General features: G+C 36.5%; 1 protein-coding gene across 1 annotated transcript; it reads right to left on the bottom strand.

The window, feature by feature from the left end:
* Positions 1-25,987: 25,987 nt before the first annotated feature.
* On the bottom strand, positions 25,988-48,797 carry LOC142171523 (uncharacterized). Its single transcript, XM_075234112.1, has 13 exons — positions 48,470-48,797; positions 44,774-44,948; positions 41,144-41,227; positions 33,477-33,718; positions 33,081-33,324; positions 31,928-32,007; positions 31,589-31,673; positions 30,227-30,361; positions 30,025-30,138; positions 28,674-28,721; positions 27,510-27,594; positions 27,033-27,080; positions 25,988-26,414 (listed from the first exon to the last, which is right to left on the bottom strand). Exons 1-13 carry the CDS (start codon positions 48,598-48,600, stop codon positions 26,323-26,325), a joined length of 1,563 nt encoding a protein of 520 aa, XP_075090213.1. The 5' UTR covers positions 48,601-48,797; the 3' UTR covers positions 25,988-26,322.
* Between the last annotated feature and the right edge of the window lie 23,292 nt (positions 48,798-72,089).

Below are 72,089 nucleotides of genomic sequence, written 5' to 3'. Positions count from 1 at the left end.
GAAAAAATAATTAAAATTAAGAGAGAGATTTGTGGGGTCCCTAAATAAAAAACAAAAAGAATGAAAAAAGAAAAAATATTATTGGCTAAACAAAAGGCAAGATAGGTGGATCTAGCAAATTGGTTTTGTAACAGATTTGGTTAGATTTGAAAAATGCAATATGAAACTTGCATATGAAATCCAATCACCGGATTTTTTCTATGGGAGGTCATTCACTCCTATAAATAGGAGCTTTGTTCGTTCATTTAAACATACCAAAATTGAGAGAAGCCAGAGAGAATTAGAGAGAGTAATCAGATTGTAGTCTGTGAGATAAATATTGAGTGGGAGTAATATTATAGTAAGGTGTTTAAAATAAAGAGTGTTATTTCTTTTAAAGTTGTAGTAGTCTCTTGACATTACCAAGTTCTAACATTTTAGTGGTATTATATTGCTCCGCTCGGATATTGTATTTTACCTTGTTAAAAGATTTGGTGTCGTTGTTACTCTCTTGTGTTATTGTTATTTATCGTGGATATTATTCCTGGGCGGAATATTATTATTCCTGGGCGGAATATTTTTATTTTACCCAACAATCTTCCTTACTTCAACCTTTACCTTGGTTCTATTGACATCAAAAATCAACAATAGTGTAGAATATGATTTTTCTCAAACAAGGCATTTCATCAAGTGCAATTACATTACATAAGAATGAATAGAGTCTCAGGTATGCAAGTATCATGACTTTTACCTATATCATTCGGGATCACCTTTACAACAATGAAAATGATTAGCAATTGCCTTTTCTTTTCTTCTGATTCAAAAGTTTTGCCTATGTTTCTCCTTATTTTTGGGCATTGGGTCAATTTTCACCCAAATAATTATTTCGCTACACTCTTATCTCATCCCTTATCATAGGCTTCACACCTTAGCTGCTATCAAGCATCTCTAATGGTTTGAAATCCACAAACTTACTCCTTTGTTGTCACAACCCTAATTTCCCACTTTAGGATGTCGTGATGGTACCTAATCTTTAAGAATAGGTAAGCCTAACATCTAATAATAACTTAACAGAAATAATCAAATGGGACTACTAAAACAAAACTGATAAACTCATATACCCTTCCAAAATAGAATCTCAACAACACTTTTCTCACAACTGCTGAAACTGAGTCATAAGTTCTACGGAATAATCTAGAATGTCTGCTACAAGACTGTTTGAATAAGAAATACAACAGAACGAAAAGATAAGGGAAGGTGACTCTGAGGCATGCGGACGCCGAGCAGGCATACCTTGAAGTCTCCGGAAAAAAGCTACAATCAATCACTAAGGCGAAAAAAACTTATAAGGCAAGGAAGAATAAAAGCAACAAGAACTATTCCACCAATAACTCTTTTCAACATGAGATGCACAATAAGAATCATAACCAAGGTACCGCCTCGTATACAACAAGAATCACAACCGAGTTACTGCCTCGTATTCACATTTCTCAATTTCAATCATAATCTTTTCTTATACTGCTGAGTGAGCCTTATATTTAGATAGTTTTGAAATTATTTTTCCCGAAATAGCTACACGCACTTTAACCCACCTTATGTCATCGTGTGGCTTCAAGTAATTCCCTTACTAGCAACATGCACATAATTCCCACCTTATGCCACCGCATGCATATTAACCTCTATCCTTATACCGCCACATGCGCATCAATATCACAACACAATAACAACTAGCACCACAAGTGCCCATATGCCACAACTTGCCAAAATCAACAATATCAATATTTTCATAACAATAGGTCATGGCTCAACCACAATGTGTACAAGAATATCAATAATAACAATGAATGTGAATTGCTCAACAAGAAAGATATCTCAACAATTAACAACTTCGCTTCAATATGATAACGACTTTCACAAGTTCAACACCAATAACTCAACAAGAAGATATTTCATGAAATAACAACTTCAATTACAAGTAATTCAACAATTAAAGATGTAATGAGGCAATAAGAAAGGTAATAACTTCAACTAGGAATATAAGAGCAAAATAAGCAGTAAGAGGTAGAACAAGTGTTAACAAAGTCAAATAAAACATGTAAGGATAGACTAATAGATGTAAGAGTAGATTAACAATGAGAGTTAAAATATAATATGACAATTCCATTAAAGGAATGAAAAGAGTTTAAATAATCTAAACCAGTCAAATATCACATATAACTCGTGTACCCACTCATCACCTTGCGTACACGACTTTTACATATCACAAATGACACAATCAATCCCAAATCCTAAGGGGTAGTTCCCTCACACAAAGTTAGGCAAGATACTTACCTCAACTAGGCCAACTCAACCCTCGGAAATAGCTTTTCCCCTAAAATTCGCCTTCACACGGCTCAAATCTAATCAAAATTAACTTAATAGCATCAAACAATGCAAGGTAAAATAATTACAATAAATAAAGCTATGATCTTTTAACTTTTCTCAAAAAATCAATAAAAGTCAACCCCGGACTCGCCTGGTCAAAACTCGTGTCCAGGGGTAGATTTCGACTACCTATAACTCCACGAGTCCATATATGTGATTAGTTTCAAAATCCAAGTCCAAATCGACTCTCAAAACTCAAATTCTCATTCCTTAAAAACTTAACAAAATTTCCCAAGAAGTATAATTAGAAACTTATTAGAATCACTTACCAAACGTTTGTAGATGAAAATCCCATCTCGAAATCACCTCCTACCAAATCTAGGTTATAAAATTAGAGAAATGAGATGAAATTTTCTAACTTTTTGTTCAGTTGCAGATGTCACAATTGCGACATGGGTTCGCAATTGCGAATAAATTCTCGCAGTTTCGGTACTGACAGACTCAAGAGGAACTTTGCAAATTTGAACCCCGTTCCCTTCACAAATGCGATTATCTCAACGCAAATGCGAAGTTTCCTACCTAGACCCAATACCTCACAAATGCGAACTAGGCATCGCATTTGCGAACCTGACCCTCCCCAGCCGTGTTCGCAATTGCGAAGCTGGTGCTAGCAATTGCGACATCGGAGCACCAGCACACCAAATTTCCTGTTTTCAAACCCGAAATATGTCCGAAATTTATCCGAGCCCTCGGGGCTCCAAACCAAACATCTACACAAGTCTAAAAATAAAATACAAACTCACTCGCACAATCAAATTACAAAAATAATATCTAGAAGTACGAATTGAACACCAAAACGCATGAATTACAAATTAAAGTTCAAGAACTACTAGAATTGAAACTCTAAGCATCCGAATCTTAACAAATGAACTCCAAATGATACCAAATTTTTCAGACAAGTTCTAAATGGCATAATAGACCTATTCCAAGTCCCAAAATCAAATTTCAAACATGATAGACAAAAGTCAACCTATGAATCAAACTTCTAAGCCTTAAATTGTCAAATTTCGGCAAAACAACACAATTCAATCTACGGACTTCCGAATTCGATCTGAGCATACGCCCAAGTCCAAAATCACGATATGAATCTATAGGAGCAATCAAAACACTGCTCCAAGATTATTTTTACAAAAATCAAAGTTTGGTCAACATAAACAACTTAAGCTTCTAAACCAAGAATCAAAAGGTCCAATTCAACCCGAAATCTTCCCGAAATGAAACCAATCAACTCTGTAAGTCATAAAACCATAAACACACATTTGTGAAGCATCAAAAGGGGAAATGGTTATAACTGCACAAAATGACTGGTCTGTGCGTTATATTCTCCACCTCTTAAACCAAGTGTTTATCCTCGAACGCGCATAAGGACATACATGAAGTGATGAATATATGAGGATAACTACTCCGCATGTCGTGATCGATCCCCCAGGTTGCCTCCTTGACTGGATGACTCCTCCATTTAACCTTCACTGAAGCAATATTCTTTGATCTCAACTTTCGGACCTATCTGTCCAATATAGCCTTCGGCTCCTCAATATAAGTCAAATCCTTGTCCAATTGGACTGAACTAAAGTCTAAAATATGAGACGGATCACCATAATACTTCTGTAGCATAGAAACATGGAACACTAACTGAACTGCAGATAATTTAGGTGGCAATGCAAGCATGTAGGCCACCTCACTAACTCTCTCTAGGATGTGAAAAGGACCGATATACCTAGGGCTCAACTTTTCCTTCTTCCCGAATCTCATCACACCCTTCATGCGTGAAACCCTAAGCAAAACTCACTCTTCAATCATAAATGTTGCATCACGAATCTTCAGATCAGCATAACTCTTCTGTCTAGACTGGGTTGTACGAAGCCAATCCTGAATCAACTTGACTTTCTCCAAGGCATCTCGAACCAAATCTGTATCTAACAAACTAGCCTCTCCCGGCTCAAACCAACCAACTGGATAACAACATTGTCTCCCATATAAGTACTTATAAGGAACCATATGAATACTCGATTTGTAGTTGTTGTTGTAGGCAAACTCCGCAAGCGACAAGAACTAATCTCAAGAATCCTCGAAATCCATAATGCAGGTCGTGGTGTGAGAAAGAGGCCTAAAGGGGGAATTCCCTGGCCTTTGGATTTATTTGCAGAACCATTGCCTAGATTGAAAGAACAGTATAAAGGTATTCATAAGAGCCATATGTTATGAGACTGATAAGCACATCATACAAATATTCCAAAGAGGGAAATGATGTTACACCCCATGTTTTCATACGTAAAAGTATGTCGTAAGTCAGTAGATGTATGCTCGAAAATTAGATCATCTTTGAAAGTACATAAAGTAAGTTAATCATGTTACTTTGGAGGTTCAAATTATTTAATATCATGAACTACAAGTACCAACAGGTTTGGAAGGCTTAGAAGCTAAACAAATCGAAGAAAATAAGTTTCGTCAAAACGGCAAGTTGGGAATGTTATAACTCGTACTTATGGGGTGATAATAGGGTGATTAACATGATAAAGGGGTAATATTATGAGGTATTTTAGTCTTATTATAGTCGTGTGTTAAGTTTTGAATTCAAACAAGTTAGGAAATAAAAGTCGACAAAAGTCGTTGCATGATACCTTCATAATTTTACTTATAATTTAGGTTTAATGTTACTGAGCTTTTCTCTCAATGTTGGAATTATGGAGTGATACACCCACCAAATCGAATATCTACGAGTATAATTTCTAACGCAATAAATCATTCATCATTACGACATCGGAGTGGAGAGATATTTGCATTTTTGCGAGACTGCGCAAGCAACTCCCTTTGGGACCCACAAGGTTGGTTGAAGTTTATCTTGATATATAGCCTTCGTCTCTAAGGTTCATTTCAACCCAAGTCAGACCTAAAAAGTCTCTATAGACATCCTAAGTAAATCCTTAGGGTTTTGAAGCAATTCCACCATCCGCAACTAAAAATCAAGACGCGAACAGATCCACGCAATCCTTACGACATAGGTAAGACTTTGCCATCCCCCTTTCTCCTTATAATTCGTATTTTGGAAATAGATTCATTTCTAAGACCTCTGTATTTTAGTTATACAATCATAATTAAGGGTGTGGATCAAAGGGGACACGTTTTGGAAGCAAGAACACAAGACATATGTATGATTTTTGTTTTATTTTCGGCATGATTTGATTTAGCTATGTTCTAGCCTTTCCTCTTGAACGTTTAAGGGTTGTTCAAGGTAAATTTAAGTATGTATGGTATCCTTGTATATTATTCAATTCCATATGTGAATTTTGGAATAAACTAGCTTAGGTTGAAACTTCAAAACACAACAAAAATAAAAAGGCTGAATTGCCCATTTGCCCTATGCCATCCAGACATATGTTTGTTCCGTTCCTTTGATGTTTTTATGCATACCTAACACCCATATGATCCTAATAGCTTAATTTAAGAATATAGAAGTTTAATTATCAGGTGTTGATGCTTAGATTATTCCTAAATCATATTTAGATTTTCATGTAACGAGTTAGCCACTATGAGTTGACATTACATTCACAGTTTCATTTTGTCAATCGTTTGACACTATTGTGGATAACTGGATTTTAGTTTGATGTTATCATCTTGTCCGGATATCCATTCCCATGTATATTGTGGTATTTGCTGTTATTTTTTGGGATCGTCCAGTTTTAGGGGAAACTTTGCCGAAAGTTTTTGAAATTCGAAGAGTTGGACAAATCTTGAGTTCCTTGGTTCTAAATTGATTATAGATGGATCCTAATGAGTTAATTAACCTTAGTATCTCATATACATACTTAGTTTCTCCCTAAAATGGGAATAGACTCCTCTGTCTAACTTATAGACGACGAGCGTCATATTACATTTGTGATTCCGTTTATGGTTTCCTTCATGATCTCTTGAGTCCATATGATGTTGCCACATGTGTTATGCCTCATACATGCTTACATCTATTATGCTGGGGGGAGATAGCCCATAACACCAACGAGGCCTATTGATTATATGCTGGGGGGAGATAGCCCAATACGCCAGCGAGGCCTATTGATTATATGATGGGGGGAGATAGCCCATAACACCAGTCGTGCCTATTGATTATATATTTACCTGCTGGGGGAATATAGCCCATAACACCAATCAGGCATGTTATATACGCGTATATATCTACAATTTGCATTGCATGACTATACATAAGGCTAGTTTAGTTTTATAGTTACATGATTGAGGGGATATAGCCCATAACACCATATAGGTACCAGTTCATATAGTAGTTCAGTTTCAGCTTAACCTTCGTTTAAGTTCTAAATCAGTTGCTAGTCCAGACTCTTCTTTAGCTTTCAGATTATATTACGATTTCCAGCATACAGTCATACTTTAGTATGCTTTACATATGCTTTCCACCATACATACTTTGTACATATCGTACTCATGTCCCTTACAGGGCACTGCATTTCATGTAGCGCAGATACAGATAGATCAGCTTTTGAGCCACATCAGTAGGCCATTCACCAGCTGTTGGAGTCACTCCGCTTACACCCAGAGTTACTTATCTGTTGGTATGCATATAGTCAGCTAGTTTGGGTATGTCGGGGCCATGTTCCGTCCAATACTTGTTCAGTTCAGCACTTCTAGAGGCTTATAGATATGCACATGTGCAGTTTGTATATTTCTATATGTCATCTTGTATTAGCCTTGTCAGCTTTCCAGATTGTACAGTTCTTAACAGTTATGCTTATTTTCGTTCAGTTTATCCATTTATATTCTTGATTAGTAGATTATCAGAAAGTTTAGTGATGTTCGGCACTTAGTGTCGATTATCAATCGCAGACCTAGGCTGGGTCGTGACAAATATGGTATTAGAGCAGTTCAGTCCTAGGGTTTCTACAAGCCGTGTCTAATAATATATGGGTTTTAGTTCAGTTTACAGAGTAGTCTAATGAATTAGGAAGTATTTTTAAGGAGGGAGGGTGTCCTAACCCCATGAGATCCCGATAGTTGTTTTATTAGAGTATAGCCCGGGAAGGTATATACATTTATAATTGCTGAGTATGTCATGTAGAGCTTGATACTTTAAACATTCGAGTACGAATGTTTCTAAGGATGGGAAGGATGTTACATTCCGCGTTTTCGTACGTTAGAGTTTCGTCGTAAGTTAATGGATGTAAGCTCGGGAATGAGATTATTTTTGAGGTTATAAGTATTTATGTCATTTATAACAAGTGATAAGTAAGTGTCGTGAATTTCAAAGGATAAAAAATTGAAGAAAATAAATTTCGTTGAAGTTTGACAATTTGGGATAAAATATGGTCCAAGCTATAATACCTTGTATTCATGGACTAGTGTCATACAATGTACCAAGTAACCAAGATATTAAGGTATATAAAGTATGGAGAAGGGTCTGATACATCCCTCCACTATTAAAAATTATTTACAATTGCCTTTCGTTATACTATTGGTTCAAAAACAAAACTACCGTTTTACTATTAAAATACATATACCCCTAACTTGACGGGCTGGACACGTGGCACACATCCAAAGTTGTTGGTCCATCTAGTCTTAAATTAAAAGTGACTTGCCCCATTACCCGGTACCCATAAACCATAACCCAGCTCACTTGTTGGAACTCTGGCCCTCTCTTCATTTCCCATTTTCAACAGTTGCAAAAGGGGAAATTCTATAGGAAAAATGAGGATGGAAAGCAGTAAAGAAGAAGATGATTTCCCCTGTAATGAAAGCGTGACCTCAATCCACGATCGACTCCCTTTATCAATACAAGACTGAAAAATTACTCTCTATGTGCCTTTTCTCTACTTTCTTTTTCATCTCCATTTTGGTTAATTACTGAGAAAAAAGGGTGATAGCAAATTAAATAGCTCTTAATGTGAGGTTCTTTTTTCTTTCATTGCGACCAATATTTTGTACCAAGTTTGTAACTTTTCATTTGAGTGTTCATAATTTTCTTGGAGTTCTAATTCGAATTTGTTTGCTGGGTTTTCATTATTTCATGTTCTAGAGGTGAAAAATTGATGCTTTGATGAAACTTGCAAGTGTGTATTCTTTTCTTGAAGGTGATCTATTTTCTTACCTAATTTTTTTATTTTTGAAGTGTTATTTTACTTTTTGAAATTCTTTTTCAGTTTGATTTATTGGGGTGTCCATATTTCATGAAAAAACCTAATTTTGCTCGCTTATAAGGATTTGAACCTTTATTTTTGGGAGTTCAAATTTAATTAAATTAAAAGAGGGTTGGGTTATGGGTACCAGGTAATGGTCTTGATTTTATTTCAAGACGAGATGGACCAACAGCTTTGGATAAGGCATGCCACGTGCAGTCTGTCAAGTTAGGGGTATATTTATCTTAATAGTAAGACGGCGGGGGCTCTTTTGAGCCAATAGTATAACGGAGGATAATTCTAAACAATGTTTAATAGTATATGGGTATATCAGACCCTTTTTCCGTATAAAATATATTAAAAGTAATTAGTATTTTAAGTGAATTGAGATGAGATTAGGTTATCATTCTTAAGATGAACAGAATGAGGAGCATTAAAGGACTTAAATTTATACATAAAGGATAAGCAGGGAGAGAGTAACCCGGGGTTGGAAAGCAGACCTCGTTAATAATAAACAGAAGTAAGTGGTATGGTATAATATGACCTACCTATATACAGTAATGCCATAAGGAAATATAATCGAGGCTATGAAAATAAATATAGCAATAGTCATAAGTTTGACAAAGTACCAAGCAAAGAACTTTAGTACACCTATAGATGCCCAGAGGGACTGTTTGTCATAGTTCTGTTTATGTTCACAAAGTGAGGTCTAGAGATCGGCTAAAAGCTGGAGGAAAAAGAAGAGAAGAATCACATAGGTACACATACAAGGACAAAGTCGCACAAGCTACATGACAGAATGTAGCAACAGTTACGAGATTAGAAGAATATTTACCACACGTCGTGGTGTGAGAAAGAGGCCTAAAGGGGGGAATGCTCTGGTCTTTGGATTTATTCGTGGAACAGTTACTTAGATTGAAATAACAATATAAAAATATTCATAAGAGTTATAAGTTATGAGACTGATAAGCACATCAGTCAACATTCGAGGACGAATGTTCCAAAGGGGAAATGATGTTACACCCCATGTTTTCATACATAAAAGTACGACGTAAGTCAGTTGATGTATGTTCGAAAATTAGATCATCTTTGAAAGTACATAAATTAAGTTAATCATGTTACTATGAATGTTACAAATATTTAAGATCATGAACTTCAAGATCCAAGAGGGTTGGAAGACTTAGAAGCTAAACAAATCGAAGAAAACAAGTTTCGTCGAAACAGCAAGTTGAAAATGTTATAACTCATACTTTTTGGGTGATAATAGGGAGATTAACATGATAAGGAGGTGATTCTATGAGGTATTTTAGTCGTATTATAGTTGTGTGTTAAGTTTTGAAGTCAAACAAGTTAGAAAATAAAAGTCGACAAAAGTTGTCGCAAGTTACGGTTATAATTTTGCTTAAATTTTAGGTCCAATGTTACAGAGTGTTTCTCTCAATGTGGGAATTACGAGGTGATCCACCAATCAAATTAAAGATATACGAGTCTAGTTTTCATCTAATTAACCTTTTATTGATACGACGTCGGAGTAAAGAGATATATCTTGATATATAAAGTTTATCTTGATATATAAACTTTTTTTTATATTCGCATTTTCACAAGATTGCGCAAGCAGCTCCCTTTGGGACCCACAAGTTCGGTTGAAGTTTATCTTGATATATAAAGTTGTAGCCTTCGTCTCTAAGGCTCATTTCAGTCCAAAAGTGTATAGACATCCTAAACACATCCTTACGGTTTTGAAGCAATTCCATCATCCCCAACTCAAAATCAAGATGCAAACACATCAATGCAATCCTTACGGCATAGGTAAGACTTTGTCATCCCCCTTTCTCCTTATAAGTCATGTTTTGGAAAGATATTCATTGCTAAGAAATCTTGTCACCTCTGTATTTTATTTATACAAGCATAAGTAAGGGTGTGGATCAAAGGGAGCAAGGTTTGGAAGCAAGAACACAAGAAGTATGTATGGTTTTCGTTTTATTTTCGGCATGATTTGATTTAGCTATGTTCTAGACTTTACTCTCGAATGTTTAAGGGTTTTTCAAGGTAAATTTCAGCATGTATGGTATCCTTGTATAGTATTCAATTCAATAAGTGATCTACGGAAGAAACTAGCTTAGGTTGAAACTTCAAAACATAACAAAAACAAAAAGGGCGAATTGTCCACTATGCCTATGCCATACGGGCATTTGTTTGTTCCGTTCCTTTGATGTTCTTATGCATACCTAACACCCATATGATCCTAATAGCTTCACTTAAGAATATATAGCCTTAATTATCAGGTGTTGGTGCTTAGATTATTCCTAAATAATATTTAGACTTTCATGTCACAAGTTAGCCATTATGAGTCAACATTACATTCACAATTCCGTTTTATCGATCATTTAACACTATTGTGGATAACTGGATCTCTTTTAGTTTGATGTTATCATATTGGCCGGGTAACTGGATCGTTTCCAATTACCACTACCAACTTCAGAAGCTAACCAATAGTATGAAGAGAAGGCAAATATGAATTTCCAATTACCACCACCAACTTCTGAAGCTGACTAATCCAAACAAAATGGAAATACATAGGTTGTAATCAATTCAAAACAAGTTGCGATGAAGATTGTATCCTGCAATTGTAATCCCATGCTTGCTTTGCCATGCCTCCTCTAGAATGGACAATGTAGCCATGTCAATACTACTGGAAGAAGGCCGGACATTACATAGCATATAAATAGCAGCTCTCATTTCATGTAATCTCATTGGCCTCGTCTTTGATTTTTTAGAATGGCATGCAGAACTGAGGAGCCATTTGTGTACTCCCTGTGAGCAAACTCATATATGGGTGTGCAAAACAAAGCACCACATATTAGCTTCCTGCTCATTGTCCTATACTGCCATGTAACATAGAACCAGCAACCTATTGCTTGTATGCCAAACCAAATCCAAGCACTGCTATAACATCTCCAGACTGGGCATGTAATCATGCCAATACCACTGGACATTACCATAACAATACCTAGATCATCAATGCTAAATAACAAACATCTTTTGGAATCTTGCTTAATTGTACCATTTAGCTCTTTCGAAAACAATGTTGGATGAGGATGGGATTCAACATGTAAACATGATCTTATTCCCAACTTATTTCACAGCATATACCTGGAGTTTTGATTAGGAACTATGATTCTTTGTGATCTCATTTGCACACAAACTAATTGCATGCTTTTATGACATGTTCCATGCACCCCTAGTTCACTACCAGAATGAGCATGAAACCATGCTAATACCACTGGAAAGTGCCCTAGCAATATATAGAAACATGTACCAACAAGATAATAGGCAGCAGCTAATAATGTAATTACATACCTCTCCATTAGTCTGGTGCTTTCCTTTTAGAAACCCTAAACCTAATATTAGGTACATGTGACTTGTCAAGATTGATTAGCTTATTTTCTGTACTAGGCAGTTCAGAAAATGAATGAAAGTGAAGTGTACCTACAAAAGAAAATACAAGGTTAGCCAAAACATCTGCCATAGTGTTTCCCTCCCTTAAGACATGCTGGAATATGACATTGAAATGCTCCTTAATCTTATGCACCTCAGCCACAACACACCATGGAGGATCCCATTCCCCATCTATAATATTTCTCATCACAAGTGAATCAGTTTCCATAATAAGGGGATATAGGTCATGTTCCACACAATATTGCAGTACATCTCAAATTGCCTTAGCCTCAGCTACTATATTAGTTGTGTCCTCCAATTATTGTACCCTAGCATACACCAAGTCTCCTGTACTTCCCTTACACAAAAATCTATAGAGCTAGTCCAGGATTCCCTCTTGAAGCCCCACTTATACCAGCCATTATATGGTAGTTGCCCTGTTACTCTTTTGGTCACTATAATTGGCTTGTAACCCTCCAAATATTTGATTATATCCGTCCAAAGAAAAGGCAGTGAGGCAATCACTTATACCTAGTCTTTGCCATGAAATGCAGTGTCTTAATAATCTCATGAATCACCCTATGAACTGACACTGATCCTCCATTCCTGTTGGTATTTCACATCTTTCATAATTCCCAAAGTATGATTATTGGAGCTACCTAATATAGGGGTTTCAACTTTCGACAACAATCGGCGTTCCACCATGCCCTAATTACTTTTTTCACTTGAATCAATGAAACAGTGATGCCAGCTGCACCTAGAAATGTTCTCCAAACCCTATAAGTTGTAGTTCCTGTCAAGAAAAGAGGATCAAAAGATTCCTCCTGAGGGTTTTCACAACACCAATACTTGGACATAAATATGTATCCTTACCTTATCCACATGTCATCAGTAATCAGCTACATCCTCCATAATCGCCATAGGAAGAATGAAATCTTGAAAGGTAAGCCATTAATCCACATCTTCTTAAATTATGGATTTGGATCTGCCTTATGCCTCACCAATCGCCAAGCACTGCTCACAGTAAATGAACCTGAAGCAGTAGGTTTCCGCCAAGGCCTATCCCAAAATCCATCACTGCCTTCAAACTGCACCTGTTACTTGATGTGATTTGCAATGTCTTCTGAAAATGTATGGTCTATCAGCTCCTCATTCCATCCATCTTCTTGCCTCAGGTCAACAACTTTTTGCAGCTCTTCATTGATGTGAAAATATGGAGGTACTAGATGATATAAGGCTCCTATACCAGTGCAGTTTTCATGCCAAACATTAGTGGTTCCAGCCTTCATCTCCCACCAAATCTCATGATCCACTTCCTCTCTAGCATTCAATATTTTCCTCCAAATATGAGAGCCTTCCCTAAACTGCACAATTGTAGGCAATTCCTTTTTGCAGTACTTATTCCACATGAAATTTGACCACAAAATCAGAGCCTCCCCTAAATTGCAAAACTATAGGCAATTCCTTTTTGCAGTACTTATTCCACATGAAATTTGACCACAAAGATTTTGTGGTCCTAAATCTCCACCATAATTTCGCAAACAAAGCCTTAGATACATCAAAAGTGATCTGAAACCTAGCCATCCTTCCTTCTTTGAAGACACAACTTCTCGCAAGATGCCCAGTGCTTGTTTCTCCCTTCCTCTTTTGTACTCCAAATAACCTTGCAAAAATTTTATATAAATGATCTATAATGTTCTTAGGTGGATCCATTACTGAAAGCATGTGAGTAGGCATGCTCTGAAGAACACTGGTTATCAAAGTAGCCTTGCCTCCAAAGGATAGCAACTTCCCTTTCCAAGAATGCAACTTTGCCTTCACTTTTTTATTGAGATCATCATAATAATCCTTCCTCCTCTTTGTATATAAAATAGGGCAACCAAGATATGTAAAAGGAAATGCACCCCTAGTGAATCCTATGATATCCCCAATGGTTTGGACCGAAGCACGGCCTGCCTTAGAATGCATATAATAAGAACTTGTTGCCTTATTTACCAGCTGCCCTGAAGTCTTCTCATAATCATTCAATACTGCCATGATCTTTTTCAAAGAATTTGCATGTGCTGATGCAAAAATGATTGTATCATCAGCATATGCAAAATGATTCAATGGCTCAGTCCACTTTGGCATCCCAAATCCTATAAATGATTGTCCTCAAACAGCCTGTTTAAGGACCTAGATAGGACTTCAGCTGATAGGATTAACAACATAGGAGACAAGGGATCCCCTTGCTTCACACCTCTAGTAGATTTGAAGAACCCTGAAGATTGTCCATTCACCAATACAGAATACCAATTATTAGACAATAGACTCCATATCATATTGATGAAATGTTCAGTAAATCCCATTTTTATCAAAACATGTAGCAAAAACTTCCAAGAAATTCTATCATATGCCTTAGTCATATCAAGCTTTATGACTATATTTGTTGTCTTGGCCCTCAATCTAATATCAGTAACAATATCTTGAGTTAGGAGGATGTTCTCAAAGATGCTTCTACCTTTCACAAAGATGGATTAGTTGGTTGATATCAATGAGGGCAGTATACTCTCTAACCTATCATACAACACTCTTGACAGTACTTTGTTGATGAAATTGCTCAGACTAATTGGTCTCAAGTATGATAATGTTTGAACCATGGGTTTCTTTGGCAACAAAACAAGATTAGTGTGAGCAATTGATTTAGGTAAAGTAGCTCCCCCATAAAAATGTAGCACCATATCATGCATATCCTTGTCAATCATGTCCCAACATTCTTAGTAAAAAGTACTAGTAAATCCATCTGGCCCACTGGCACTTTCACCACTAAGTGTAAACACAACATGTTTCACTTTTTCCAAGCTAGGATATCTGCAAAGATTAAGGTCTTGCTCCCTTGTCACCAAAGTTGGTACATTAGCTAATAAGGAGAACTCAGCGGGGTCTTCTTCATGTGAAAATTGCTTCTCATAAAACTCCACAACAGCCTTGGCCAAAGCCTCTTGATCTTCAATCCATGATCCATCACTGAATTGGATCCTCTTCAGCTTTATCTTTTGCCTTTTGCCATTCACATGATTGTGAAAGAATCTAGTGTTCATGTTTCCTTCAGTAAACCATGTCATGCCAGCCTTCTGCTTCCAAAACTGCTCTTCAATAGATATCTTTTCAATTCTGCTTGAGTTTTCTGAAAGACAATCCTATTCTCCACTGTACGTTCTTCCTCAAACAGCATCTCTTTAACTCTTATAATATCCTCCATAATTGCCAGCTGCTTGAAAATATCTCCATAGGTATCCTTGATCCATTTTGACAATACAGCTTTCACCCTCTTAAAATTTTGTTTGAACATGAGAAAAGGATCTCCCATAAAATTTGCATACCAATTTTGTCTCATAACATATTTGAAGTTCTCATGTTTTGTCTAGAAATTTAAAAACTTAAAAGTATTGATATTTCCCACACCCAGGGTATTCTACGAACATGTCAGACCCTCACCTGGCATTGAGCTCCGCTCTCACGCATACAGTCCAATCCTCAAGCTTGACACTTGCCCGGTGTCTTGGCAAGTGGTTGTGCTTCGCCCAAGAAGGGCAATCTTTAATATAAGGCCTTTGTCATGTGTGTCTTTCGTAAGATGACTATGGTTGTCATATGGAATTGGAAAACATAGCCCTCAAAACATACTTCCATCCCGCATAGTGTTGCATCGCCCCACGACTACATGTCTAGGCCAACGGACCCTTGCTTGTAAGGCTAACTCCAAGCCATTCTCACAAGTCGACACACGAGGTTCAAAAGAGTGGCGCCTCGAGTGTCCAATCGGCATAGAAGTCTTTTTCCTTCCCAACGATATCCCGCAATCCTCGTTGATCCATATCCCAAGCCTCCGGTACTAGTTGTGGGCCCAACTCTAGCCCTAATGTTACACCTCATATTTTCGTACGTGAGAATACAACGTAAGTTAATTGATGTAAGCTCTGAAATGAGATCATATTGGAAAGTATATAAAGTAAGTTAATCATGTTAACTTGGAGGTTACAAATATTTAAGATCATTAATAACAAGTACCAAGAGGGTTAGAAGGCTCAGAAGCTAAATGAATTGAAGAAAATAAGTCTCGTCAAAGGTCGACCAGTTGGAATGTTATAACATATACTTTTGGGGTGAGACTAAGGTGATTACCATGATAAGAAGGTTATTCTATGAGTTATTTTAGTCATATCACATTTGTATGTTATGTTTTGAAGTCAAGCGAGTTGTGGAACAAAAGTTTGCAAAGGTCATCACAAGTTACATTCATAAATATGTTGAAAGATCGGTAAAATATAGCTGAGCTTTTCTACCAATATACTTAGAGTTATGGGGTGTTCCACCCATCAAAGTGAATATCTATAAGTCTATTTTCTAACTCATTAAACCGTTTGTCAATACGACATCGGAGTAGAGAGAGATATGCGTTTTTATGAGACTGCGCAAGCTGTTAGGTTACAAGTAGGTGTGTCCCCTTCTTGCTTAAATGAGAGTCCGAAAATAGGCCAGTTCAGGTCGTCTGAAGATGCCCTTTTAAAGGCCTATTTTGTTCATATAATACACTGATAATAGGTCATAATAACCAGACCTAAACCCCTGCAAACATCCTCCCAAAAATTGCACACAAACCCTAATTGAATTTCTCTCCTTCTCAAGTTCTAGTTGGAGGAAAAACCTTGAGTTTGAAGAACCAAGATAGGAGCTGAGTTATTCAACAAATAATGTAAGTTTAATTCTCTCTTTAATCCATTTTTTCTACTGGATATGTATGGAAATTCTCTCTATAATTGTAAGAACTCACAGGACGGTGATAGGAAGCCGTGAGTTCGAGTAATTCACTTGTAGTAGACTGTTTTGTGGACTATTTTATGTTGTTATTAGATTGCGTGTTTTAATATTGTTTTATGAAGTTTTTAAGGAGGAATGGTGTGGAGAAACACTATATAAATGCAGGTTGGTGGGCTGGTCGTTTGTCGTAATAATTTCAGGTTGTTTGACACTACTACGATGGTCATTTTGTGTATGAAGAGATTGGAGTGTTGGGCTATTTGATAGTATTTTGTGGTGTATATAAGGTCAGAAAATAATTTATATATGTTGATATTGTTGTGATCTTGTATTGTTGGTGTTATCTTGAATTTAGAGGAAGTAAGTATTATAGGGGAGATATTGCCCGTTTTAATACAAAATAAGTTTGTCGTTCATTGTGCGATAGTTGTACCTTTCGTAACTTAATGATAGTATTATTATCGTTGTTGTAGATTAAGGTGCGATAGTTGTGATAAGGTATGTTAAGGCTAAACCTTTCCTTCATTTTGTCATGATCCCGTAACTACATATGTTTGATAACGAGGCATAAAGAGAAGTTTGTATTTCTGAATTTATGTACATTATCCTACTCTAATAAGCTACAGTATTCTCCCTTATCGGGACTTTATATTTATTTAAGTATTGTCTTCTTTCAGTTAGGATAGCAGAGAGTTTATATATATAAAGTATTACAGTATTTTCACCACCACCGAGCAATAATCGGTGGGCAGGCCCCTATTGGGCAACCTCCGATCAGATGGTAAATTATATACCGAGCCTACTATGGCCGAGCACCTACGAGCGATCCCAGAATAGCTAAGATACAGAGCCTAGTATGGCCGAGCGCCTATGAGCTAGCCTACTACGGCAGAGCAGTTACACATACTGAGCCTTATAGGGTCGGTTAGCTATTTTACTTACTATATTGAAATAGATGAGTCAGCATCAGCAAGTAAGAATATATTCAAATTATATTGGACTCCCAGGTACTTTCAGTTATTATATTATCAGTTCAGGATTAGCTTTCAGTTATTATGTTGCCTTACATACTCGGTACATTATTTCGTACCGACGTCCTTTTTGCTGGGGACGCTGCATTTCATGCCTGCAGGTCCTGATAGATAGCTGGATAGACCTTCCCAGTAGATAAAGTCAAACATCAACTCATCTAGAGGCTTGTAGATGAGTCTTGTTTATTTTTATATTAGTATTTTGGCTTTACCAACCCTTTGTAGATGTTTAGTTTGGTATTGCTGGTTGTAGACGTTATTTTCAGATTATTCCGAATATGGCCACATCGGCCTAAGTTGAGGGTTACCCCTCCAGAGTTCACAGTTACAGAGTTTTATGCTCAGGCCGAGTCTGGCACCGGGTGCCGACCACGCCTTTTTAGGTTTGGGCATGATACCTAAAGCGTGACAGTGTCCATAGAGTTCCTAACTTGTATATATACCTTGGACACTCCTAGAGATGCCTAGGTAGGCCCTTGAGGTTCCCTCTCAAGGTTGTACACTTGGTGCGGCTTGGTTCCAGCACGCACACTGGCTAAGCATTCAATACCTCTACCCCCTTATATATGCTTTAAAAGAAAAGGCATATGTTCCCCCACTTGACAATATTTTGCTAGAGAATCATGGACCTTTCTCTCTAATACGAACTCTGAATGAGTCCTTATTTGATCTCAATGATTCCTCTTGACTTCCTTCATACTTCTGTGAAGTTTCAACAAGTACATGAGCTCAATTGAATAAATAATTACATATGTCTGAATAACAATACAATATTATCTGAAATACATAAACAATAATAAATAAAGTAGGGTAAGGGACTCCAAGGCTTGCGGATGGAAACAACAGTGCTACCTTGAAATCACCAATGGTACCGGTAAAATCAGCTATATCAGTAGCACTTGGATTTGCACATAAAGTGCAAAGTGTAGTATGAGTACAACTGACCCTATGTACATACTAAGTAGCCAACCTAACCTCGGATTGAAAATAGTGACGAGTTTGGAAAAGTCCGCTGCTCACTTTGAACAATCAACAATAACAGTAACAATATAAAAATAATAATAAAGGGAAAACAACTCAACAATAACAAGGTCAACTTATTCACATTAATAGAAAATAGGCATGTTTTCCGATCAACTCAGAATAACATCAATCTCAAGATATAAGGTATCAATTAGCATAAGGAAGATACGTCTCTATGTTAGCATGACAAGTATCAATACCAAAATCAATAAGTTCATAGTTAAATCCTCAAGTAAGCACAATCTCAACACTATACGGGTGTCGGGCATAAAGTCCCTTACTCAGCACATACCAAGTACATGATCTCACAGGGCTCAAAGTAACATGGGTTATCACGTGACTCTATAGGGGCAGATCCTAGACGACGCATTGATCGGATCAAAAGTCAACGATCATTATAACTCAACCCAAATGGCCTTGCGCATGCGCCGCCTCAATATCAATACCACTCAGCCCAATAGGAGGTCTTGTGTACGTGTCACCTCAATATCAATATTAACACGGCACTATAGCCCAAGTTTAGTCATTAAACTGCTCAAATCATTATATTTAACTATCTCACAGTATCAAAAATAAATATACCGCACTAATTATACCAAGGTGCCACAAATCCACTTAAACCTATATCACATAAGTAAGGTCAGTAACGATTGTGAGATAACAAGAAGTATACAAAAAATGGTGATATAACATGCGGATATAATATCATGACTGAAGAAAGTATGACTACAATTAAGCCAACAGCTCTACTTAGCAAAAATAACCTTATCATGTCTCAAACTGATAAGCACATAGCCTAGACATAATTCCTAACATGAATAATAGCTCAAGTAGTCATAAAAGTAGGGAAAACAAGGTAACACGAAGGCATGATAGCAAAACAAGGCACGTAGTAGCCTAAAGTCTACACAGATCATAAATAACCTTGGCGCACGCATATACGCTCGTCACCACATACATGTGTCACCCCCTACACATATCAAGCATCGTAGTCTAGAGGGAAAATACCTTCAAGCCAAGCCTCGGCAAAATACTTACCTCAATGTGTGAGAATAAATACTCGAAAAAGCCCTTGCCTCTTGAATCGGCCTCTGAACGGGTCAAATCTAGCAAAAAATAACTCAATAATGTCAAAAACAATACTATAGGAATCAATTCCAAGTAATAAAGCACCAATCTTTATAATTGCAAAAAGTCAACAAAAAAATCAACATGAGCCCGCCTCCCGGAACCCAACAAAAGTCACAAGTCCCGACTACCCATTCGAATATGAGTCCAATATACAAATTTCATCCAAATCTGACCTGATTCAAGGTTCAAATCACAATTTTTTACTCTCCAACCCATAGTCAAAATTCCCAAATTTATCTTTAAAATCCCATAATTTATGTGAAATAATCCATGGAGAAACAAGATAAAATATTAAAATCAAATAAAAATTACTTACCTTATTGTCTTGTGTGAAAATCCCCTTCAAAAATTGCCCAATCCAAGTCTAGGGCTCAAAATGTAAAATAATGGGTATAAATCCTGAAATTAAACAACTTATAATTATGCCTAGTGGTACACTTGGCGAACGCGACCACTGCCTCGCATTCATGAAGCCCAAACTAGCTCTAGCCTCAAAATTCCCATCACGAACGCGCTCAGTCGCCCGCCAATGCGATGCACTGCCAACCTCAACCCCAAGCCTAAGCGAAGTGGTCTGTCCTATGCGAACGTGAAGCTTAGCTCCAACTTTCCCCCAACTTGTCTTCCTTTTACACATACTCGAATAAGCTGTCCAAATCACAAAACTTTGCAAACGGGACTCGCCTATCTCAAACGCGAAGAACAAGATACCAGAGCCCCAAATAAGCCTTCGCGATCGCGAGACCTGCTTCGTATTCGCAAAGCACACCAGACACCACCAGTCATCACCAATCCAACCAAGCTCAAATGATCCAAAATCTATTTGAAACACTCTCAAGCCCCTCGGGACCCCATCCAATTATATCAACTAGTCCCAAAACATAATACGGACCTACTCGAGGTCTCAAATCACACAAAGTAACATCAGAACTACAAATCGCACCCAATTCAAGCTTAAAATTAATCAACTTCTAAATTTCAAAACACATGCTGAACAACGTCTAACCAACTTGGAATAACTCAAAATTCTTCACACAAGTCCTAAAGGACTTGACAAACCTATTCTAAGTTTCGGAACAATAACCCGACCCTGATAGCCTCAAAGTCAACTCCAGGTCAAACCTATGAACCTTCCAAACCTTTAAATTTTTCACTTTCGCCAAGTAAAGCCAAATCAACCGAGGAACCTCTAAATCCAAATTCGGACACACGTATAAGTCCAAAATTTCCATACAAACCAATTGGAACCATCAAATTATCAATCAGAGGTCGTTTACACAAAAGTCAAATCTTGGTCAACTTTTATAATATAAGCCTCCAACCATGGAACTAAGTGATCCAATTCACTCCAAAACCATTCCAAAACCAAACCAACCATCCTCGTAAGTCACAAAATAAGATATAAGCATACGGGAAGCATCAAATAGGAAAACGGGGATCAAATACACAAAATAACCATCCATGTCGTTACATTCTCCCCCTCTTAAAAAAATATTTATCCTTGAACGAGTTTAGAATCATACCTGGGATATCAAAAAGGTAAGGATATTTGCTCCACATATCATGCTTTAACCTCTCCATCGAACCTTTACCGATGTAATATTCTTTGACCTTAGTTTTCAAACCTACCTATCAAAAATGCTCACCGACTTCTCCTTATAGGCTAGATTCTCATTCAACTGCACTGAACTAAAATCCAACACGGGCAACAGATCCTGATAGTACTTCTGAAACATGAAAAAATGAAACACCAGGTGAACTCCTAATAAGTTGGGTGGCAAAGCAATTCTTTAGGCCACATCACCCACTCTGTCTAGCACCATGAATGGATCAATATAATGAGGGCTCAACTTGTCATTTCCCAAACCTCATTACGCCCTTCATAGGAAAAACTCGGAGAAGAACCTTCTCACTCTTCATGAAAGCTATATCCCGAACCATCCTATCATTATAACTCTTCTGTCTGAACTATGTTGTACGAAGTCGATCCTGAATCAATATCACCTTCTCCAAATCATCGCAAACCAAGTTAGTGCCCAACAATCTAGCCTTACCCGACTCAAATAACTCAACTAGAGAACGACATTGCCTCCCATATAAGGCATACTACGAAGACATTTGGATGCTCGACTGATAGCTATTGTTGTATGTAAACTCCTCTAATGGAAGAAACTGATCCCACTGGCCCACAAAATCTATGACACAGACCCTCAACATATCCTCCATAATCTGAATAGTCCACTCGGACTGCTCGTCCGTCTAAAGATGAAAGGAGGTACTCAACTCAACCACCGTTCCCAACTCACGTTGAACAGCTCTCTAGAAGTGCTAAGTAAATTGAGTGCCTCGATCCAAGATAATAGGCACAAGAACACCATGCAAGCGAACAATCTCCCTGATGTAGATCTTATCCAACTACTCCGAAGTGTAGGGATTCATGACTGAAATGAAATGCATAGACTTGGTCAGTTTATCCACAATGAACCAAACAGCGTTAAATCTCCTCAATGTTTGTAGCAAAACTACCACAAAGTCCATAGTGATGCGCTCTCATTTCCACTTTGGTATCTCAATCTTGTGAAGCAACACACTAGGAATCTAATGATCTTACTTGACTTATTAAAAATTCAAACACCGAGCAACATATCCAACAATGTCGTTCTTCATCCGCCACCAATAATGCTGCTTCAAAGAACGGTACATCTTCGTAGCACCCGAATGAATAGAATACTGCAAATTATGAGCCTCATCAAGAATCAAATCTCCCAACCCATCCACATTAGGAATACAAATCCATCCCTGAAACCGCAATACACCATCATCATCAATAGACACTTCCTTAGCTTCACCTCGCTGCATTATGTCCTTAAGGACAAGCGAATGGGGATCATCATATTGATGAGCCTTAATGCGCTAAAACAAGGACGTTTAGGATACAACACAAGTAAAAACCCTGCTAGGCTCTAATATATTTAATCTTACAATCCTATTGGCCAAAGCATGAACATCCATAGCCAGATGCCTCTCCCCAGCTAGAATAAATGCTAAACTCCCATACTCTCCGTCTTTCTACTCAAGGCTTCTGCTACCGCATTGGTTTTCCTCGGATGATAAAGAATGGTGATACGATAGTTCTTCAAAAGCTCCAACCATCTCTGTTGCCTCAAGTTCAAATCCTTTTGCTTGACTAGATGCTGAAAACTTCAATGATCCATATACACCTCACAAGACACCATATAAGTAATGCCTCCAAATCTTGAGTGCGTGAACAATAGTTGCTAACTGCAAATCATGCACTGGATAGTTCCTCTTATGGGGCTTCAACTTGACGCGTATGCAATCATCATACCATCTTGCATCAACACACACCCAATGTCAACCCGCAAAGCATCAAAATAAACTGTATAACTCGATCCTGATGGCAAAACCAACATTGGAGTTGTAGTCAAGACTGTCTTGAGCTTCTGAAAGCTCTCGTCACACTCATCTAAACATCTGAACGAAGCACCCTTCTGAGTCAACTTAGTCAATGGCTATAATAGATGAAAATCCCTTTACAAAGTGATGATGATACCTAGACAAACCCAAGAAACCTCCTGATCTCTATAGTGGTAGAAGGTCTACGCCAACTCTGAACTACCTCAATCTTCTTTGGTCCACCTTGATCCCATCACTATACCACATGACCCAAAAATGCAACTGAGTCTAACCAAAACTCGCACTTGGAGAACTTAGCATATAGCTTCTTCTCCCTCAATGCCTGGAGCATAATCCTCAAATGTTGCTCGTGCTCCTCACTATTATAGGAATACACCAATATATCATCAATAAACACAATGTCAAAAGAATCGAAATAAGGTTATATTGTTCATCAAGTGCACAAAAGATGTTGGGGCATTAGTCAACCCAAACGACATCACCAAAAAAATCATCTGCAAGCTTAAGCAAGCATCTCATTAATGGTATTACAAATTTCATCAAGTTATTTTCTCATTTGTTTTTGAGATGAATCTCATTGACGATTGTGTATATCCCAGTTCAGTGGGAGTAAGCATATTTTTCTGATTTAGATGTGTCTGGATATTTGCATACAATTTTGAGATATTGTGCAGATATTAAATAACCTTAATTTTTTTGGAAAGCAGTTAAAAGGTTCATAAGGTATTTACAGAGAACATGCATATATTTTTATACTCGCATAAAGAAAGTTGGAAAAGTTAAAGATAATTAGCTATTCAGATACCGACTTTTCTAGACACCAATCTAGTATATTTGGTTGATGATTTATATTGGGAAGAGTTTTAAACGAAACAAACACTCATAGATATTTTCACTATGACAGTCGAGTTTATAGAACAATATGAGGAATCTAATATATGGAATATGATTGTCGACTTTTGTCACTTGGCTGCGACTTTTAGATGAAATTGAAAAATCACTTCATTTATGTATGAATAATAATTATATTTTGGTTGCTATGGTTGTCCCAAATTAAAGTGATCGGCTAAAGTTTAAAATTAACGGATCTATAAGACACCTCATAAAGTTTGGGAGACAACGGATGTGATTCAATTTTAATGATGGGCTGAACTAGAATTACAAAAATATGTCCATCTATAAATGGGTTATGGTATCCGATCGTTGGAAGAGAGTGACGGCTTACGTCTTGGTTTGGAGGACCAATAATCAAAGATGAAGAATTTCATCATCTCTTGTGGATTCAGGTACGCTTCCACATCTAGTTTTAATTCTTGATGATTTGACATGATAGATCTTGCGTAAAAGATAATAGTTTCATATTAAAGCTTTTGGTTCTAGCAATTTCCATCAAAGCAATGTATCATGTTAAATCATTAAGATTTTCTTCAAGTATAATCGATAAATAGCGAAACTAATAGCTTCTGGTTCTAGCAATTGCCATCAGAGAAACGAGTTTGGATAGGTTGAAGGGAAAGGGTGTTCTGAGGAGTTTAAGATTGTCGTTTCAAGTGAAATGCCTATAGAGGAAGGAAGAAGACAATGTTATGCCAGTTTTATTAATCGCTATAGTATTTAGACTTTTGGACATCTTTTATAGGGTTTAACTGCTTTGCCTCGTCTCATCGAAGGTTGGACGTTTAATGACATGGTCCCTCGGAATTGTAGAATTCCAGGCAACTCAACCACATCTCATCTAGGTATCTTCAGCCCCTAATGCTGAAACAACAATTCAGTGGACTAAGAGTCTGTTTGACCAAGCTAGAAAAATCAGCTTATTTTTAAAGTATTTTTTTCCAAAGTGCTTTTCGAAAAAATACTTTTGGAGAAAAACAGTTTGTGTTTGGCTAATCAATTTGAAAAATAATTTTGAACAATAATTTGTGTTTGGCCAAACTTTTCAAAAAGTGCTTTTAAGTGTCAAATTACAAATAAGGACATAAAAATATTTGTTTAATAGTTAATATTATATAAGTAGATAAATAATTATGAATATTTATTATTAAAGATAATAATTAAGTTTTTTATTTATTTAAGTAAAATATAAAAATAAAATTGAAACTGCTTGCAATAAGACACCTCTCAATTGCAGAAACTGGCTTGGCTTCACCCAAAAGCCATTACGATATATTTCTCTTCAGCTCTTCGGCTCTAAAGCCTGACTTTCAAGGCATCCCATTCATAGCAGGGTTTCAAACCTAGTCTTACTCTTATGCTATATTTCTCTTTTCTATACCCATGTTTAGGATGTGTCCCATGCGCCGGTCTTTAGATCCCAGTCTCACACATTAATTGCGCTAGGTGCCTGTAGTAGGGCGGTTGAACTGGTATATAATATGTGTCATGTATATATGAGCAATGCCAAATGCACGTCCTTGTGTTTGATAATGCTCAATTACATATTGTCTCTGCACTACTACTATACATCCAAGCAGAGACTACAAATCCCAAAAGATTCGAAAATAGATCTTTCAAGAGAAAACTAAAAACTGTTGGAAACATTACTAAGGTCAACAACAATTACAGTGTGAATATAACATCTCCTTGGACCATTAAAAAAGAGTATACCCCAAGTGGAAAAGTTATTGGATAATTTCTCATTTACTTATATTATCTGACCAAACACTGCCACAAGAGAAAGCATTTGAGTGCCAACCTGGGCAATCAGGGCAATAATACATCAAGCTATTCTAAGTTTCTATAGCACATACAAGTAGTTTTTATACTACAAGTTAAAACAAAGTTTCTCAAGCTCTGCTGTACACTTAGATGATGGTTCTGCATAATGTAGACACCACCTTGAATGCTGGTAAAGGGGTGAGCAACCTGATCTAATACCACAGGTATATGCTACCTCCCTTCAGTACGAGTTTGTTTCTTTCAATAAAACAGTTGCATTGTCATGGTAACATTGCATCACCGGTTGATGTAATCATCTGTACATCTGTTTCCCCAGCTGTTCCATTCGTTGAAGGATAGTCTTTGGAATCACCTACAGAGATAATAATATAGAATATAGAATATTAAGTTCAAGTTACAACAGTACTGCAACAATAAATACACAAACAGGTTGAGCTCGGCTATATCAATCCTCATTATCCCATGTTGCTCCATTTAGGCTCATCTCAGTTTAATATTATACTCCCTCTGTTTCAAAAAGAATGAACCTAGTTCCTTTTTAGTCAGTTTCAAAAAGAATGAACCCTTTCTAAATTTGGAAACAATTTAACTTTAAAATTTTCTTTTTTCCCTTAATGAGATGATTTATAGCAACATAAATATCTATGAATTGTTTTAGACTACAAGTTTCAAAAGCCTTCTCTTTTGTCTTAAACGTCGTGCCCAGTCAAATAGGTTCAAACAAATTGAAACGGAGGGAGTATAAAATAAGGCCTGACAAAAAGAATAACAAGTGTCTCTAGTTCTTTTCTGTATATTTTCCATAGGCATATCTTACATGACTAAATGACATTGGACCTAAAGCAAATATACTAACATGACTAAAACTTAATCCAACTAATTGGTATCACCTACATAGATCTTTATCTTCCTTTATGCCCTATTTTTCGCTAAGTTATGACAATATTCAAGGTTGTAAAACAAAACTTACCAAATATGGAATCAATTGACCGTCTAGGTGAGGTACTCCTCGTAGGATCTGAAAATACAAATGAAGAGTTAGATCACTCGCAGTATTTCAAAAGCAAAGAGGAACTTCACAGATACTACATGCCAAATCAGCGTACAGGGCAAGGTTGGGTGGGTTATCCATACAATAATTTCATTTACTTGGAAGTATAAGCAAACAAATAGTAGCTTTTAAGACACCATAGACCACCAACAACACGAGCATAAAAAGCATCAGCTGAATACTGGAACGTCCAAACTGGACTTGCTTGTGATGACAGATTTTCGGAAACCAAAATAGCAAAGAAACCAAAACAGCTTTGGGTTTAGCAGTTATGAGTTTGTCTCAGGTAGGTTATGATGAGGCAATTTATCAGCACAGTAGTCCAATTTAATCCCCCCCCCCCCAAAAAAAAAGAAAAAAAAAAAGAGAGAAACTCTGATGTGGAGTATGACTCACCTGAATTGTTGCGTAGTGCTTTGACAGCATCAAAATTTTTGTAAGTATAGCCAACGAAGCTTAAATCTTTGGGTGTCAATGATATCTACAAACCACAAAACAAAGGTTAGATGCATTTCTAAGCATTTTGAGGCAAGATATATTACTTGGACTTTAATTTGCGCATAAAATATAAAAAGGGAAGCGAAGATGTAAGAACTAAGGAAAATAGGGAAGTTGAGACAGAAGCTTCAGGATTTACTAGAAATAAAGCTGATGGCAACTTGGGAATTGAGCTCAAACCAAGCTTTTAAATGTTCACAAAACATTCTGTTGAGATACCCATCCACATTAGCACCTACGTCTTGTCCCGTTTGATTATTGTGCCGAAAAGAATGGATATTTTTACACGCGTAAAACTTCAAACTTCAAAAAGTATTTTCTCATGCATCTGTAATAGCCTATATGTCCCAAAAAAAACATGATGCGCCCAGCCCTGTTTCCGTAGATCATATTAGGATGAAACAGCTTTCTTTCATTAACATTCAGTGAAGATGCATAAGTTCTTTGAGTGTCTGCTGATTGAAAACCAAATCTAGGGATGGGACCGATCCCAAAAGAGAGGCCCTTCTTCATGGTTATGAAATTACTTTGATCAAAGAGCAAGTTGATGATGCCACAAGTCAAACACACTTTTAATTGGATTATTACAAATTGACATTTAGAAATCATAGTAAATGACCACACCATACTATTGATTCATACAAATTTAGGAGAAGAACGATCAAAGCAGATGAAAAAAACCACACTACCAATTCATATTAACTGAAACACAGGGATGTCCAAATACATAGGTTTCATCTGACTGTGTATGACATAATGTATGTATTTATTATGTGTTGATTCACAATTCCTACTACAAAAGTCTAAAGTGAGGTTATGGGGTACAGCTTGTATATCTACATAATAATTTTAGACAGTATTCTTTTAATTTAGTAAGGAACATAGATACAGTTTTTAAGCAAATTTGAAAACTCTCCCTTCGTCCCTCTTTTGCTCTTTGCTGTGCTAGTTAAGTTCAGTCGTAGTGTTAAGAGAAGGTTACATAAACTTTGATAGCAACAAAATCTTAACATATTTGAAAGGTATTGCAATAGATAACGATGAGAATTAATGCTTGCATACCTTCCGAGAAGGACCTGAACCAGATCTTGCCGGTGTTGGAGAATCCATCTAATGAAAAAGCCAGAATGCAAGTTATAAAGAAAAGCACACTCATGAAGTATTGGATAAAAGCAAAAAAAAAAAAAAAAAAGTATGTATGCATCAAATTATGTCTACCATCTCATTTAAATATTTAAACTAATTAGAAGGCAAAATTTCTATGTACTTCATTATGTCGTTAATACGCCTACTTACATGCGAGTCAGATTCCTTTTTGTGAGCCAAGAACATAAAATTTTTTTACTAGTGGTAAGATTCCTACTTAAGACCTTTGTCTGTTATGCTAACATATCGAATAGTTTGCATCATTCCTTCTAAATGCTCAAGAAGCTAGAGGGACATTTGTTATTTCTTTAACAATACAAAGAAGAATGGCATGTATGACTTAGTAGAATTTCATATGTTTTTAACAATACGAAGAAGAATGGCACGTGTGACTTACTGTAATTCCATCATATTATTGCAGAAGGCACAAAATGTAACACATCTTCTCATTAAGAGGATTAAGAAGAGTGAGATCGACCACAAGAAGGTTGAAAATGACAAACCCAAAACTAAAGGTACCAAGAGTTGATTTTCTAGTATGTCCAGAATACACCACCAAGCCCACCTATATGAGGCTAACATAAACTAGAGAATGAGATAAAGGAGAAACTCAACTTACATACTACATCAAGCTTAGTAAATTTGGAGCATTTTTAAAAACGTAAAATTTTACTGATATAAAAAAGGAAACTCTTATGAATGGGATACAAAAGTAGAGAATTAAGAAAAAAAGTATTTCTCTACAAAGGAGTATCCAAACACCTATGCTAACCGGGATATCAAAGGTACTCCAAATAATCTTAAATTTTGAGCATATAACTAGTTTATTTAATGAGAAAATCATCAGACTATTGTCCAAATGGATAACAAAATCACAGAACGGGATAGATATATTGAAAAACGGCTGGAAGTAGAAATCAGAAAGAGAAAGTTGAGTTCATAGAAATAGACAAATGGACGAACAGGAAGGATTCCTGCTGCATCTTTTTCTTATTTTCTCTTTTTACTAAAAATTCTCTGCCACTGCTTTCCTCGTAGATTCTGAGAAGATAGTGAAAAGAGAAGGTTGTAGTTTGTTTATCAGTTAATGCAGATAGCGGGAAACTTAGTTATAATATCATGTGATTTCTTATCAATTGGATAATTAGAGAGCAACTGTACAAGAGATCCAAAAGGATAAAAAGAGTGATAATTATGTGCCATTTTGGTACTTATCCAAACTAAATGTGCGCCATTGGTTATGTAAGAGAAGATTTTTGTACACAACCTCATCAAACTTCATAAAATTCTGAGTATCCAGCTCCCCATTAACTTCTGGTTTGAAGGCTGCCTCCATTTCATAAAGCTTATCCCACAAAATATCCTTGAACCAAGGATGAGCCTGATAAAAGGCCACTTGGAATAAGTTTTACCAGAAGAAACAGAAAATATGTGATGAAACAATTGAATGTAATTGATTGAGATAGTACCTTAATTTGGTTTGCACCTCCTCCAGTGCCAAGTCTATGTTCAACATCACATAGCAACCTGCAAATGAGATCCTTTGCCTCCGCTGACAATTTGGCATCTTCGGGAAATTTTAGCTGATTTCTCCAATGGACAATCTGGAACCATAAAACACATAGTCGAGATATGATAAGATTAAAAGATGTAGGCCACAGAGAGGTATATAGAAGGTGTTTGGATAAGCTTACAAGCTGGTTTGGCTTAGCCATTGTTTGGTAAACACCAAAAGTGCTTATAAGCCAAGATCAGCCAAAAGCTATAAGTTAGTCAACCCTAACTTAAATTTTTTTAGCTTATAAGCACTTCTTGTTGAACCAGATTTTCCTATTTTGTCCTTTTCTTTTTGTAAATTCCAGAATACCCATCCCAAAAAAAAACCCCAGATCCCTCCATTAATTTCTGCCATTTGTACTTCTCCCTACTTGCAAACTTTAGTCAAATTATTATTAGGGTAAAAGCTTTAAGATATTTCAGTCATTTTAACATTTTTCCCCAAACATTTTTTTTAAACGGTAAATAAGTACATTATTGATATAAAAAACACAAAGAAAATACTCTGTAAAAAAAAAGGCTCCGATCTATACAGAAATTGATTCCTGTAGTGAATTGATGAATCTAACATACTATTTTCATCCTTTACATCCTGTGTTGAACCAATAAGCCAAAACCAGAGACTTTTATTTTAACATTTGTACAGAGACAGTTTTCCCTTCAAAACACCTAGTATTTTTCCCCATATATATTAAAAACTTACTATCAGTTTCATCACTCTATCCTAACACGTTATTGCTTCTTATTAATATCAGTTCAGCATTAAAAGTTTTCTTCAAAGCAGGCTCATAGTCATGGCTAGTAGCTGGTGATCATGTAAAAAGAAAGGCAATAGTTACACTACACTGAGTTCCATACATTGATGGCATGTCATCAACATTCCTTTTTCACACTAGACACTGGTTTGTAGTACTGGAAACATATCAATGGGAACACTATACTTCTATTCCGCTTTTAAAGCACAAATAGATAAGTTGAACTCACCGGGGCCACATTAAACAATCAGTGACTTTCAGTACTAGGCACAAAGGTCGGATCAGGTGTTCAACTAGTCTCCAATAATGTATCAAACATAAATTAGGTTATCACTTGGACAAAATCCTGCTAGGTGGTAACTTGTACTTCTCAACCTTTTTATTTTCCTCTTTTCATTGATTTTAACTGTGAAAGTAGAGGGTGGCCGATCTGCTTGCACAGCACCGCTGAAATACTCTAATCAAAACGAAAACACAAAAATACACAAGAGGAAGACAGAAAAGCAGGAAATATGCTACCTTCCTGCAAGTAGTTATTGGATCATCGGAGTAGAACGGAGGGTAACCAATGAGCATTTCATACATAATTGCACCAAGGGACCACCTGCATGTTGTAAGGCAGATAAAAAATGAGAAATGGATGCAGACAATCCTCCCACGATTGCACTTATGGCATATCAACTCTAGCAATTATCAATAATTTTCCCCACATTTCACCAACTTTCACAGGCTCTCTACATTGGTATTTTGGATGCTTTTCGAAAAGATTTATGCATACTAGACATTTATTAGCAGAGAAGCCAAGAATCTTAGTAATTTCAAAGAACATTACTGGCTATATATAATGAAAAAACTAACCAGTCACACTCCATTCCATATCCTTTCTTCAACAGTACCTCCGGAGCAATATAGTCAGGCGTACCCACTGTTGAAAAGGCCTTTTGACAGAAGAAAAACAGAATCAGAAAATTAGTGTCAAGACTTATGTGCAAATAGTGAGTTATGAAATAACATAGATAAAAGGTTAAGTATCTATAAAAGTGCAAACACAGATTCTATCTGACAGTCGGATCACCATTTGCAATGAAGTGAAAATTCTTCAATTCACTCACACACGGGCCATAATAACCTCTAGTTCCTGTGGTAATTCTTCTTTACGTATGTGCATGTGTTTGGGAATGTGATCTCTAAAGCTCATAAAAGAAAAACCTTTAACAATAATACTCTAACAAGTTACATTACGAGCTGAGCTTACAGCAAACAGCAGCTTTTATACAGCACATTGTTATTAATCACCTTTAAATGTCAGATTGTACTTGATGAAAAATGGAATAGGGCAGCCCGGTGCATTAACCTCCCGCTATGCGCGTGATCCGGGGAAGGGCCGGACCACAAGGGTCTATTATACGCAGCCTTACCCTGCATTTCTGCAAGAGGTTGTTTCCACGGCTTGAACCCGTGACCTCCTGGTCACATGGCAGCAACTTTACCAGTTACGCCAAGGCTCCAGTAAATCCAAATGGGATGCTGATAGATGTATTTCCATTGGAAGTACTGTCTACCAAATCTTAAGAGGTTAAAACATAAACCTCCCATGTTTAAATAAAATAAGGCGCTCCTCACGTCCAATTGTCTTTTCCATGGCTTGACTTAATGGGGAAGCTGTCATATTTTAGAGAAATCATTGATTTCTTTACATTATAAACATTGTTGTCTTACATAGTACAGCATTTTGGAATTTGTCTCAACTCCCATTAGAAACCTAAATTGCACAGGACAAGTTGGATTTGACAAACAAGTCAAACAGTCCCATATAAGTTGTGCAAGAGATACATCATTGAGCTGGAAGTAGGAAAATATAATTAATCTAAGCAGAGAACCTTCATGATTTCAGAAAGTCCTAGCCTTTAATCCCAATTATGTTTTCCTCCTTTAATAACAGAATAACTGCAAAATTTAACGACTCCCACAAAATCCAAAGAAAAAGAATGTATTTTTTAAAATATCATACCAATTTCCTCCTGTTCATCTGCCAATGCTGAATCTGCTCACGAGGGCTTCTCCAGTTACTTCCATCATTGGCATCTGGGAAGCTGCTATCAATGTCCATCGGGTCCCTGATATTCTCATCATCCATAGCTTCATTTTCATTTAATGTAGATAGCGTTCTACAATCAAGAGGCTTACAGAGACCAAAATCAGAGAGCTTCATGTGACCCTTTTTGTCCAGAAGAAGGTTGTCAGGTTTGATATCTCTGGATGAAGAAAATGGGCAAATATGAGGAAGAGACAATTAGTTAGCTATAAAGTTTGTACCTCAAGAAAAAACTGTTATAGTCACAATATGATGTAGTTCTAAATAAATTTCAAAGAAATAATCTTTACAAGTCAAAAGTAAATGATGCACCTGTGAATGTAATTATGCTTGTGAATAGATTCTATAGCTAGGACACTTTGAGCAATATAAAATTTAGCTACACTTTCTGACAATGTGTCTTCTCTCATCAGCAGTGTCATCATGTCACCACCAGGAAGATATTCCATGACAAGGTAAAGATACTCAGCATCTTGGAATGAGTAGTATAATTTCACAATACAATGGCTGGCTACTTCTGCCAGCAGGTTCCTTTCTGCTCTAACATGCTCCACCTGCAACAAATGCAATTTGTCAACATGGACAATGGGACAGCAACAACAACAACAAACTCAGTGTAAACCCACAAGTGGGGTGTGGGGATACTTTCTTATACTTGGATTTCTACTACTACCGGGTGTTTCTTTTGCTCCAGTTATCTTATTATCCTGTTGTTATTACTGCTTCTTGTTATTGCTTATTTTCCGTGGCTTCTCCATTTACTGTAAATTGTATTTCTTTTCAACAATATTGTGTATTTCTTTTCAACAATGTTGTGACTGTGCTTTTCCTAAGCCGGGGTTCTATAGGAAACAACCTCTCTACCTTCACTAGGTAGGGGTAAGGTTTGCATACACACTACCATGAAAAAGATGTACGTTCAACTACTTACTATCCTTCTACCCTTAGTTCTCGACCTCCACACCCTCTTATCAACGGTCATGTCCTCGGTAAGCTGCGGATGTGGCATGCCCTGCTTTATCACCTCTCTCCAATACTTCTTTGGCCTGCCTCTACCTCTCCTCAGAGCCACTGTTAGTTTGGTAGTTAAATAGTAGTAAATAACCCTAATCCCATGTGTATTAGGAGTAGAATATGTATTATATATATAGGACTCATTGTATCATTATCAGTATCAATAATATAATTTTCCTGTGTCATATTTCTCACATGGTATCAGAGCAGCAGTGAGAAAACATCCGGAAAAGAAAACCCTGCCAAAACAGTCGTCGTGTTTCAATTCCGGAGACCTTTTAGGGCTGTTTTTCGAAAAAAATCAATTTCCATCGGTGTTGTGCAAAAACCAACACAACCACAAGGTCCCTCAACCCCCGGCGACCAAACCCCAACAAACACCTCCGGCAGACAACCTCTCACGTGCCGCCCGGAGAAAAAAATTTCCGGCGAGCTCTGATCGACGCGCCGGCGCGTGGAGCCCTTTCCGGCCAGTTTTTGAAATTACTTCTTCAGAACAGTCGGACCTACGTGTAATTCCGACCCTACCCATGCTATTATTTTTTGATTCCGAGCACTTTGAAAATTTCCCGGCAACTACAGTAGTTTTCCGACAGCTACGGTATTTTTTCCGGCAAAAGTATCCAGATTTCTTCTGTTATTTGCTGATAACTTTGTTAGCCCTCTCTTTAATCCAACCATGTCTCTCGGACTTGATGCTTTTGGTTCCAAAAACAGTGGCGTTGGGAATTCAGTCCCGATGATTACTTATGAACCCCTACTTGGGAGTTCCAATTATTTATCTTGGGCCTCGTCTGTTGAATTGTGGTGTAAAGGTCATGGTGTTCAAGATCACTTAACCAAACATGCTAGTGAGGGAGATGACAAGGCCAAAGCACATTGGGAAAAGATTGATGCTCAGTTATGTAGTATCTTGTGGCGATCTATTGATTACTTGATGCCTTTGTTTCGCCCATTTCAGGCATGTTATTTAATTTGGGAAAAGGCTCGTACTTTATACACTAATGACATATCTCGTTTCTATGATGTGATATCGCGAATGACAAACTTGAAGAAACAAGAATCAGATGTCTACTTACTTGGGACAAGTACAAGCAGTCATGGAAGAATTTGAGAAGTTGATGCCAGTTTCTGCTAGTATTGAAAAGCAACAAGAGCAACGGCAGAAGATGTTTCTAGTTCTTACACTCGCTGGACTTCCAAATGACCTTGATTCAGTACGTGACCAGATTTTGGCTAGCCCGATTGTCCCTACGACTGATGAATTATTCTCTCGATTACTTCGCCTTGCTGCAGCACCAAGTCACCCAGTGATCTCATCACAGACACTTGACTCCTCTGTTCTCGCATCCCAGACAGTGGAGAATCGGGCATCTCAAACTATGGAGAATAGACGGGGAGGAGGTCGTTTTGGAAGATCTAGACCCAAGTGCTCTTATTGTCATAAACTTGGACACACTCGTGACGTGTGTTATTCTTTACATGGTCGTCCACCCAAAAATGCCTATGTTGCTCAGACCGAGACTACAGGTAACCAGGGATTTTCTTTATCTGAAGGGGAGTATAATGAGTTCCTTCAGTATCGAGCAAGTAGTCTTTGTTGCTCAGACTGATACTTTTATTGCTGGTAATTCTTTTGCTTGTGTTTCCCAGTCTAGTACTCTTGGACAATGGGTTGTGGACTCAGCCGCTTCTAATCATATCTCTGGTAATAAATCACTTTTGTCAAATATTGTGTATTCACAGTCTCTTTCCACTGTTACTTTAGGCAATGGGTCTCAAACTAAAGCCAAAGGAGTTGGACAAGCGAATCCCCTATCCTATAGTAGTAAATAACCCTAATCCCATATGTATTAGGAGTAGGACATGTATTATATATATATATATATATATGGCTCATTGTATCATTTTTAGTATCAATAATATAATTTTCTTGTGTCATATTGCTCACAGCCACCATTGCCAACATCTCACACCTTCTCACTAGGCATCTCCTCTTCACATGACCGAACCATCTCAGCCTCGCTTTCCGCATCTTGTCCATCTTATCAACATGGATAATGACAACTACAATAAATTTAAGCATATCATGATGATGCAAGTCACACATGGTCAAGTGACCCCCCCCCCCAAAAACAATCACGCCATATTATTAAGAACGGATACGATTTCAGCTTCAACTGTAGACAAATGAGGATCTCCTTACTGATATACTAGTAATAAATATCCAACCTTGATATGACGCTTGATCATTTGCATTTATTGAAGGAAATAATGTCTATCTTATAAGCATAGACCTCTCACTCTCGAGTAAAGGGGGTAGGAGAAGGGTCAACTTGATTAAGTTTCAAAAGAAAGCTTTTTGATGAAATGTGTGACCGTCACATCTAAAATCTTAAGTTGTTAGAGAATAGAGAGTTCACATTCTTTTTATTAGTAGAGAGATCAATTATGTCTTTAATACGCCAATTCACACACAAGCCTGATTCTTTGTCATAGGTCAAGCATGTTGAAATTCTTTTTGATAATGGGTGGCGAAGAGACTCAATCTTTGGACCTCTATCTGCTCTAATTTCATGTTTTGAAATGTGTGTCTCATGTGAAAGCTTAAGCTATTTAAAAGCACAGTTTTATCTACATAATTATGTCTCAGCACTTTTAATCTACGAATATGTGGGAAAGAACAGAGGGACCTAATAACATTCCCAAAACCACATGCAGAACTTATGCTATAAATTCTCCAACATATCCCATGATATGATTAACTTCCAAAGATGAAGAGAAATGAAGAAAAGATTAAAGCTTGTTATTTACCGTATATTGAAAACAAAATCTATAAAGATCAATGTTATCAAAGGCGCGCTTAATGAGCGCTTAAGCCCTGACGCAAGGCTCAAAACATACTAAGCACTTTGCCTCGCTTAGCGGGCGCTTCAGCGTTGTCATCAAAGCTGTAAGGCATACTTTTCTTTGCCAATGAGCGTAATCCTGAATAGGCCACATTAAATAATTGATATTTCGCTTTATTATAAATTTTCTTCAATTTTTTAGTCCATATATTTGGTATTCATACTTATAAATATTAGTTTTGGACAACACATACATATTTGTTGTTTTTTTCATTTGTGTCTTTCTTCATTTAAGCTCACGCTTTATTTGCGCTTAAAGCCCCAACATAGCATAAAAAAATTGCGCTTTTCGCCATTGATAACACCGATCAAGATGCGAGAAACAAAGCAAGAGAACAAGGAAAATCCCTACAAAGAAGAGCCATTCATTATAGGAAGAGCTAAGAGTGGGGAACGATAATATTTTAACATGCAAACACAAATGTCACTTTTAAGCTCTAACTTGGGAACTGTGCCTGCCATTTTTAATTATGTAATTCTCTCTCCGGCGAAGCCTTTTCCGGCTAAGGTGTCATTTTATTATGGGTGATAGACTAATCTTTATTTCAGGTGACAAATCTTTTGAGTTAACAAACATTAGTAATGATCGGAGCAGATGGTTCTCCATTACGAAACGAGGCAGACGATTTACGAACAGTATCAAGATCGACGAAAGTACCCTCCAGTGGCTTTGTTCAGTGCTTCATCTAGCATCTAGGGGAACAGGGGATTTATACAGAAGATGGGGAAGGAAACAACAAGCAAATCTATACAGGGTCTATCAAAACTACAACGTATATGGTCGATTCTTGAGGGTGGAAGCTTGGCTAGGGGACAGGAAAAAAGCCATCATCATTCCAGAATCTGAATATGACTATGGCTGGGTAGAAATAGCAGACAGAATACTTCGTCATCTGGGAAATCGAAACCATTTTGCTCCTCCAACGCTATTACTGAAAACTTATTCTGCAGCTGCAACTATTCCAAGCTAGTGTTGTGAAGAGCGTGAAGCAAGGAAAAGCGGCAACCACCTTTTCGCTTAAAGCGAGAAACGAGAAGCAAAGCGCTTTTTTTTTAAGTGAAGCGGAATTTTTTTAAAAAATTAAAATAAATACTGCATAGACAACACATGTAACTGTAAACAAATGTTTAATACTTCAATGTAAAAACTAAAGAGTAGCATCAACTAAAGCACAAGAGAAAGGCAATAAGAACTAAGAATAAACGATATAAAAATAAGAGGAAGGGCAGTATACCATTCCAGTAAAAAATGGGCAACATTTCAAACGAAAAAACAGTGCAAGAAAATGAAGAAGAAGAAGAAAGAGAAGAATGAGAAAGAAGATTTAAGGGAAAAATAATTCGTCAGCATTTCGCTGCTATTTGGACGCTGAAACAGTGAAAGAAGAAGAGGAGGAGGAGGAAGGAACCACATACCTGGACCAAACTTGATGATCGTGAAGTTGAAAAGTGTAGAAAATTCAAACCCTAGTCGCCTCTTTCTTTCTCTGTTGTTGTTGGTCGATATGTTTTAGAAAAAGATCATCTTTTTTAATTAAATAGGTTGGAAGCCCTTTAAAACAGAGTAGCGCACGCTTCTTACGCATCGCTTCGCATCGTCGTTTCTAGCTTTTTAGTGGGAAGCGAGCGCTTTTGAATACATGCTACGCTTCAGATAACATAAGCGCTCGATGGGTCGCCTCGTCTCGCTTCTCGCTTCCGCTTTTCACAACACTGTTCCAAGCTGGCCAGTAGAGGCAGCACCAGCTCCTCTTGGGCATGAAAGCGATCATCCTATTTCTAGATGTCTAATTGGAAGGTTCTCGAGGTGGAAAATTCCCGCAGGTCTGATTGGGACCAACATGATGTAAATGTTCATTCTATTAGATAGGAGAAAATGAAAAGATATGTGAAACTCTCACCATCCCCCATATAAAAGGATAACTTTGGTATTTTGCATATATTTGGCTTAACTGTCAAAAGTTTTCTTTAATTTTTATATTTCGTGCCCAATCAAACACCTTCATCTCAAATGGGACGGAGGAAGACTAATTTTGACTGGAGTTCTACCATTGCATTATGAAGAGTTTGATTTGCTAAAGAACGCTTTTTTTATTATTAAATGCATGTTTTCTTAAAATACTTGCCCCACCTTCTAGAGGGGAGGTTTTATGATACTTACTAGGTATCTTATACTCCCTCCACCTTCTTCGTATTTACAGATCCCGAGAACCATCACGGCACTACAGCTTGAGCACCAGTTCTTCCACTTATATCTTTGGTGGTGATATTCATTTTTTGCTTACTTCTTTGTTTATCCAGGCTGCGTCCCAATACTTTCATTGTATATTTTGATACTCTTAGGGACTCCAGATTGTCCTTGTAGTTACCTATGTCTAATTTGGATCACATACCTTATAATGTTACTTTTGGGGATGATTGTTGGCACGGTCCCTTTAAAAGACGCGCGTATTGAGTAGGGGATTTTCAGTCTTCGATATTTTATAAATGTGATGTGCGTTGAAATATTGGTGCCTAATATGGTACTTAGATTATGATAGGGGTTAAAGGATAAGGGTTCATTCGACAGGGAATATGCTGTTGTATGTCCGTCACAGCCCCCTATTTTGAGCTGCGTGCACAACAGAGTGAAATCTATTTCATATTCACCAGAAAGAGGTTATGATGATGCGAATCTCTAGGAGTTCACCAACGTAATTTGTATTGGTGACTAATAAGGAACTGGAAAAGCTGCTGGAACAGTGAAAGGAAAAGCTGTTGGAAAGGTTGCAAAAAGTATGACATGCACAATGGGCATAAGAGGCAGTGTGGTTGGACATTCCAACAGCTATTATATGTAGTGTCATCCGAATGGTCGCAGCAAAAGCATGGTGTCATGGCAACATTTGCCAAAAGAGGCTCAGTGCTGTTAGAATAATAACTGTAAAGAGGAATGGTGCTGAAGGAACAATAGCCAAGAAAGACACACAGAAAATAAAAAGAACTTCTGAATTACAAGTAATGAGGAATCAGGAATGTTTCTTAAATCTTGGGATGCTTTACTATGACAAGATCATTATTTTTAATAATTATTATGAAAATAATAAAAATATTATACACAATTCTTTTAAATGATTCCTAGACTTTACACTAGAGGGGGTATTTCCCTAGAAGTATTGAAAAGCCTACTGTGCAGACGTTTTTACCACAGGCTACTAGGATTATTTATCTTGGAAACTTGGTCTCTCGGAAGCAAAAGGGATTGACATAATGAGAGGTCTTTGCATTAAAGTTAATATTTCTTAACTGGTACATCAAAGAATGTTAAATTAATTATACCAAAAAAATCAGAAGGCTCTGTTATCGTCCTCTAATAACACCGTTGGAGCAACCATCCGCCATTCACCACAGCCCTCCCTCCCAAAAGTAAAGGTACAGAAAAACAAAGAGAATAGAAGATAGAGTAGAAAGTTTAAAGATAGTGCTTCATCATAGAAAGTTTAAAGATAGTTGCTTCATCACACATACCGCAGACATACATACGACAAAGCAGCAACATATGCTGAACTGGGCCCCTGCTTAAGAACATTGCAGAGCAGCACCAGCACCAGGGACTTGTAATATCCAGAACCATCTTAGTGCACTCACTTTCCAACTTACAGCCTTTTCTCTTTTCTTTTTCTTTCTTTTTTTTCATACTTTTTCTTTCTTTTTTTTCATAACTACCAACTTATAATCTGTGTGAGCACTCACTTTCTAACTCCGAGTTTTCTTACCATCATATAATGCATACTTTACCTTGTCCTGTTCAGCACCATCTTAGTGTTTGACTGCTCTTACTTTTTTTAATCCTTGAATGTAATGCTAGCACCGTCCCAAAGGGCAGTCTTACGCACCCCTGGTGGGTGGCTTAGAAATTAGATATCTAAATACCACCGAAGTGGTAGTTCTTGACTGCTCTTAGCCTCTTACTAATAAAAGTCTTACTTCTCCCCCAAAAAAGAACAAGGAATACATACTTTGCCAGAGAACTTGGAACAAAAGAAAAAAGATAAAAGGAAATATTCCTCTTCTGACCTGTCCCCTTATGAGCATTTCAGATTTCTTCAATTTCTTCATAGCATAAATATTGCCTGATTTCTTCTCCCTGCATAAACGAACCTGCAGAGCCAAAGTATCAATATCATATCAAAAATAGGAATACGTCTTCATGAATTGCTAGACTCAGATTTAGGGAAACCATCCTTGTAAACAAAAGATGTTTTTTCCCAGAGGCCACAGGACACTATTTCTATTAATTCATCATAGCTTAAGTAGTAGGTATTGGAAGAAGAGAGCCAGTTTTGATTTGATCCTGCATGAGTTTGAATGCATCTACCAACTTGGACCAAGGATGTCAAGTGCGAGCAGTATGGTTTTGTATGATTTTATTAATATCATGAATCAATATAAATGTTTTAAAGGGTTATATCATGATTTACATTTCACTTGCCCTTTAATTTATATTGATGAAGAACATGAATTTTTTGATAGAACTGCTTACTGTTTATATCAAATATCAGCTGCATTAATTTTTATAAAAGTCTTGTCTCAAGAACTTGAGTTATTTTATGACACTTATTGAGTATTATTGAGTATTGTGACGGTGTACTCAGTCCATGCGGGCTCCCCCTCCCCAAGGCCCCGCCTACTTTATATGTTTCAGGATAAGCTATGGTACTTGTCATGTGGATTGGGCTTAGAATGACTCTCTTTCTCAGATAATTGATGAGACGCCACATCTATTCCGTGGTAGCTGACATGTTAAATTTTATTTTCTTTTAGTCGAGAATTGTCCCGGTATTTATTCGAGGCTCCATAGATAGTTGTGAAGAGTTGTAGTAGTGAGGTTGTATACGACATACATGAAAAGATATTTATTTTGCTTGGTCTCATTGTTATTGTTTGAATTGGAAAAATGTTCCATCATTTAACTTGAAAATATATATGATTTTCAAAGAGTTTCCACGGTTAAATTAGTTTTCATGCTAAAAAATCTTCTCAATAAAGGTAAAATGGGAAAGTTAAAGTTAAGTGTTCCAAATAGAGAAATGTGACATTCTTTTTTGAAAGGACCAATAAGGAAATAATGTTAGATAAATTGGAAAAGGGGAGTAACAATTATACCTCAACCTAAACTAGTTAGTGTCGTTTTTTTTTCTATGTAATTTCAGGTCTACCTAATCCTTTTTTCCCACCTTCGGTCATTGTAGTGTTGCACTCACAGACCATTGCATTGGAGGTCTGCGTAAAAGGGCATCCTGGTGGACAAGGCATCCCACGTTCACGCAGAGTCCGGGGAAGGGCCGCACCCCAAGGGATGTGATGTAGTCAGCCTACCCCTACCCTAATGCAAGCATTAGTGGCTGCATCCATGGCTCGAAGCCTGTGTCATATAGGTCACACGGCGACAACTTTACCGATGCTCTAAGGCTCCCCCTTCATTTTTGGTGGTCTACGTAAAAATGGTAAAATCATGATGATAAGTTAGTGTTTTACCAAACTTATCTCTTCTTTGTACAAAGACTTTTGTATGATTTTGTTAAGAAACTAAGGTATTTGTTCAGGTTTATTAGCATATTTCAGGTATTAAGTAATTTAGAGAAGATACGGAAGAAAACAAGTCAAAATGGAAAAATATATTGTTGCCAGATATTACTCTTTGCGATCACGGAATGAATTAATGCAATCGCGAACTTCATGGAAAATGTCCATTGCGAACGCGGAGGATGGGCTGCAAACGTGAAGGACGAGCTGGTTAACGGCTGGTCAAGTACTCTACGCAATCGCGATTTGGAAAGATGCGATCGCGGTCGTCCTGGAAGATGCCAATCAAGAACGCGAAGACCTTTACGCGAACGCGATGCAGAAAAGCCTGGCCAGCGGCTGGTCAAATGGTTAACATGAACGCGAGGTGCAGTACACGATTCTGATCCTTTGCAATGTTGTTCAATGCGATCGCAAGACTTTTCTTCGCGATCGCGATTCATATAACTGGCAGAAAATCTGGACAGAACTCTCATTTCACATTTTTTGCACCCAAACCACTTAATACTCGACTCAGCTCATTTTGGAAGATATCTTTGGCAAAAATACAAGTTTTGGAGCTAGGGTTTCTTGCACCACACGTGGGAGTTGAAGATTTGAATGAGAAATTTCTTACGCTTTTACTCATTTCTTCAATTCCTTGTTAAGTATTAAATATCTAAGTGTGTAGCATTTTATTCTATTACTTGAATCTTGTTTAGGGAACTATTCATCATTAAAGTTTGGACTAAAACTCTTGTTATGCTTATGTATTGAATGATTTTTATTAATTATGAAGTGATTTGATTGTTTCTTTAATTATTCTTGTTCTTTAATATTTCCAAAGGGATTAACTAACCTTAGGACCCGTCCACTAACTTCAAATTAATCTTGGAAAAGGCAAACTCAGAGTTTTGAAAGATTAATTAACAATAACTTGAGGCGTTAGCCCTCATTTTATAGATTCTACCTAGGAATTGGATTGAACTACTTGTAGCCATATTCAAGTGTACTAAATTCTCTTAATTATTTTAGGGATAATTCAATTAGGAAGTCTTGTTAATCTTAGGAAGAAGCTAATATAGAATTGTTTTTCGCGGCTAATTAACATAAACTCGCTCATATTTGTAAAATCGTGAAATACATTGTATCGTTACTTGAGTATAATTCCCCTTTTATCCATGCTTGTAGCCATTGATCATTTAACTTGCTTTCTAGGTCAGTTTATATTTCCGCATTAGTTGTAATATTTTCTCAAAAAAACCTGTTAGTGTTTGACTTAGCATAAAAAGCGATAATTCTCTTACTTGCATAATCGCCTACATATTGTTCCCGGTGGGATTCGACCCCGACTCATAGTTGGGTAAATTATATTGCATACGACCGGGTACACTTACTCTTTGAGGAGTGGATTTGGACGTCATCACATGCGATCTTGTCTCATCCCATCCTCTATGTGTGCTACTTGCATTCTCAGTATAATGTGATCAGTTGCCCAAACTACAAACAATAAAAATTAAAAGGCTTGCTACTTGCACCCTATGTCTAATGTAATAGTTGGCCCAAGCTACAAAGGATAAATATTAAAAAGCCTTTGAAATAGATATGCAGTTGGAATGGTCGCAGTTGGAATGGTCGCAGCTGGAATGGGCTACTGAGGATACCAACCACGCTGAGATTTGATTGGTCAATAGATTAAAGGCAACAAACCTAGTAAACATGTGATTGGGTTTGGGTCTATAGAAGAAGTGGGTAACAAAGCTTAAACATTCTAACTGCTACAAACTAGTTTCTGAGGTGCACTATTTCCCATACAAAAATAGACAACGGCACATGCCAGGTGGGAATATCATCTTGCAGACTTAGTAGGCTTATGAAATAAGGAAATCATCTTTATTTATAGTTGTTATCCGAAAAGGGGTGTGACAGTAGTCATGTATTATCCTTTAGTGTCTTGCTTAGACTACAAGAGTGAGCTTGAGACAGCAAACTTTTCCATCACTTACTGTTATCATCTTATCCGTAACTAGCATTTATTTATATGAATATAATGCAAATGAAAATGGAAATTAAAAGATCATGAAAGAGAAAAAGATGAACTGCTAGTATTATCACTTTGTTTAAATGGAAATAATCACGAACCTCGCCAAAGGCTCCTCTGCCAATAATTGTTAGAAGCTCAAAGTCATCCACGCAAATCTTGTGCCTCCTCAGTCTCATATACTCTGTCTCCTTTCGCTCTAGATCCTTGATCAGATTCATCTGCTCCTCTTTAGGCACATCTGAAGATGCTAACTTTCTCTCTAGAACCCAGCGCCTATTGTCAGTCAATATTGTGTTAGAACAAAGGCATACTAAGATCTATTCTAAATAAGACTAGTTCGGACATATGTAAAAATGCAGTAGTGAACTTCAATAAGCAATGATAAAATATTGTTGAAGTTTTATAAAAAAAATGTCGTTGAAGTTTAAGTTGCTACCCATGGATAAACATTGCAAATGTAGGTTGGTATATGCAGCTAAAGCAACAGAAGGAAGAGGCACAGACAACAGAAATGACATTTCCAGCATAATAGGGACAAAAAATGTCCTGGAATGTGGCAGACAGGGGAATGAAAAGAAAAACTTTCCCAAGTCAATGCTAACCTCAGAGCTCAAACAACACAAAACAAATTACAAGTGAAATGGTTGATGCACCGTGGAAGACTGTGCAAGCCTGTCCTACATCTCTAGAAGAACATGCAAGAGGAAACTTTTATTCACGTATTGTTCCCCCAACTTTAAGGGTCGTTTGGTTCAGAGCAGAGATATCCAGGTATTGTAATCCCGGGATTATAATCCTGGAATTATAATCCCACATCATATACGGGGTAGCCAATACCAAGATCGTGGTATAAAATTCATTCTGGTATTAGGTAATACCCACAACCAAATATGGGATAAATATAATCTCAAATTTTATAACGAGATTAGTATCCTTCTCCAGGTAACAAAACGATCCCTTAACATTTGCCTTTTTTTCCTATAATAAACTTAGATCTTCGATATGTCAAAGGACTTATGACAATTGTGCAGCAATTGCAACGTTAATGGGTACTTCAAGAAGGAAAAAAAAGGAGATTTAAACAAAGAGCACAAGCAGATAAAACAGCTGAAAGTACTCGGTGGCATGAGAAAAACTGAGAAAGATTGGCTTACAACTACAAAAGTATGATAGACACCCCCATCTAGATGTGTATTCTTTTAAGAAGAAAATAAGTCAATGTGCTTCTCCAGATTCCCAGCATTAGTATTGTAAGTTCCAGACATTTAAGATTCACTTGTTCTGGAAAAGGTAACTGAAATGAACACTAGCCTTCCACAGCAGTAGCATTAGAAGTGACCAATTTCTTATCACACTGTATAACTCAGACAATCTTATAATAATTGTAGTTGAATTAAGGTATCCATTCAAAAACCCTAAAGCTACTACACTACAAGAAAGATACCTAAGCCAAAAATACTACTCTTTTAGTCGCAAATTGTTGTCAACTCTTCTTTAGTGTGAAATTTCGGTAGCTGGATGAGTTTCAGTTGAAAATAATATTAAGAGATTTGAATATTACAAAGACACTACACTTGGAATATTTTTTTCATTTTAAGATGCAATATTGTCCAAAAAGAGAGAATCACGGTCTAACTTTTACACCCACTCAATAGGCCCACCATTATATCCATCCATCAAAACCTTTTAAATATCACCTTCAACCTTTGCAAAAGATTATTACAGCGGGTTCCAAATTCTAGTCACAGTAAAAACTCATACCAGTGAACAATGTAACAACACATGAGATTATTCCCGACTCATCACAATGTATCTTTTTTTTAATAAATAGGTAAGCTCATCCGATAATATATGTTTTCGTTCTCCCAGTCATACTCCTGTTTGTTTGAGAATGGAGGAAGTAGTGCTCCTAAATGTATGATTGATTGTATGCCCAAAGGAGAATACTTCTGTTGCAAAGTCAGTCAGGTAATCTTATCAATCAAAAACAAAGTCAATCAGGTAATCTTCCAGTTCAACAAAAGCACAAGATAAACGGATTTTCAAGGTGTTATCCAATATACTAGACAAGTAAGATGGCAGAATAGAAGATTTCTAACGAAGGATCAAACTCGGAAATCCATATGTTATTGGGAGGGGATTTAATGAAGGAAATTGATTCTCGGGGAAAAATAAGGAGAGGGTCACATTTTGTGCACGAGAAAGTGACGAGGACGAAACAAATAAGCACATATAGTATATGCTCCAATGATGATGAGCAGGGACTAAGACGAGTATTGTTTCGAATATATAAGAAATCATTGTATAAATTGAATTGTCTGGTCAGTTGTGTTGTGAGAAGCCACCCACATGCTGCAGAATTTTTTCAGCGACCAAGCTAAAAAGTTTAATCGCGCTACAAGAGCATTTTGGAAGAAGCATTCCAAATATTATTGAAATATCTTGATGTTGTGAATGAATTGATAATGACACGTACCTTCACAAGCTTTTCTTTTCTGTTTAATTCCTAAGTAGGACTTTAGGTAGTAAGAGCTTTAACATGTTCCTTCAGCTATTCAGTGAACTAAATCAAAGAATATGGAAGAAGCTTTTTTCTGTTTAATTCCTAAGAACCTTTTTTCTGTTTAATTCCTAAGTAGGACTTTAGGCAGTAAGAGCTTTAACATATTCCTTCAGATTTTCAGTGAACTAATTCCAAGAAGAAGAAGATTAAATGGTAAAATACACATGTTAGGCGCTTGTATTTCACCACTGAAACATAGATCTGGTTGTGGCATTTTAAGTGGGTACTTTTTCCACTTCGGAAATGACCAGGAGGGTTAATAGGAGTCCTGCAAAGTACAAGTGTATAACTGCAAATAGAAGAGAGAGAGTAAGAACTTCAAACGAAATGTTGTCATCGCCTAACGTGCATCTGCCCTTGACAAGTTCCATGCATGTGAGACAAGGAAGCACATAGTCTCTCAACATGGTTTCCCTAACTTCCATACTAGCTTAACATTTCCTTGTCATTTCTCATTTTGTATTATACATATCTGGAGATAGTCTTATGGTCCTCTCACCAAGTCAAAAGCTAGTCAATCTCAACTCGTAAACTCTAATCTCCACAGGTAACCAGATTAAAAGTATAGGTCTTAACATAGAGATATACCCCCAATGGATGGCTGACTAGTGACTGGTTAAGGCATAGGAGTAACAACCTAGAGACCCCAGTTCAAATCTCACTTATACACCTATCTTTGTGGACATTTGCCTGGACACTGTTGCTACCCGAGAAATAGAGATTTGACTGACTTTCAATGACATGAGAGAACAATTACTTTTCCTCGAGTCACCACACAGATGCCAGATTCTATTTTACGACAGTGGTGTCCGGACCAACTTGCGCGCACCTCGACTATTCTATTGTAGACCTGCTACCTTCCACCAGCACAGGCATCGACTAACTTCTAATTACCAAGGCTTTTAGATGAGAAGAAACAATGACCCAATTTTGTTTTTTCTGCCTTGGAATTTGAACTTGAGACCTCATGGTTCTCGATTATATATCAGAGAAACACTCCGCAGCTGATGCAATTGGGTCAAATTATTTCCGCATAAGCAATAATCAAAAAACCCAATTAACTCATTTATATAGTTCCATCTATGAAGACATAGAAACCAAGGACATAAATACTATAAGTAGATCTTGAAGTGAAGCACAAGCCAATTGACTCGCAGCAAAATCAAGTAAACTTGCAGAAAATAACATTACAATATTCTCAGCAAAAAGAAGGGGGAAAAAAAACAAATACCTCTCTTTGCGGTCTTGAATGCTTTTCATCTGAGTCTTATAGTGATTCTCAATAAATTGCTTAGCAGCAGCAACTTTCTCCATTGTTAAGCTTGAACCAAGTACTTCCTCTTGCTGTTGTTCTTCCTCCATTCTTTCTCGCTCTAATGTCTAAACCAACCTCTTTCTCTCTCCAGAATTCGTATATAGAGAAACGCAGTTCAGACTTACATTCAGCAGTATATGCGGAACGGGGTCGGATCCCCTGTACTTGACAGGTCCACTCTACTACTATAGGCCTTTCACTTGGACAACTAGCCATTTATTACTACGTTCTGTTTGGAATGTCCTGTATTTGACGCATATAATTGTTAGATATACTCTCTTATTGATTTAAGAAGAATAAAATTATTTTTATAATTTAGAAAATATATAAATATTTGTGCCATTATAAATTATCTACTTCATCCGCCCCAATTTATGTGACCTTTTTTTAACTCATTTTTTGAAAAATAATAATATTTTTTTTATATTTTGTAGTAACAACTTAACTTTAAATATCTATTTTTTCTTAATGATATGATTTATAGCGACATAAGTATTTTTGACTTATTTTAGACCGTTAGTTTCAAAAGTCTTTCTTACTCAGTCAAATACAATCACATAAATTGGAACGAAGAGAAGATTAATGATAAATAAAGATTTTAAAATTTTTAAATATGAAGATATAATTTTTTTAAACATACTAAAAGAAAATATATCACATAAAATATCACATATGGAGCATTTTCTTACTTTTAAAAATTTTCTTTTTTACTTTTAAAAATTTTCTTTTTTACTTTCTGTAAAAGGAATTTAAAGGTAAGGGGTGGCTTTGGAGAGTGAAGGAAGGAACACGGATGATCGAAAATGAGATGGTGTTGGTGAAATTGGAACTTTGTACTTAGCCGTATAAGTTGAAATTGCAAAAGAGAGGTTCTTTTCAGCCCTAAGTTTCTACGATGCGTTTTTTCTCTCGATGCATGTTAGCTTAACGTGCGCAGCCACGGAGAAGAGGGCACGAATTCCATCTCAGAAAGCACTAATGGTGCAAGCGTCGTCATCTTTGGTAACTACAAATCAAGGAAGGAAAAAAAATCAAAACAAATTTGATATGGTAGTGAATCAGTCTCCGAGGATAAGGAAAACGCACAACTGGAGGAACGATTGAGGGACGAAGAAACCGATTCACATGTAAAAGTGCAAGAGGAATGGGCTAAAATAGTTCAATTGCCGACGAGCAGTCGCAAATTGTCTTGGGCAGAGAAAGTGGAGGCAGCATAAGAGAAGGTGCCAAAAAGGTCAATTTGGGACAAGTTCGATATCGGGAATGTCGAATGCCGGTTTCAAATTGGAATACATCGCTCCTGAAACTCATGGTAAGTCTTTTGTTTGTGCAATTGACGTTGAAGATATAAGTTCAGAGCTAGATTACTTGAAGTCGACAGTAGCTTGCTATGTCCTTGGGGCACAACCCCCTTATGTTGTGCTAAGTGGATACATATAGAGGTGTTGGGCAAAAGCATGGAATCAACAAGATTTCTATGCTGAAGAATGGAATTGTATGAGTTTGATTTGATTTAGATGAGGGGGAAATGAAGTGATACAAGGGGGAATATATCATTTCGACAACAAACCATTTATAGTTAAAGCATGGAATCCGGATATGGAATTTACAATAGAAGAACTACTTATAGTTCCTATGTGGATCAAGCTACTAGGCCTCGAATTCAAATATTGGAGTCCTAAGGGCCTAAGAAAAATAGGTAGTTTAATTGGGAAACCATTTCTTGTGGATCACAATACTAAGAAAAGAATGGGGCTCAATTTTGCTAGGTTATTGATAGAGGTAGAAATGCATGCTAAGCTTCCTCATGTGATAATGTTCATGAATGAGAAAGGAGTACTATTAGAATAAAAGGTCCTATATGATTGGAAACCTACATTATACAATTTCTGTCGTAGGTATGGGCGCTCTAAAGAGGAATGTAGAAAGAAGAAGGTTACAAGACCAGGATCACCAAAACAAGGAAATCATATAAGGAAGGAGAAACCAAAAGAGCGGAAGGAGAAACAAAGGGTGGATACTGAAGAAGCAGGGAATCGGGAGAAGATACATTATGTTAAAGCAGCAGCCACGACTATGGGAGGAATGGCACTTGCTGAATCATCTACCAACTTAGTGAAGACTCAAAATGTGCAAAGTGGGTGACCAATTAATTAGACCACGGGGTGGATTACTCTAGTGAATGTAAGAAAACAATAATTTAGACAAAACCAGCAAATGATCAATCAAAATCCTTCCAAGTTCTTGACAAGAAAAGGAATAATACTCAGATTCAAGCTCAGTTGAAAAGGAGGGAGGCCAGCTTATTCCTCTCTCAGAAAATGGTTAGTATCTTAAGTTGGAATGTAAGGGGCCTCAATGGCCCTAATAAGTAGAAGGAGGTCAGACTCATTTGCAATGAACAAGAAGTGGGATTGCTTGGTTTATTAGAAACAAATATCAAAGCTAATAAGATTGAGGGTCTAGCAAACAAATTGATTGGAGGTTGGCAATATGTCACAAACCTAGAACATCATTACAATAGTAGAATTTGAATTACTTGGAGGCAAGATTATTATCTTGTAACTTCTGTTACTAGCTTAGCACAAGCAATTACTTGCAAAGTGAGGTATACTCCTATGCAAGTGACATTTATGCTGACATTTGTGTATGCTTTTAACCAAAGGACAAAATGGAGGGAATTGTGGAGCTATTTGGAGAATATGCGTATAAGGTGTAATATCCCTTGGTTGGTCCTAGGTAATTTCAACTCAGTATTGCACCAGGAGCACAGAATTGGAGGGAATCCTTAAAACTTTAGCTGAGATGCTAGACTTTCACACTTGTGTGAAATCATATGGATTGCTAGAACTTCCAACTCATGGTAGTCGATATTCATGGAATGACAAACAAGGAGATCAAAGGGTGTTTTGAAAAATGGACTGGGCTTTTGTTAACAATGAGTGGTTAATTAACATGCCTGCCTATGCAACCACATTTCCGCCTGAAAGCATAAGTAACCATTCCCCAATTAAGGTTGATATGATGAATACTCTTCCTAAAGTAAAGAAGCCATTTCAATTTTGTAATTTTTGGTCGAATCATCCTCAATTTGATGATAAAGTGAAAGAGGTGTGGCAAGTCCAAGTAGATGGATGTAAAAAGCTGCAGGTGATAAAGAAATTTAAGTTACTAAAAAGGAAGTTGAAAGAGCTGAATGGGCAAATATTTCAGAAACATTCTAACAGAGGTAGGTGAAGATAAGGAAGCTCTAGTTCTGACTTAGAGATCTTTGCAATCCAACCCTTTGGATCTAGTGCTTCAACAAGATGAAAAAATGAAGTATCAGAAGTACAGACAATCGTCTTATCTGGTTGAGTTGTTCCTGCAACAAAGAAGTAAGGCAACATAGATCAGACTAGGTGACGACAACACAAAATATTTTGTCTCAATTATAAAACATAGGAAGATGCAACAAGCTATTACTCAGCTACAAGATAAGAATAATAGAGTGCAAACAGAATCTAGTGTTATAGCTGGAATACTGGTGGAGTGCTATGAAGAACTATTGGGGAGGAAGGATACAACAAGAACAAAAGCTCAAGCAGGATTGTTGAAGAATGGTCCAACACTGACCATGGAGCAAATAATTGAGTTAGTGGGGCCTTTCACAAAGAGGGGTATTAAGGAATCTATGTTTGGAATAGATAGTAATAAGAGTCCTAGTCTGGATGGATATGAAAGTAGATTTTATAAAGATGCATGGGAAATAATAGGCAAAGATATAACTGAAGCAATGTTAGAGTTTTTTAACAATGGGAGATTGTTAAATCAAGTGAATACTACCATGGTTTCCTTGATTACAAAAGTCAAAGTTCCAGAAAATACTTGCTAGTATAGACCCATTTCTTGTTACAATGTATTGTACAAATGTATCTCCAAGATGCTATGTACTAGATTAAAGAAGGCAATCACTCATTTAGTAGCTGATAACGAAGCAGCATTTGTTGCATGGAGGTCATTGGTTCACAATGTACTTATTTGCCATGACTTTTTAAGGCACTACAATAGGAAGACCTCTCCTAGATGTATGATAAAAATTGATCTGAGAAAGGCATTTGACATGGATAGTTGGGACTTTATTGAAGAGGCAATGGAAGGGTATAGGTTCCTAGTAAGTTTTACTCAAAGAGTTATGACATGCATCACTTCCACTAGATTTTTTGTAAATGTAAATGGGATAGGATACATGTACTTTGTTGGGAAGAGGGGTCTAAGGCAAGGAGATCTAATTTTCCCGTTATTGTTTGCCTTGTTATAGAGTACCTATCAATAGTATTAAGAAGAATATATGAGCTTCCAGATTTCAAATTGCATCCCATATGTAAAGCACCGAAACTTACACATCTTACATTTGCAGATGATTTAATGATATTTTGCAAAGGTAATATTGCTTCAGTAACCAAAGTAATGGAGGATTTAAATCATTTTAGCAAGGTGACTGATTTGGTGTCAAATTTTGACAAATCAAGCATCTTCCTAGCAGGAGTAGATGAATCTCTAGAGGAGGAACTTTTAGGCATGACAGGTTTTACTGTAGGTACCTTTCCTCTTAGATACTTGGGGCTACCATTATCCTCAAAGAAGTGGAGTAAGATGGAATATCATCAGCTAGTGGATAAACTAGTAGAATCACTAAGAGTTATGCAAGGCAATTATCCTATATTGGAAGGTTACAAATAATTAATAATGTCCTATTTTCAATATACAACTTCAGGGGAGCTGTTTTTATTTTGCCACGGAGCATCTTGAAAGAGGTGGATAAAAAGTGTAGAGTGTATCTTTGGGGTGGGTTTAAGGAAAATAAAAAAGATTGCTTTGGTCGCTTGGAAAAATATGCGTGTTCTAAAGAAATTTAGAGGTTTAAACATCAAAGATAGTAAAACCTGAAATGTAGCCTCAATGGGAAAATTAATCTGGCAACCGGCTACTAAGAAGGACTAGCTATGGGTTAAATGGATACATGGGCTTTATATGAAAACTAATACTATGAAAACTAATACTAACACATGAACTCATATACAACCAGTGGACTATAGTTGGTACTGGAAGAAACTTAATGGAATTAAGAATAAGATGGTCGATTGGTATTTGAATGGGACATATAGGTTGCAAGAGTTACCTAGTCATGAAGACTAACCTGTCTAAAGTTCCAGAATCTGGCTTTTGATCTGGAGTTCAGTGTTGCAACCTAAACACAGAGCCATTGTTTGGTTGGCAGCTCAAGACAAGTTACTCATAAAAGAAAGATTGGTGAGGCTACATATAGCAGTGGAGGACATTAGTTGCTGCCTATGTGAAGCTGTACATATGGAGACACAACAACACCTATTCTCTGAATGTAGCTGGATAGAAGCCAACAAGGAATTAAAGCTTAGCAAACTGGATTGGAGTAACTATCAGGAAGCTAAGAGTCATGCATAGTCTGCAGTGGCTCAAAACCAGACACTGGAAACAGTTCAAAAAAAAAGTGATCATTGCAATTTGGGGAGCTTCAATCTACCATACATGAACTGCTAGAAACTAGAAGCTCGTTAAAGGAACAAATGTAAATAGGAATTTTGTAATTGCACACATAAAGAGAGAGATCACAGAGAGAGTAGATTTGCTAAGAGGATCAAAGAGAGCCCATAGATGTAGTTTACTGATTAAGAGATTATGTAATTAGTTTTGTGAGGGGCCTTAGCAACTAAATTGGTTTCTTAGGTGCTCTATAGGTGTATTGTTTTGTTTTTGTTTATGGTAATTTTCACAGTTATTATCAAAAAAAAGTTGAAATTGCAACGACTGTGCTTCAATCCACTTAATTATTGAAATTGCTTGTTATTTTATTTTTGCATATTGAATGCTATATTTTGCAAAGATCCCTTTTTATTAATTTGTATCAAACAATTTCTAAATATTGGCTGGAAAGCTTAAATTATATATGGATGTTTTAATTTACAATAGGAGTGTAAAAAAATCACGTATTCGTAATTTTGGTACTTCAAATTTTGAACATTTAAGATTATTTTGTTTTCAAGTATCAATGTGTAGATTTTATTTCAGACTTTCATATAATAAATACTATTTGAAACAAAATAAAAATCCATTTTAAGTGTTTGTTTGTTTCAACTAAATTTCTGTATTTGCTTAAGTTTTCTCATAACAATTTTTGCAAAAAGTTTTTTTTCAGAAAAACGACTTTCTTGCAATTTGATTTTAGGATGTACTTTCTAAACAAAAGTTCTTTCTTACACTTGTTAATTTTTAAAAATTTACAATCATGGGACTTTTTATTTTGCAGACATTTTTCTCATGAAACTTTATTCAAAATGTTTAAAGTTCCACTGATACATAAAAAATAGAATTTCCTTCAAGTTCCTTTTAGTTTACTACATTGTTGAAAAAGATATTAGGAAGCTTATTTTCTACTAGTGCTTAAGCATATACTAGGAGAAATCAATTCTATCCCAACTTTTACAAAATAAGGAGTAGAGAGAATAACATTTAATGAAAGTGTACCAAATTTAGTCATAAATAATGCAACAAAACATTAATAAATGTCCTTATTCTGCAAAAAGCGATGCCACTCCCTAAACGGCGAAACAACACTAAATTTGTACATTTTCTTATCTGAGTCGCACGTGATCCAGCTTGTATTCCTCCATATATCCATGGTAAAAAAACCTTTTCCATTCATGTCAGTATTTGAGAAATGACTAAACAAAAAGCAGCCGCAATTGTCGGCGCGTGTTCATAACTCTCGGCCGGCGGATCTCCGGTAGGATATCGGGTCTGAATCAAGCAGATTATAAGGTGACCACTTCTTTACAAATTCTAGTACAAGGAAAGGTGCTGTTGCTCTGTTGTGATGAATGATGCCTAAAGAAGGAAGAAAAGTACCACATTAATGACATCAAACTCCACTTGACTCGTTTCTGGGTGAGTGAATTTATTGAGGCGTATTTAGTTAGAGTTTGACCATATATTTCTAAATTTAATTTAAATTTTTTGATTTGGGTGAAGTTTGGTACGAAGATAAGATCTGTTTGGACATAATATTTCAAAACATATTTTATTTTATTTTAAAAAAAAATGAAATGTGACTTATACCCATAAATTATAAAAATTATCAAAATACCCACCAATACCAAACTAGGGCTGTATTTTGTCCCGGGCCCGGGCCTTAGTGGGCCTAACGGGCCGGGCCTCGCGGTCCCGGGCTTCGTGGTCCCGGGCTCTGGCGGTCCCGGGCCTGGCGGTCCCGGTCTTCGTGGGCCTAATGGGTGGAACCGGCCCGTGACGGGCCTAAGCCCACATGGTCCTGTGCTTAACGGGCCGGGCTCGTGGGCTTCGCGGGCCTAGCGGGTTTTTTTTTTTTTTTAAAGACAATTTCTTGTAGTATCATGGCTATATTAATATGTAGTATATATGTATATCTAATTATTAAAGTGCTTGACGAAAAAGAAAATAACAAAACAATAGTAAAACACTAAATTGTCATGCATAAATATCACTTCTTGATATTATATTGTATCTTATGTATATATATTCTCTTATATATTTTCTTTTAGTATATATATTGTATCTTATGTATATATTGTAGCTTATAAATATATTTTCTTGTAGTATATATATTGTATATTATGTATATATTGTAGCATAATATATTTTCTTGTAGTATATTATATTGTATCTTATGTATATATATTCTCTTATATATTTTCTTGTAGTATATATATTGTATATTATGTATATATTGTAGCATAATATATTTTCTTGTAGTATATATATTGTATCTTATGTATATATATTCTCTTATATATTTTCTTGTAGTATATATATTGTATATTATGTATATATTGTAGCTTATAAATATATTTTCTTGTAGTATATATATTGTATATTATGTATATATTGTAGCATAATATATTTGCTTGTAGTATATTATATTGTATCTTATGTATATATATTCTCTTATATATTTGCTTGTAGTATATTATATTGTATCTTATGTATATATATTCTCTTATATATTTTCTTGTAGTATATATATTGTATCTTATGTATATATTGTAGCTTATAAATATATTTTCTTGTAGTATATATATTGTATATTATGTATATATTGTAGCATAATATATTTTCTTGTAGTATATTATATTGTATCTTATGTATATATATTCTCTTATATATTTTCTTGTAGTATATATATTGTATATTATGTATATATTGTAGCATAATATATTTTCTTGTAGTATATTATATTGTATCTTATGTATATATATTCTCTTATATATTTTCTTGTAGTATATATATTGTATCTTATGTATATATTGTATCTTATAAATATATTTTCTTGTAGTATATATATTGTATATTATGTATATATTGTAGCATATAAATAATTCTAAGTATAGACAAAGAAATATTGCGAAAAGAAGCTCATGGGTAGAAGCAATAAATTTTATTACCAAAAAATGACATATCTTTCTTAGTCATCCTTCCCCCAATGGAATGAGCACAACAAGGTACTAATACCACCATTAGAAGGAAAAAAACTAAGGAAGATGTGCCAAAATACAAGTTACATATTATTCTATGTATTATCTCTAACAAATCTCATAAATCCTTCAAGGTTCGGAGGAGGTTGCGTTGGTGGTGGTGGAAAAGAAGCTTGTTCATCACCACTTCCGGGCGAAGCCGAATCCTCCGTAAGTTCCGCTATCATTTCTTCATAAGCTTCATCTATCGCCGGTTGTGCTTCTGCAATTCCAAAGTTTCTTCTTTCCGAGCGGATCCAATCTCTAAACAATACTGATTTTTCCAAGCTATCCCTCATAGACGCTCTATGATCACCTATTTGCAGTCTTGCTTGACTGAAAGCGCTCTCTGATGCAACAGTTGAAGCTTGAATTGATAAAATATCCCGAGCCATCCTTGCAAGAACAGGAAAATGTTTTTCCCTTGCCTTCCACCATTCCAAAAGATCAAAAGAGCCGTCTGGATTCTCCTTTTCAAGTCCCTGAGACAAATAAACTTGAAGCTCATTTAGATGTGAAGTTTCATCATAATTTTCACCTTGAGACCCCCTGAACTCCGTCCAAGATTTAAGAGCTTTTAAGCCCGCAACTCTTTTAGAGGATTGTGAGCTAGACGAAGTAGGGGTTGGAATAGTTGGCCTAGCATGCTCTAAGGCAAGTTGATAAGCATTATAAACTGTTTGAGCGTTAATCTTAATTGAAGCTTTTGCATCTGCAAGTGTCGCAATTTCCTCATTTGAAAGATCTAAAGCCTTATAAATATTTGAATACCAAAAATGAGGACCTCCCAATTTCATTGTAGGATTTAGCATTGCAGCAAGACCATAAATAGGAGGGATAGGAAAAAAATATTTTTTAAACTTTTGTTTCATTTCATTTATAGCAAGTTCATAAATATCCCCACCCTCACTAAATTCAACAAACAAATCAGATAGTGCTGCAATATAAACTAAACAGTTTGAAATAGTAGGATAATATTGCCCAGAAAATGCATTTGTTGCAATTTGAAAATGTTCTAAAAAATCTAAAAGAATTTTAACATTAGTCCAATCTTGAGTGGTAAGCATTTCATCATCATCTTCACCACCTACCCGAGAATTAAACGTTGCATTAATTGGGTTTCTATATTCATATGCTACTACTAAACTTTCGTACATACAATTCCATCTAGTCGGGCAAGGTTTAGGAACCTTTCTTTCTCTAAGGCCATATTCATCACATTTTTTAAAATACTCTCTAAGTCTACTTCTACGGTTTGAATAAAAAAGCCAATTAAGAGCCATTCTAACCTTTTCAATTTCTATGTTTAATATTCGCATACCATCACCGACAATTAAATGATAAATATGACAAATACATCTAACATGGAAAATATTAGTAAATGCAGGATTTAGTGTTGTTGTAAGCATGCCTATAGCACTGGTGTTACTAGAAGCATTATCCATTGAAATTGCCATTATTTTATCGCTAAAGCAAAAATATCTACAAATATCTGCAACAGTGTTAGCTATAAATTTACCTGTGTGACGCGAATTAATTATTCTATATGCAATTATGCGTTTTTGCATTATCCATTCTTCATCTATCCAATGACTTGTAACAGTTAGGTAATCACAATCATTACCACTTCTACCAATATCAGTAGTAATAGAAATCCGATTAGGTATATGAGTAAATAAATAACGCAAATATTGTTCATATTCATGTTTGAATTTATAAATATCACTCTTAACTGTTGCGCGAGGCCAACCTTTATAAGTAGGATTAAACACTCTTCTAATATAATGAACCCAATTAGGATTAGAAGCAAAAGTATAAGGTAAGCACATAACAGTAATCATCTTTGCTAATTCTTCACGATCTCTATTTGGATCGTAATATAAAATACCTCCAGTGACAGTGTTAATTCCTGGTTGAACTAGATTTGAACCTGTACTAGGGTTAATCGCAGAATCTACACTTGTCCCCTCTAGATGCGCTTTCATTTGAAAAAATCTAGCCTTATCTCTAGGGTGTGTTTTTATGTGCCTAGTCAAACTACCTGTGCCGCTACGGTCTCCTACATATTTATGCGACATTAATTTCCCACAAGTTTTACACTTAGCCTTATTTTTTCTCTTACTTGAGTAAAAAAATTCCAAACTAATGATGTTTCTAAGCGTTTAGCAGGTTCTCTATTAAAAGTAGGAGTTTCTACAGGTGGGTCGACCGGTGCATCACTTGGGTTATTAAGAGGACTAGTAGGTGTATCATCTAAATCCGGTGCTTGAGTTTCATCATCATCCTCATTTTCCTCATTATTTTCTAAGATGGTTTCATTAGGATAAAGAGCATTCATAATTTCATCATCTAATCTATCACCTGGTGCAACATTATGATAAAATTCACTATCGGTAAATTGAAAACAAGGGTGATCACTATCAAGAATTACGGAAGGAGGAGGACGTCTAGGTTGGCGACTACTTTCAACTTGCTTATCTTTTCTAGGTCGGGGAGCCGGGGGAAGGGTAGTTGGTTGGCCACTACTTTCACCGGTTTTATCTTTTCCTTTACCAAACATTTTTTTCAAAGTAAATGCCATATTAATTATAATTATGCAAACTAAACCACACAAAAATATATTATAAAAACGTAAGAGTTGAAACGAGTTTACCGGATTGCCGAACAACTTCTTGAAAATTGAAAATCGTTGAACACTTGAAAACTTCAATTCAACAACTTCACAATTTTTCACGAAATTTCAACAATAAATTAAGTAATTGTAGTAGAGAGATTGAGAGAGATTGAGAGATATTGAGAGATATTGATGAATTGGTGAATAAAAATGAAAGAATGAGGGGGTATTTATAGTTGAGAAATGGGGAAAAGTGTAATTATATAAAGTTTGGGGTTAAAATAAAGTTTGGGGGCCAAATGGCCATTTTTTTAACTTAAAAAACGGTCATATTTTCAGCCCAAACGGCTAGATTTTAAATATGGCCGTTTGATTTTTTTTTTTTTTTTTTTTTTTTTTTTAAAATAGCCGTTGGGCCCGCCAGGCCCGCCAGGACCGGCCCAGGCCCGCCTGCCGGTCCCGGGCCAAACGGTCCCGGGCTCGTGGGCTCAACCATGGAGACCAGCCCGTGACGGGCTCAGAGGCCCACCAAGACCGGCCCACCCAGGACCGGCCCACCAGGCCCACCAGGCCCGTTAGGACCGCGGGCCCGGTCCGGTCCGGTTCAGGCCCGGCCCACCGAGCAGCATTATACCAAACAAACAAACTTGCTAATTCTGTATATGCATAATCTTCACCGATAACATTCATTATCATTATCATAAACCATAGTTCTGAACATAAATAAGTTTGGTGCAAAATTATCATTTTTATAATGAACTACATAATACACTATCCTAAAACCATAACCTCATATTTTAGCAAATTATCTTCAAATTTTATCTTTGCGGTGAATTGCCACAGATTGGCACAACAACTTTTGCAAATGTTTTCTTTTGTTTATAGAGAAAGGTAAAGCCGTGTGAGTTTAACGAGGGAAAAGTGGGTAGATATAGATTAATTGGGTCATAATAACATATAATGTGCTTTTTTTATTTATTTATAAAATACAAAAATATGGGGTAATTTTTGATTTTTAAAAAAAACAAAATGATAATATTTTCGGCCAAAAACAACTCTTGAGCTGGTTTTGGAATTTTTCAAAATATGGATAAAATCTATAAACAAACAGGTATGTGCCAAAACAAATTTGAAAAAAAATTGGGAAAATCTATGGCCAAACGGGGGCTTAGTACATACTATTTCTTGGTCTTATTTTATAATTTATACTACTAAGAAATTAATTTAATTATTAGTGGTAATTAAATCCTATCGACGAAGCAATGATTGAAAATTGTGAATATTAAGCTAGCGTTTGGACATAGATTTGACTGAAATTTAAAAAAATAAATTTTTGAAAATGAGATGAAAAATGAATTTTGAAAGTTGAAATTCTGTCTGGACATGCATTTTACTTAAAAAGAATTTGAAGTTTTGTAAAACTATTTGAAGATTTTGTTTTCAAAATCTGCTAAAAAATGCTTAAAATCTATAAACAAACAGATATTTGAAGAAAAAAAACTTTCAAATTTTATGAATGATAAGGGTACATTGAAAGAAAATAATAATGTTTTCTTGATTTAAGCTAAAATGGATAATAAAAGCTAAATTTATATTTAGTATATTGCACTAGTAAAAGGTAAGGGTGCTTATTGGGTGGTTCGACTAGATATTTGCGCTTAACAATTCGATTTATCGATTATCAATTTTTAAATAAACTAATCTGCTAACCTAACTACTGAGATATCGATTGGTTCGGTATGAATTTAACGGTTAGCGATCGGTTTATCGGGTTTAATCAACAAGCTATTTGAAACTGTAATGAAATGATAGGAAAAGTGCAGTAAACGTTAGCAGCACGGAGAACACTTGAACATCAGTAGCTAGAAATTTCGAATAGATCAGCTTCACACTATACGTTGAGAATGATGCCTGGACTTTATTATCATTAGCAACTATTTTTTGAAGTTTTAGTGCCAGTTTACAAGAGGTGCCATGATATAATTCTTTTGCATGAATTAGATGCTTTGGTTCTTAAGTATTCTACATCAGTAGCTAGGAAACCAAAATAAAAGAAGACGAGTCAGGCGGAAAGAAGGAAAAGGAAAGTATCAATCAAAGTGAAGGAAGACCAAATCAGCTCAAATTTGACGAGATAAGATAATCCTCAAGCAGCGGTCAATCAACAATCCTATCCTGAATCTTGTATACGGTCGAAATTAATTTCGGTCTTCGTACGACTGATCAAGATGGGAATATAATGGACCGAAGAAAGTCTTCATAATATCGAGATGGGATCCGAAGAAGGCACAAACGAGCTTCGAGTTTTAGGGACAGGTCAAATACCGAGCTCAAAGTCATTATCGAGCTCGGGTCCAAATCGAACTATGATGAGAAGTGATGGAATCGAGCTTAAGGGCTAGAGGTCAACCAATACCGGCCCAATACTGGGCCCCGAGTCAACATCGAGCTCGAACCCACATCGAGCTCTAAACCTGGAAACCGACAGATACCGAGTCCGGTCAAGATCGAGCTCATAGACAAGAGCCGTTACAACCGCACTAAGGGAGAGAATCTCGGTAGAAATTAAGAAAAAACTAATTTATCATGAGTTCCCCACTATGTATTTTTAATTATATCTAAAGTAAGATCCCTCCATTATAAGAGGGATGACTATATTTCTGTAAAGGGCAGGAAGTTTTGGATACTTTGTAACTCAGATATCATACACTCCCATATTGAAGAATTGTCCCTTTTTAGCTTCATAGATTCATCTTGCTTAATCCATAAATCATTCTTTTTTCAACTTTGCTTATTTTTCATCCTTTACAGTCAATATTCGATATTTCTATTTACTCTTATGATTTTTGTCAAGTTATACCACATACCATTAGAACTATGTACAAATCCAACTCTATCAGTTTTTCGGGTAAACAAATCTACTCCAGAAGATAGAAAACGAGACTCACACAAGAAGTCAATCAAGTCTGAAGATCCGCATAAATGTCAATTAAGTCTTTGAAAGGAAAGCAATCAATCTTCACGTGTATCAAGAACAGTTCATGTAAAGCTCCACTCTTATTCTTAGAAGGAATCAATAGGATTCATTCCAATGATCAATTCCTTTGGGGTGTCAATCTCTCATGATGTGTATCAATCAAGTCCATAAATAGAGTTTTACTGATGCTATATATACTCGAAAACCAAGGAGGAGGAAATATACTTTCGTCTGACTAACTTCAAGCTCTTTGTTCTACTCTTAACAAGCATTGTAATTCAGTTTAATTTGTTGTGTAATAAACGGAGGGAGAGAGAGAATATTTGTGAGTCATTGTATCAAAAGATTCGAGAGTTTACTTAGTATAAGAAATCACACCCTAATACAAATGCACTCAGAATACAAGTGCATTTAGAATTTCAGGAGTTTTAAAGAGAGAACCCTCTTATAACCCAAGAGGACATGACTAAGTTTTACATTAAATGCGAACCAGTATAAAATATCATGTATCATTTAAATTTCTGCACTTATCGATTGATCCACGCGATATTAATCTTTAGTCGACTATCAAGAAATTTTTACTTTAAAGAAATAACCCAGTTTAGCAATGGGTATATATGGTCATTAGTATTTGCAATTTGATTTTTCTCTAGTTCTATTGGCTACGTTCAAGTAGTCTCCCAAAACTTACCACTGAACTTTTTGTCTCTCAATCAGAAAAATTTTATTTAGAATTTGTTTAAGTCATATTAGAGAATTTGTTTTCAAATTCTTTTGAAGAGTAAGGTTTATTACAAAAATAACTTTTACAGGGAAAGGATTTAATGCAATATTTTTTAGATAAGTGCATAAATATAAACTTAATTATCCTTAACGGAACGGCTAAATCGATAGGAACAATGAGTAAATAAATTTAGACAAATGCCCTTAAGATAAAGGTTCTTGTTTTTTCTCAAGGATCGTGCAAAAAACTTAAGAATATTAAAGTAATAATTGAAAAACTAGTTTGACAAAGAAATTTTCACATCATAGTATAATGAATTTAAAATTTTGAAAGTAATAGATGACACTAGGGGTGTACATAGGTCGGATTGGTCCAAGTTTTCCAATTACCAACCAAACCAATTGTATCGGGTTATTAAATCTAAAGACCAAACCAAACAAATAAAATTCAGATTTTTTAATCTCGATTTTTCTTGAGTTTTCGGATTTATTTGGTTTTTCGCAAAGTTTTCATAGCATAAAATATATAATTTGTGCTCCAAATATTTCTTTAATCCTAGTAAGACATAACTATATAAGGTATTTTTCAAGAAAATAACATAAAATATGAGATGAGCCATGGTATTGTACTAAAATATTCAACAATAAAGATAATAAAATCGCATAAAATAAATATTATTAATAAGTTGCTAAAATAAATACGAGTAATAAGTATTATTAGTTACATGACTAAACACTAAAAAAAATAAGTTATGCATTTTATCTAAACCATGAAAAAAATAGATATCCAACACTATTGTCATTCCTAGTACAATTGAATTGAATGTCTTTTGTTAGCATTAATATTGATTTCATTTTGGTTTGGATTTATTTGAGTTACTAATATTTATGGATTATAAAATTTATTGGAGCATTCAAAAATTATAAGTCCAAGTTTGAAATAATACGTTAAAAGATAAAATTATGAAAAAACTTAAGAAATATTTATAAACTACACTATAATAATTTTTTTATGTATTAAATATATTTAAAATTTCTATGCATGTGATGTCGGGTTGGTTTGACTTTTTTTAGTTAAAACCAAACCAAACCAATTATGATCAGATTTTTTTTCTAACATCAAACCAAATCAAACCAAACCATAGTCGATTTTTTTTTCTTGGTTTGACTCGAATTATCGGTTTGGTGCTGTTTGTCGGTTTCCTTTATACACCCCAAGATGTCACGCTAGAATTGAATAACAATTATTATTATGCTCGAATCACAAGTTAGTTGTAAATTATGAGAAGTTATCATAAACTAATTAGCTGATTATTGTAACTCTAATATTCGTATTTGGAACCGACTATACAAGCAAACTCACACAATGGAGTTAGACCATAAAATTGAATACGGTCTAAAACGTTGGTCATGCTTTTGGTCTCGGTCTTGGTCTTGATCTTAGTGATAAGGAGACCCTTTTTTGGCAAATTTCAGTACATTGTAAAGTGTCGCTGCTTTGTTGCTGAATGATGCCTAAGGAAGAACTAGATGGGGGGCAGCCTGTGCCAACACATGCCCAATATTTAGATTTTGAAGCGATTGTTGCTTGTTTATTGATTATTTGATTGTTGCGGCCAAACGCACACGCAAGTATACGCGGTCGTCAAGTAATAAAGTGACTAAAAGTCGGATGTCGAACCCACGATGACTTGTGATTAACTATTAACTAAATTAGACTATTCTAACAATCTAAACAAGAATTAAAACTAGAAATATTTAATTCTAAACTAATTAAAATAAATAAAAACAAATAATGAACTTTGAACAGAGGAAGATTAGATTTTTATGTTATCAATGTAATGAAAACACGATCCACGGTTATGGGCTATCTAACATTCCTATTGTATTCTTCAGTTGAATTGAGTGACTAATTCATCCAGTTCATTGGTTGTCATGGTTAATATTGCTCATAAGAATCGGTCGAGTTCTTACTTTCCTATTCAAGCTAACCTAACGCCTATATGTCTATGGAATTAGAACTAACAAGAACACATTTATAATTCATGTACATCAACCAAGCAAGGTAATTAGGTATATGTCTATACTAACTGCGAATCCGTTCCCCGATGCCCAGGTTCAAGAACTTCTTCTACTCAATCCTATGTACAATCTAGAATTCCCACTTTCGAGTTCAATACTAGATTCGTAGATAGTATTCAATTGGTGATCGATCAATTAAATAATTAAGCGCAAGATTGAATAAATAAACCAATATGATAAATCAAGAAAGCAAAATCAATATCCGAATAACAATATTCATGAAAGAACCACAACCCTAGAATGTGAAGTTTAGTTCCACATAGTGTCACGACCCCAAAATCCTAACTTGTTGTGACGACGCCTAATGTGGTACTAGGCAAGCCAACTTCTCACAAAGTATTTCCAACACTTTTAACAAGAATGAATTAAAACAGATTTAATAGAAACAGTTCTCATAAACGGGATTAAAACCCCCAAACATAATGCGGAATTCCCAACTATCGGGGTGTCACAGAGTACATGAGCATCTATATGTCACAAGTCTAGAAAATACGGTCTATAATAGTTTGAGACCAAATACAGTAAACAAGAAGATAGAGAAGTAAATACAAGGTCTGCGAAACACCGGCAGCTACCTCGGAATCTCCGAAAAATTAAATGTGCGAAGGAATCAACACCCACTGTGTACGGAAACACCTGGATCTGCACACGAAGTGCAGAGTATAGTATGAGTACAATCAACTCACTAAGTAACAATAATAAATAAGAACTGAAAGTAGTGACGAGCTTCACAGCTAAGTCCAAATACAATAATTTTTAACACAAAAAGGGTAGGCATGCTCTCAAGTTCAATATTTGAAATTCCACAGTAATTTCATATCAACTTCAACTGAAACAGAAGATAATGTTTTTCAGGAATTTCCAAAATAGTGATATATGACAGCTGAAATGCAGCAATAATGAAATCAATGCATCCTCTCAGAGTAACAGTCACTCAGTCTTCCCATTCACTCCAACCTCACAGTCACTCATTCCTCACAGTTACTCATTCCTCTCAATCACTCGGCACTCGCACTCAGTAGGTACCTGTGCTCACTAGGGATATGTACAGACTCCGGAAGGGCTCCTTCAGCCCAAGCGCTATAACAAGCCAATCATGAAAAAATTAATAAAACATGTTGCGACGTGCAGCTAGATCCCATAAATATCCTCACAATTAGGCCATCGGTCTCATTCAATCATCAACCTCTCCAGTCTCTCGGGCTCTCAGAAACTATGATAAGCAGCCCAAACAACCATGATATGATGCATCAATATCGAACAATAGAGACTGAGATGAAATATGCAAATGACTGAGTGAAAAACAACAATTTAGCACATAATTCCACAAGTACACGACCTCTGTGGGTCCCAACAGTGTAAACACATGGTTTAAACAAGATTTATAGTTTGATTTCTCTAATACGTGGAAAATGTACGAATATCAATAGATTATTCAACTACACAGTTTCATTGAATTGAGCAAGTCACAATTCCTACGGTGCACGCCCATACGTCCGTCACCTAGCATGTGCGTCACCTCAAAACCAATCACATAACACATAATCTGGGGTTTCATACCTTTAGGACCAAATTTAGAAATGTTACTTACCTCAAACCGTATAATTCTTTATTCTTCAATGCCTTTGCCTCGCGAATCGGCCTCCAAACACCTCGAATCTAGCCACAATTAATCTGATTTAGTCAATAAAAATTATAGGAATTAATTCCATATGAAAATACAAAATTTTTCATAAAAATCCGAAATTTCATCCAAACATTGCCCGTGGTAATATCCGAAAGTCCATTCAACCACGAGTCTAACCATACCAATTTTACCAAAATCCTACCTCAACTTGACCTCCAAATCCTCAAATCTTATTTTCAAATCCCTAGGTACAAATCTCCGATTTACACCTAAAAATATATAATCTAGTTGGATTATTCGAGGATAATTCAATATTAAGGAGTAGAAATGATCAAAAGGGACTTACCTCAAGTTTTCCCGTGAAAACCTCGCTCAAAAATTGCCCAACCCTAGCTTGAAATGCCCAAAAATGGCAAAAGCTCGGAACCCCTCTGTTTTTGTAATGTCCAGGGGTTTTCGCTTCTGTGAAATTATTAACCGCACATGCGGTCTCGCAGATGCAAGAATTCCTTCGCTTCTACGAACAGGAAGTCCGCTTCTGCGGAGTAGCACATGCGACGTTTTCTTCGCTTATGCGAAGCCATCTCCCCTTCCCATTTTTTGCTTCTGCGTGCATTGCCTTGCACCTGCGACCTCGCAGTTGCGGAAATTTCTTCGCACCTGCGACCACTGCCCCTCTTCATGCCTGGCCATTTCTGCGATTGTCTGGTGCGCACATGCGGCTTCGCACCTACGATCAGACCTCCGCAGGTGCGAGAAAACTAGAAGCAAAATTTCTAGCAGTGGTTTTAAGTCAAAATTTATCCGTTAGCCATCCGAAACTCACCCGAGACCCTCAGGACTTCAACCAAATACACCAACAAGTTCTAAAACATCATACGAACTTAGTCGAAACCTCAAATCACATCAAACAATGCTAAAATCACCAATCGGACCCCAATTCAGGCTTAACGAAAACTAACGGATTCCAACTTCTACATTCGATGCCGAAATCTATCAATTCAATTCCGATTGACTTCAAATTTTGCACACAAGTCATAAATGATATAATGGAGGTATTCCGGTTTTCAGAATCAGATTCTGGCCCCGATATCAAAAAGTCACCCCCGGTCAAACTCCCAAACTTAAATTTCTATTTTAGCCATTTCAAGCCTAATTTAGCTACGGGCTTCCAAATAATTTTTCAAACACGCTCCTAAGTCCAAAATCACCATACGTAGCTATTAGAATCATCAAAACTCCATTCAGGGGTCGTTTACACATAAGTCAACATCCGGTTAACCTTTTCAACTTAAGTTTTCATCTTTGAGACTAAGTATCTCAATTCATTCTCAAACCTCACTGGACCCGAACCAATTACCCCGGCAAGTCACATAACAACTGTAAAGCATAAATTGAGCAGTAAATGGGGGAACGGGGTTGTAATACTCAAAATGACCGGCCGAATCATTATATTCTCCCCCTCTTAAACAAACGTTCGTCCTCGAATGGGTTTAGAATTATACATGTAGTCTTAAATAGGTGTGGATATTTGCTCTGCATCTCCCGCTCAGTCTCCCAAGTAGTATCTCCGACTGACTGACCTCTCCACTGCACTTTCACTGAAGTTATGTTCTTTGATCTCAACTTTCGAACCTGTCGGTCCAAGATGGCCACCGGCTCCACATCATAAGCCAAATTACCATCTAACTGAACCGTGCTGAAATCAAAAACATGAGACGGATGTCCGACATACTTCCAGAGCATAGATACATGAAACACTAGATGAACACCCGATAGACTAGGTAGAAAAACAAGTTCATAATCTACCTCTCCAATCTTCTAAAGTATTTCAAAAGGTCCAATATACCTAGGACTCAACTTGCCCTTCTTCTCGAATCTCATAACACCCTTCATAGGCGAAACTCAGAGTAGTACCTTCTCTCCTACCATGTAAGTAACATCGAGAACCTTTCGGTTGTCATAACTCTTCTGTCTAGACTGCGCCGTGCGAAGTCGTTCCTGAATCAATTTAACCTTTTCCAAGGCATCCTAAACTAAATTAGTACCTAATAGCCTAGCCTCACCCGACTCAAACCAACCCACCAGAGATCTACACCGTCTCCTATACAAAGCCTCATACGGAGCCATCTGAATGCTCTACTGGTAGCTGTTATTGTAAGCAAACTCTGCAAGTGGCAAAAATTGATCTTAAGAACCCCCAAAATCTATAACACAAGCACGTAACATATCTTCTAATATCCGAATAGTGTGCTCGGACTGTCCGCCCGTCTGAGTGTGAAATGTTGTACTCAGCTGAACCTGTGTACCTAATTCTCACTGCACTGCTCTTCAAAACTGTGATGTAAACTACATGCCAAGAGTTGTTCCTAAACCTTCGAATCACTATTCCACCTTATCACGCACATACCCGGGGGTGATCCCACGTCACCCTATTCCATATAGGCCTGACAATACCACGTAATTGAAGATCATTACTTCAACCTTAGCCCATAAACCTTAGAATTTAATTTCCAACATTCAAAATTTCTTTTCAAGACGCGAATCTCACATCTATACATTGTACAAGTACAAACAAACTGCATCAAGCCATAGCCATAACTCCAGATATAATCGCATAACATATTATACAACTCGCATACTCGCAACACCATTATCGATCACAGTAACTACTCAAAACCAAACCGATACTGGTATTAAACCCCATATCAAATAAAATCTCATTCTAAAACCTCCGTACACTGCTGATAATGAAAGAAACACGCGGAATCTCATAACTTCTTATCAGATCAACAAGTCATGGAGCCCCAACCAGAACCATAATCACCTTCTAAGATGACTTTTAATATTATCCTCCCAATATACCGTAATAAAATCTGATAGTACCAGTCTAGGTTCAATGACCATATATTATTAAACAAAACTATCCCACAGACATGCCATACCAATACAACTCAAGCCACAACTGCGCAACCTTGTACCCAAAATGGAAGATGTCTCAAAGAAGAGAACCGTATTGCAAGTTCAACAAGCACCACCACAACTGCAATGCTATAAGCTCATTATATATAGTAGAACCAAGACACACGAATTTAATAATAGTAACCGGCTCTTCTAGAGCTCACATTAACATCACTTGCACGGACAACTCACATGCTATAGTATTAATATCTGGACCCACACGGACAACTCACGTGCCAATAATATTAGTATGTGGATCCGCACGGACAACTTACGTGCCAATAATATAATCTGCACGACATGGTCACATGCCTCCAGTCCAAGCATATCATACATGAGCAATCAAATAAGTACACATGTATATGATAAATGAATTAAGATTCTCATGCTCCTGGACTGGTATAAATAACACGCCATAGAGTAGGCAGGTGCAAAGTGTGCTATCACCAATCAAATCGGCAAGTTAACGCATAAATAGTAACTACCCAATTTATTCAGGGAATTAGCCTCTTTGTAACCTCAAGTGTAGTCCAGATAGTTCTCGACAAAGGTACGAATACGAGAAACGTTATAACTTTACGCTTAACAGTTAACTCTAGGCATATCTTTGCCTAAGCATTCTTCCGAGTATGAATACTTGCCCCGATGCCCGCACATGGCTCAAACCTCGCATATGTACGCACTCGTGGCGTGCAATTATCACAAATAATTAACACAATTAGTGCCTCCACTGAGTTTAAATAAAATACTCACCTCAACCAGGTCGCAGCCCTGAAACAATTTGCTTCTGAGAACTCCCAGTCCCCCAAATTCATAGAACACATGAACCACCGTAACTGATCACAACTCCAGCACTCGAATGACTATCACATCCTTCATGCACGATCATCCCACTAGGAATACTTTCATAATTCTCCCGTGCCACATAGCAAAGATTTGAATATCAGCAGCCTATCACCCAGGTGAGTACCGCAATACCGATGAACATCTGTAAGTCAAAACACAATGCGCCTTCTGTAATACACACTCTTCTTAGGGATTAACGAACAATTATATCATAAATCTAAATATCTGAAACGGACCATTCTGTCCAGAATTTGTGACCTTCCCTTCAAGAATAAACTTCCACATTGTATATGTAAATCTTAATGCCGCACAACACCCCACATCTATCATGCCATCATGTGACAAGCACGAGAATCTCATTATCAATGCTGAGTCACCAGCAAATTACATACTTGGTCAGTTAGAAACCTCCCTCTTGCTTCAATCCAGGAGGAAATCACAATACACAACACGTTCCCCACACCGATAGAAAATATCCGGCTCAAACCATGGTAGAAACTATTAAGAACACTTTGAAATCCATTTGCACATAACCAAACTATTAAAACTGAATTTCTTTAACTTGACCAAGCCACGCAGATCACCAAACCCAAGAATATTGCCATAAAAACATCTATAAAGTCTCACCACATCATAATTACCCAAAAGAATCGAGCATACCATTACCATACTAGTCTAGCCTACTACTCAGTTGTCCTATTTACTTCGAGTTTCTTCTGAATTACTCTCAAGTTGACACTTCTCCTTGTAAGAACACTACGATCCTTACCCAAAGCTCACTACAAGACATCCTAACATAAAACCATACCGCCCTAAGGCCCATAAGCCACTGTATTCTTCTTAAGCACCACAAAAGTACCATAACCAATACCCCCACACTAAAAAGACCTTACGTGGACTTAAAAGTGTTCCTTTTTACATTTCTTGCACTGAAATATAGAATCCATAGTCATATAGAATTACCACAAGTCCCGGCACCATCCAATGTAAATTATCGATTCTGGCGATATACAAATTTCGAAAATTTTTCAACTGACACATATATATTTTGAATCCATTAGAACCCTTTTGGAAAGTCACCCACTATGCTCAAATCTAAATTGCACCGCCCAAACGGGCCAAAAGATACAAGCCCCATTAGC

Source organism: Nicotiana tabacum, chromosome 17 (genome assembly GCF_000715075.1).
Source record: "Nicotiana tabacum cultivar K326 chromosome 17, ASM71507v2, whole genome shotgun sequence".
NCBI classification, from domain to species: Eukaryota; Viridiplantae; Streptophyta; class Magnoliopsida; order Solanales; family Solanaceae; genus Nicotiana; species Nicotiana tabacum.
The sequence above is the reverse complement of the archived record's forward strand: the minus strand, read 5'-3'. Positions and strand labels throughout refer to the sequence as shown.

Coding starts and splice junctions, on each gene's coding strand:
- LOC142171523 (XM_075234112.1), bottom strand. CDS start 48,600: ATGGAGGAAGAACAACAGCAAGAGGAAGTACTTGGTTCAAGCTTAACA. Junction 32,008..33,080: donor AGATGAACAGGAGGAAATTG/GTATGATATTTT, acceptor TTCTGTCAAAAG/GCCTTTTCAACAGTGGGTAC. Junction 27,595..28,673: donor GTTCAGGTCCTTCTCGGAAG/GTATGCAAGCAT, acceptor TGTGGTTTGTAG/ATATCATTGACACCCAAAGA.